The sequence below is a fragment of the Hordeum vulgare genome, chromosome 3H (genome assembly GCF_904849725.1).
Source record: "Hordeum vulgare subsp. vulgare chromosome 3H, MorexV3_pseudomolecules_assembly, whole genome shotgun sequence".
In the NCBI taxonomy this organism is placed as follows: domain Eukaryota; kingdom Viridiplantae; phylum Streptophyta; class Magnoliopsida; order Poales; family Poaceae; genus Hordeum; species Hordeum vulgare.
Window position 1 is genome coordinate 501,669,873 of NC_058520.1, and position 72,089 is coordinate 501,741,961.

Below are 72,089 nucleotides of genomic sequence, written 5' to 3' on the forward strand. Positions count from 1 at the left end.
GTAGGTGATTATGTCCTGCTATACAATTCTCGCTTAAGATTCTTCGCAGGCAAGCTTCTCTCTAAATGGGAAGGTCCTTACGTTATCGAGGAAGTATATCATTCTGGTGCCATCAAAATCAATAACACGGAAGGAAAGTTTCCTAGAGTGGTAAATCGGCAAAGAATCAAGCATTATATCTCTGGTACTCCCATAAATGTTGAGACTAATATCATCAATATCATAACTCCAAAGGAGTACATAAGGGATGTTTATCAGCCTGTTCCAGACCGTGAAAACGAAGAGGTGTCTGTTTTGGTAAGTAATTGGACTCCGAAACTTTTCCAATAGGAAATTTCCTCCGTTTTGGAATTTTTGGAAATTTAGAAAAATAAAAAGCAGACCGGAGAGCGCACGAGGCGGCCACAAGCTTGGTAGCCGCCACCTACCCCCCTAGCGGCGGCTAGAGGGCTTCTGGGCACCTCGTGTGCCTCCCGGACTCCTTTTTCTTACGGAGCACTCCTTCTGGTCCAGAAAAAATCATTATATATACGCCCGAAGGTTTTGATCTCCGTATTGCGCAATTTTCCTCTGTTTTCGTTTCGAGCCTGTTTCTGTGGCAGATCTAGATCATCATGACTTCCCCAAACGCTCCTAAGGACAAGATCTTCGAGAAGGTCATCAATCCCTACCTCACAGAAGTGCTGAAACACCCTCAATCTATCAAGATGAGCGAGGGGATGTTGCACATCTGTGATGTTAAGGGGCCTAAGAAGACCGGAAGCATGGAGACGAGGCTCGAAGCAATGGAGCAACAAGTCTTCCAGTGCCAAGGGATGGTGGAGCGTGGACTCAACGCCAACCACATGATGATCACGGAGTTCACCAGCAATCACAAGATGGATGCCATTGACATTGGGAAACACCTCTCCAGGCTCTATGACAGGGTTGACCAACTTCAGGGCCTGATCTATGACGTGCAGAACCAAAACTGTGAGTATGAGTATAGATTTAAATCAATAAGGTTGGCTGGAGAGTTGAGGATTCCGGCGACTCGTTCATCCTGCCATGATGGAGCACCTATGCCTTGGAAGACGGAGGATCAGACTGCTTCAACAACACCACCACCATCACCACCAAAGGAAGACAACTAAGCATTGGTATGGGCAATCGCCTTGGCTTTTGCCAAGCTTGGGGGAGTTGCCCTGGAATCGTATCACCCTTATATCTTTTGCTTTTACCTTTGTTTTAGTTCTTTCCTTTTCAGTTTTTATTTCTTCTCTTAGAGGAATAAGTCTTTAGTGTTTAGATTGAGTGTTTTGCCTTGTGTCTCCCCCGATGTATTCGAGCTTACGAGCTATATAATAAAGAGTCTCTTAGTCAAGGGCTTTGCTTTGTGTCGTGATCAAAAGTATGAAAAGAACGATAGCATGAAAGATCATGAGATGATCTTATGGAAAGTGATAGCTTCACATATGACACGTATGATGATTGAAACTTGTTGAGAATAAATCAACATAGACCTCAGTCATTGTTGCAATTAATAAGAAGTAATAAGGAAAGAGAGGTTCACATATAAATATATCATCTTAGACACGTTTTACAATTGTGAGCACTCACCAAACTATTACATGCTTAGGAGTAGATGTTGGACAAGGAAGACAACATAATGAATTGTGTTTGCTTGGTTCCAAACAATGTTATATGATTAGAGATCCCTTAGCACATGACGATTGCTTCCACCTCATATTAGCCAAAACCCCCACACCAAGTAGAGATACTACTTGTGCTTCCATAAACCTTCAACCCAGTTTTGCCATGAGAGTACACCATACCTACCTATGGATTGAATAAGATCCTTCAAGTAAGTTGTCATCGGTGCAAGCAATAAAAATTGCTCTCTAATATGTATGATCTATTAGTGTTTGGAAAATAAACTTTGTACGAACCTCTGATGAGGAAGACATAAAAGCGACAGACTGCATAATAAAGTTCTTTATCACAGGAGGCAATATAAAGTGACGTTCCTCCGCACTAAGAGGACACGCATTCAAACCTCAAAAGCGCATGACAACCTCTGCTTCCCTCTGTGAAGGGCCTATCTTGTACCTTTACTTTTTGCCCTTGTAAGAGTCATGGTGATCTTCACCAATTCCCTATTTTTTCCTTTATCTTGGCTATCGTCACATGCTTGGGAAAGATCTATATTCATATATCAACTTGGAGTTGAGTACTTATGCTTTAGTATTGTTGACTTTACCCTTGAGGTAAATAGTTAGGAGGCAAAACTATAAGCCCCTATCTTCCTCTTTGTCCAGCTGAAACTTTGATACCATGAGTACCACGTGAGTTGTAACAATTGTGAAAAATAAAAGAGATGATTGAGTATGTGGGTTTGCCTTACAAGCTCTTATTTGACTCTTTCTGATGTTATGATAAATTGCAATTGCTTCAATGACTATGGATTGTTGTTGGTTACTTCTCAGTAAGGTTTTTGCTTCATACTTTGTTTTGTGAAGGAATTGTTACTTTCCCATAAGAATCTTTATGATGTATTGTTGTTCTATATGTGATCATGATGCCCTCATGTCCGTACTATGTTTTGTCGACACCTTCGTCCCTAAACATGTGGACATGTTTATGGAACTTGGTTTTTGCTTGAGGACTGAAAGTGCATGTTATGCCCCTAATCGACTTTTGGTGTTAATGAAAACACATACACAGGAAACTAATCCTATTTGTTGAGTGTATCTCAGGATGGCAAGTACTTTAGTAGATTGAGAATTATGTGCCAAGGTGGTCTGAGAAGATCGGGATTTATATGTCAAGAAGGCTCGGGATTGAGAAAAGATGATGTAGACTATCCTTTTAAGTTTACTATTCTTGAGTATAGGGATCCCACACTATTAAGAGGGGATCACAGGTTTTGCGATGAATTTGCTCACACCACATCTTCACTACTCTGCTCATACCACATCTTCACTACTCTGCTCTTATCTCAAAAGAGGACTAATGTCTCGGACATCCGGCCTCCTCCGGATGTCCGAGGGTCGGACGACCGACCAACTTCGGAAATCCGGAGCTCTGCACCAGAAGAACTTGAGGCATATAACTCGGACTTCCGGCTCCCTCCGGACTTCCGAGGGCCGGTCGACCGACCAGCTTCGGAAATCCGGAGCCCTGCACCAGAAGAACTTGAGCAATATAACTCGGACTTCCGGCTCCCTCCAGACGTCCGAGGGCCGGACGTCCGTCCCCTTTCGGAAATCCGGAATCTTGCACCACAGAAGTCTGAGTCGAATACCTCGGACTTCCGGCCTTCTCCGGACGTTCGGTCCCTGTTCAACTCATAGTGATTCCAGACATATCCTCAACCCTCGGACGACCGACCCCTGTCGGACGTCCGACTCCTTGTGGACGCCCGGACATCCGTGAACTGCCGGATGTCCGAACCCTGTGTGACTTAAAGTGTCCCCAACGGCTGTATTACACTCCCCACTATATATACCCCCTCCCACTTCGTGAGAGGGTGTCCAACATAGCTAGAACACATACAAGAACACCTTTCTTCTCACTCACTCTTGTCTACACTCAATCTTAGATCCCAAGAGCATTTGTGAGTCCCTTTGAGTGTTGTTCCAATCAAAAGATAGATCGTCTCCTTCTCCTCCTTCCCACCAAGTGATTTGTGATTTGAGCAAGTTTTGAGCAATCCCCGTGATCTTGTTACGCTTGGAGGTTGGAGACTCCTAGGCGGTAGGAGTCCTCGGAGAGGAATCAAACCATTGTGATTTCCCCCGGAAAGTTTGTGAAGGTTTGGAAGCCACCTCAAGGCTTACCACTAGTGGTTGAGAAACGCCTTTGTGGAGTTATCTCAAAGGGAGAATAGGGTGAGCCTTCGTGGCGTTGGTGTGCCTTCGTGGTAACATCTGCCCTTCTAACGGTGACGTAGCTTCCCTCCAAGGAAGTGAACATCGGGATACATCCTCGTCTCTCTTGGAGTTTCGGTTATTCCTAACCCTAACTCTCTACTTGTGTTAATCCTTATTACATACTTGTATTTGATTATTGTTTACCGGTTGCCTTACTTCACTCTAAATAGCTTACTCCTTGTCATAGCAATTATTAGGCCTACGCTCATATTCCGCACCTTTGCCTAAAGTTGCTAAGTAATTATTAAAATTTGGAACTGTACCTATTCACCCCCCCCCCTCTAGGTCCATCTCAATCCTTTTCAATCACATAACAAGTGCCAAGGAACTGTGGGATAGCATTATAAGGACCAAGACCGGTACCTCCACTCTTCGGCTTGCTCAATATGAAATTGCCAAGGGGCAATTACAGAATTTTTGTATGGAAAAGGGTGAATCTCCTAAGCAACTGCTAGAACGGCTCATGACTCTTGCCGCAGACATTGAGTCCTGTGACTGTGACAAGACGCAAGATGGTTTCAATCTGACCAAGAGATTTCTCGTGGACAAGTTACTTCATGCTCTTGCTCCGTACCACCATAAAATGGTATGGGACATGAGGCAGCACCATGGGTTCAAAGAAATGACTCCAGATGACATCATATCCACTTTCCAATTATTTGAAGAGTCAAAGCCAAATGCAACAAAGCACCTTGCCATGCATGCACTTCAACATCAAAGATCAATCTTGCTTTGAAAGCCAACCATGAATGTGATGAAGAAGAAAGTGAAGAAGAAGAGGGTGATGATGACTGCGAAGATGGTGATGATGTTGACTCTGACGAAAGCCCATCTTATGAGGACATTGCTCTCTTTGTAAAGAAGTTCAGTGCAGGAAAATTCAAGGGAAGATTCCCAAAGAAGAAGGTAAGGAAATGCTACAACTGTGAGGAAACCAACCACTTCTCAAATGACTGCCCCTATGAGAAGAGAGAAGATAAACCAAGGTTTCCGTAGACCTTTGTAAAGAAGAAGTTGCCAAACCCTATGAACTCCAAGCTCAAGAGAATAGATGGAAGAGCAATGGTTGCACAAGAAGAATCAGATCCAGAAGATGTTGGTGGGGTTGCCGGAGTAGCTCAGGATACACAAAACACCTTGAGGCTAGTCAACAAAAGTGGTGATGTTGTTCACTACAACTATATGAAGGACTACAAGGGCAACGCTCACAAGTGTTTGATGGCAAAGACTGCCATGGGAGATGAGGAAGACCAAAGCTCTCATGATAAGGTTAAGGTAACTCCACGGTTAAACTCCTTCAGTCTAGCTTCTACCCCATCTGATGAGTATCTTGATGCGGAAGATCACTATGAGGATAATGACTTAGATCATCCCATGTTTGCTAAAATAAACAAATTTATGTGCTCTCTTAAAGGAAAGAAGCTCACTATTTTCGCATACTTATGGAAATGGTGAGTAAGCACACCAATACCATCAAGGAACTCGAAACCCTCGTCACTGAGGAGAAGGAAAGAAATGAAATCCTTGAGCAGAAAGTCCTGTATGAGGAAGCACAAAATGATGCATTATGCTCAAAAGTAGGTGACAACCTTGATAAACATGCTAACGATCTTGCCTCCTTGAAAAAGGCTGAATCTGTGTGCAAAGAGTTACTAAATGATAAAAACCTACTAGTGAACTCTCATGCTTCCCTTTCTAAGGACTGTGAGTGTCTATCCTTGTCTCTCAAAGACAAGGAAGAGAAACTCATTGTTCTTACAAAGAGCTTTGAGGCACTCAAGGTTACTTATCTTGACACTTTAGCTAAGGCCTACTCCTCACCTATTATTAATGTTGATACCTGCACTACTAACTCTAGTAGTGAACTGACATCTATCCTTGAGGAAAACTGTTCGTTAAAGGCACAGTTAGACAGAGGTCTCATGACATGTGCACAAGGACAAAAGACTCTCAATGAGATCTTAAGTCGACACAATGGAGGCCTTGCCAAGGAAGGGCTTGGGTTCAACCCAAGCACCACCAAGAGAAGTGCATCTCCTCTCAAGTGTACCACTCCGCTTAAAGAGATATTTGTACGAGAGGGACACAAGGAGAAAGTTAAGGTTGTGAGTGGGTCGGCCACTAGGGGTTCGCCTACTCACAACAAGACAACTGAATTCATGCCTCCATCCTATGTACTACGCAAATCAAAGGATGGAGAGGTTTATGCTAAATTCGTTGGTCCCCGTAATGCATTACGATTTTATGCTATTTGGGTCCCTAAGACTCTTGTAACTAATGTGAAAGGCCCCATGACGAAATGGGTACCTCAAACCAAGTCTTAATTTGTTACAGGTTGTTTTCTCCGGAGGAGCCAAATGCGTGATCGACAGTGGATGCACCAATCATATGACCGGAGATAGTAACTTGCTCTATGACTTCATGCAAGCCATTCGACCATACATGAGCATTGTATTTGGTGGAGGGTCGAAAGGGCAGGTAATTGGGTTGGGCAAGGTGGCAATCACTAATGACATGTCTATTGCAAATGTCATGCTTGTCCAATCTCTTCAATATCATTTACTTTGAGTTCGCCAATTGGCTTCCGTTGGTTATGACACATTATTCAGACTAACGGATGTGAAAGTCTTTAAGAGAGACACTCTCGAAGTGGCCTTTGTTGGAGAGTTGGATGGAAACCTTTACACTGTTGATTTCTTGAAAGAGAGCACCTTCCATACAACTTGTCTAATGGCCAAGGCCGACATGGGATGGTTGTGGCATCGCCGGCTCGCCCATGTGAGCATGAGAAATCTTCAAAATCTCTTAAACGGCAATCACATCCTTGGACTAACAAATGTATCTTTTAAGAAAGATCGTGTGTGCAGTGCATGCATAGCTGGGAAACAACATCAATCAAAACATCCACCCAAGAACATTGTATCCACTTCGAGGTCGTTAGAGCTCCTTCATGTGGATCTGTTTGGGCCTCCTTCATGGGCAAGTCTTGGAGGGAAAAAGTATGGCCTAGTCATTGTTGATGATTACTCAAGATACACATGGTTATTCTTTCTCAAGTCCAAGGACGAGACGAAGATCACCTTCATTGATTTTGCCAAACAAGTCCAGCGGAAGTTTGACAAGGACATCAAGGCAATAAGAAGTGATGATGGCTGTGAGTTCAAGAACTACACCCTAGAAGAATTTCTTAGTGATGAGGGAATTGAACATTAGTACTCCGCACCTTACACCCCTCAGCAAAATGGTGTAGCAGAGAGGAAGAACCGGTCACTTCTGGAAATGGCAAGGTCCATGTTCGACGAATACAAGTCACCACATAGTTTTTGGGCTGAGGCCGTCAACACAACATGTCATGCATCAAACCGGCTCTTCCTTCGATCCATATTGGAGAAGACTCTATATGAGCTCCTAACTGGGAACAAGCCCAATGTGAAGTACTTTCGTGTGTTTGGATGCAAGTGTTTCATCCTCAACAAACGGGGACGGTTAGGAAAATTACAATCCAAAATAACTGAAGGGATTTTTGTTGGCTATGGATCAAACTCTCACGCCTACAGAGTCTACAACAAATCCACTGGATGTGTTATAGAAACCTGTGACGTGACGTTTGACGAATTTAACCGCTCCCATGGGGAGGAAGTTGATCTAAGTGATGCAGGTGAAGAAGATTCCTCGCAAGATATCTTGAACATGGGTGTAGGTGCACTTCTTACAATGGAACAAAGACCCCATGATGATGATGAAGATGATGAGAGTATTTCTCATCCTCAGGACAGTTCACTGCCCGTACCTCCACAAGATACTAGCACACATATCATGCCAGTTGTTGAGGATCAAGTGGGAGAACATGTCTCTCACTCTAATCACACTCAAGAACAAGTTGATCTTCAAGATTTAGACCAAAGTATGGATATGCTTGATGATGAACCTCAACAGGTGCAACGCGAAGAGGAATATCTTCCACCGCACGTAAATGATCCATATGTTGAGGACGTTGATGATGGAAACGAAGTCGAACCTCGTGAAACCCTGACCTCCATCATGCCACGTGTGGCCGGTCGTGTTGATATTGATCAAATCCTCACCGGCGTGTCGGAAGGTAGAGTGACTTGTAAACAATTAACAAACTTATGTGCTCACTTTTCGTTTGTCTCTAGTACCGTGCCATACAGGGTTCAGGATGCATTGTGTGACAATGACTGGCTCCTTGCTATGCAAGAAGAGTTAAACAGTTTTACACGCAACGAAGTATGGTCATTGGTAGAACGACCAACTGAGGAACACAATGTCATTGGAACTAAATGGATTTTCAAGAACAAGGAAGATGAGAATGGGACTGTCCTACGCAACAAGGCAAGGTTAGTGGCACAGGGGTACTCCCAAGTTGAAGGTTTGGAATTTGGTGAGACTTTCGCCCCTGTTGCTTCTCTTGAATCCATTCGCATTCTATTGGCCTATGCTGCTTTCAATGGTTTTACTTTGCATCAAATGGATGTGAAAAGTGCTTTTCTTGACGGTCCTCTACAAGAAGAGGTATATGTATCACAACCACCTGGGTTTGTTGACCCTCACCACAAAGATCATGTATACAAACTTCACAAGGCTCTGTATGTCCTCAAACAAGCACCCCGTGCTTGGTACGATCATCTTAAGAAGTTCTTACTCGATGATGGCTTTGTGGTGGGGGTGATCGATCCCACTCTTTTTACTAAGAGGGAAAATGGTGATTTGATCTTATGCCAAATCTATGTAGATGACATCATTTTTGGTTCTCCTAACATCCATTTATGCAAGAAGTTTGCGGCCTCCATGACCAAGACCTTTGAGATGTCACTCAACACGGACTTGAAGTTCTTTCTTGGGTTTCAAATACAACAATTTCTAGAAGGAATTTTCTTGTCTCAAACTAAGTACCTCAAGGACATTCTTGAAAAATTTGATATGACAAATGCTAAACCAATGAAGACACCCATGGCCACAGATGTAGTTCTAAATGAAGACACCAACGGTATTCCTTTTGACCCATCTACTTACCGCTCCATGATTGGTTCGTTACTTTATCTTTGCGCATCTAGACCAGACATCATGTTAAGTGTAGGCATATGTGCTAGATTTCAAGCTTCCCCTAGGGAAAGCCATCATACGACGGTTAAGCATATTCTTAGATACCTTGTTAACACCCCAAAGTTAGGCTTATGGTACCCTAAGGATGCAAAGTTCGATCTTATTGGGTACTCCGATGCGGATTGGGCCGGTGACAAAGTGGGACAGAAATCCACTTCCGGTGCATGTCAGTTTCTTGGACGCTCCTTGGTAAGTTGGTCCTCGAAAAAGCAGAATTGTGTTTCTCTCTCCACGGCCGAGGCCGAATATATTGCAGCCGCAAGCTGTGCAACCCAACTGCTATGGATGAGGCAAACCCTAAAGGATTATGGTATCACGTATCGACACGTGCCTCTTCTCTGTGATAATGAAAGTGCCATAAAGATCTCCGAGAACCCCATTGATCACCCTCGCACAAAACATATTGATATTAGGTATCATTTCTTGAGATACCATGTGCAAAAGGGTGACATTGATATTACCCATGTGGGTACCGACATGCAGCTCACTGATATTTTCACCAAGCCACTTAGCGTAGCAAGGTTCTGTCAACTTAGGCGTGAACTTGGTATCTTGGAGCTTGATAACATAACTTGAAATCTTGCACACATACACACACTCACATTATGTTCTTCTCTTGATGTGGGCATGCATTTAGGAGGAGTCACTAGGACTTACGTCATAATTCTGTGTTTTGATCTTACAAAATATGCATAAATCAACTTCTGTCCACAAGTAGTATATGTAATTCCCGTAGGCAACTGTGTTAGTGTTCTTTGTGATAAACCATGAAAAATCATCTCATCATCCAAATTCCAGAATAAGCCTCTGCCTACTCCTCTCTCGGTCGTCCGACGTGTCTCGGACGTCCGGCGACTAAACTCATTCTGGACGTCCGGCTAGTGTCGGTCGTCCGACGGCTAAATTCAATCCGGACGTCCGACGCCTGTCGGACGTCCGACACATCGGGGCCCTATAAATAGAAGGGCGCGGGCTGGGATTTGCCCTAGCCCCCACGCGCCTCCTTTTCTCCCAGCCGCCGCCGCCGCCAGTGTTGGAAATATGCCCTAGAGGCAATAATAAATTAGTTATTATTATATTTCTTAGTTCATGATAATCGTTTATTATCCATGCTATAATTGTATTGATTGGAAACACAATACTTGTGTGGATACATAGACAAAACATTGTCCCTAGTAAGCCTCTAGTTGACTAGCTCGTTGATCAAAGATGGTCAAGGTTTCCTGGCCATAGGCAAGTGTTGTCACTTGATAACGGGATCACATCATTAGGAGAATCATGTGATGGACTAGACCCAAACTAATAGACATAGCATGTTGATCGTGTCATTTTGTTGCTACTGTTTTCTGCGTGTCAAGTATTTGTTCCTATGACCATGAGATCATATAACTCACGGACACCGGAGGAATGCTTTGTGTGTATCAAATGTCACAACGTAACTGGGTGACTATAAAGATGCTCTACAGGTATCTCCGAAGGTGTTCGTTGAGTTAGTATGGATCGAGACTGGGATTTGTCACTCCGTGTGACGGAGAGGTATCTCGGGGCCCACTCGGTAATACAACATCACACACAAGCCTTGGAAGCAATGTGACTTAGTGTAAGTTGCGGGATCTTGTATTACGGAACGAGTAAAGAGACTTGCCGGTAAACGAGATTGAAATAGGTATGCGGATACTGACGATCAAATCTCGGGCAAGTAACATACCGAAGGACAAAGGGAATGACATACGGGATTATATGAATCCTTGGCACTGAGGTTCAAACGATAAGATCTTCGTAGAATATGTAGGATCCAATATGGGCATCCAGGTCCCGCTATTGGATATTGACCGAGGAGTCTCTCGGGTCATGTCTACATAGTTCTCGAACCCGCAGGGTCTGCACACTTAAGGTTCGACGTTGTTTTATGCGTATTTGAGTTATATGGTTGGTTACCGAATGTTGTTCGGAGTCCCGAATGAGATCACGGACGTCACGAGGGTTTCCGGAATGGTCCGGAAACGAAGATTGATATATAGGATGACCTCATTTGGTTACCGGAAGGTTTTCGTGCATTACCGGAAAAGTTTTGGGCTCATCGGTAGTGTACCGGGAGTGCCGAGAGGGGTGCTGGGGACCATCGGGAGGGGTGTCACGCCCCAAGGGGTCTCATGGGCTATGGGAAGAGATAAACCAGCCCCTAGTGGGCTGTAATAAGTTCCCACTAAGGCCCATAAGGTTTGAGAAGGAAAAAACACAAGGTGGAAAGAGTTTCCAAGTGGGAAGGTGGAATCCTACTCCAAGTAGGATTGGAGTAGGACTCCTCCACCTCCAATTTCGGCCAAACCTTTAGGTTTTGAGGCTGCCTCCTCCCCTCCCTCCCACCTATATATACGGAGGTTTTAGGGCTGATTTGGGACGACTTTTCCACGGCAGCCCGACCACATACCTCCACGGTTTTTCCTCTAGATCGCGTTTCTGCAGAGCTCGGGCGGAGCCCTGCTGAGACAAGGTCATCACCAACCTCCGGAGCGCCGTCACGCTGCCGGAGAACTCTTCTACCTCTCCGTCTCTCTTGCTGGATCAAGAAGGCCGAGATCATCGTCGAGTTGTACGTGTGCTGAACGCGGAGGTGCCGTCCGTTCGGTACTAGATCGTGGGACTGATCGCGGGATTGTTCGCGGGGCAGATCGAGGGACGTGAGGACGTTCCACTACATCAACCGCGTTCACTAACGCTTCTGCTGTACGATCTACAAGGGTACGTAGATCACTCATCCCCTCTCGTAGATGGACATCACCATGATAGGTCTTCGTGCGCGTAGGAAATTTTTTGTTTCCCATGCGACGTTCCCCAACAGTGGCATCATGAGCTAGGTTCATGCGTAGATGTCTTCTCGAGTAGAACACAAAAGGTTTTGTGGGCGGTGATGTGCGTTTTGCTGCCCTCCTTAGTCTTTTCTTGATTCCGCGGTATTGTTGGATTGAAGCGGCTTGGACTGACATTACTCGTAAGCTTACGAGAGACTGGTTTCATCGCTACGAGTAACCCCGTTGCTCAAAGATGACTCGCAAGTGTCGGTTTCTCCAACTTTAGTTGAATCTGATTTGACCGAGGAGGTACTTGGATGAGGTTAAATAGCAACTCATATATCTCCGTTGTGGTGTTTGCGTAAGTAAGATGCGATCCTACTAGATACCCATGGTCACCACGTAGAACATGCAACAACAAAATTAGAGGACGTCTAACTTGTTTTTGCACGGTATGCTTGTGATGTGATATGGCCAACAATGTGATGTGATATATTGGATGTATGAGATGATCATGTTGTAATAGATAATATCGACTTGCACGTCGATGGTACGGCAACCGGCAGGAGCCATAGGGTTGTCTTTATAACTAACGTTTGTGCTTGCAGATGCGTTTACTATTTTGCTTGGACGTAGCTTTAGTAGTAATAGCATGAGTAGCACGACAACCCCGATGGCGACACGTTGATGGAGATCATGATGATGGAGATCATTGTGTGACGCCGGTGACAAGAAGATCGTGCCGGTGCTTTGGTGATGGAGATCTAGAAGCACGTGATGGTGGCCATATCATGTCACTTATAAATTGCATGTGATGTTAATCCTTTTATGCACCTTATTTTGCTTAGAACGACGGTACCATTATGAGGTGATCTCTCACTAAAATTTCAAGACAAAATTGTGTTCTCCCCGACTGTGCACCGTTGCTACAGTTCGTCGTTTCGAGACACCACGTGATGATCGGGTGTGATAGACTCAACGTTCACATACAACGGGTGCAAAACAGTTGCGCACGCGGAACACTCGGGTTAAGCTTGACGAGCCTAGCATGTGCAGACATGGCCTCGGAACACATGAGACCGAAAGGTCGAGCATGAATCGTATAGTTGATATGATTAGCATAGAGATGCTTACCACTGAAACTATTCTCGACTCACGTGATGATCGGACTTGAGATAGTGGATTTGGATCATGTACCACTCAAATGACTAGAGAGATGTACTTTTTGAGTGGGAGTTCTTAAGTAATATGATTAATTGAACTAATTGTCATGAACATAGTCTAATGGTCTTTGCGAATTACGATGTAGCTTGCGCTATAGCTCTACTGTTTTATATGTTCCTAGAGAAAATTTAGTTGAAAGTTGATAGTAGCAAACTTTGCAGACTGAGTCTGTAAAACCGAGGATTGTCCTCGTTGCTGCACAGAAGGCTTATGTCCTTAATGCACCACTCGGTGTGCTGCACCTCGAGCGTCGTCTGTGGATGCTGTGAACATCCGACATACACGTTTCTGATGACTACACGATAGTTCAGTACAAAAATACTTAATGGCTTAGAAGCAAGGCGCCGCAAACGTTGTAAAACGTCACGGAACATAAGTGATGTTCTAAAGAGATGAAATTGTGATTTCATGCTTGTGCCCTTCTTAAGAGGTACGAGACCTCCGACAAGATTCTTTGTCCACAAAGCACAGGAGAAAAGGATCAATCGTTGAGCATGTGCTCAGATTGTCTGAGTACGACAATCGCTTGAATCAAGTGGGAGTTAATCTTCCAGATGAGATAGTGATAGTTCTCCAAAGTCACTGCCACCAAGATGTGAGAGCTTCGTGATGAACTATAACATATCAAGGATACATACAATGATCCTTGAGCGATTCGCGATGTTTGACACTGCGAAAGTAGAAATCAAGAAGGAGCATCAATAGTTGATGGTTTGTAAAACCACTAATTTTCAAGAAAGGCAAGGGCTAGAAGGGATACTTCGTGAAATGGCAAAACAGTTGCTGCACTAATGAAGAGACCCAAGATTAAACCCAAACCCGAGACTAAGTGCTTCTGTAATGAGGGGAACAATCACTGAGGCGGAGCAACTCAAGATACTTGGTAGATAAGAAGGCTGGCAAAAGTCGAAAGAAGTGTATTTGATATACATGATGTTGATGTGTACTTTACTAGTACTCCTAGTAGCATGAGGGTATTGGATACCGGTTCGGTTGCTAAGTGATTAGTAACGCGAAATGAAAGCTACGGCATAAACGGAGACTAGCTAAAGGCGAGGTGACGATACGTGTTGGAAGTGTTTCCAAGGTTGATATGATCAAACGTCGCACGCTCCCTCTACCATCGGGATTGGTGTTAAACCTAAATAATTGTTATTCGGTGCTTGCGTTAAGCATGAACATGATTGGATCGTGTTTATTGCAATACGATTATTCATTTAAAGAGAATAATGGTTACTCTATTTTCTTGAATAATCACCTTCAATGGTTTATTGAATCTCGATCGTAGTGTTACACATGTTCATGATATTGGTGCCAAAAGATACGAGTTGATGATGATAGTACCACTTACTTGTGGCACTGCCGCTTGAGTCATGTTAGTATAAATTGCATGAAGAGGCTCCATGTTGATGGATCTTTGTACTCACCTGATTTCGAATCACTAGTGACATGCAAATCATACCACATGAGCAAGGCCTTGTTTTCATTGAGATGAAATAAGATAGTAACTTGTTGGAAGTGATACATTTTGATGTATGCAGTCCAATGGGTGCTGAGGCACGCAGTGGATATCATTATGTTCTTACTTCACTGACGATTTGAGTAGATACAGGAGTATTTACTTAATGAATCACAAGTCTGAAATGTTGAAAAGTTCAATTCCGTTTCAAAGTGAAGTTCGTCGTAACAAGAGGATAAACTGTCTACGATATGATCATGGAAATGAATATCTGAGTTACGAGTTTTGGTACACAGTTAAGACAATGTGGAAATTGTTTTGCAGTTCATGCCACCTGGAACATCATAGTGTGATGATGTGTCTGAACGTCATAGCCACGCACTATTTGGTATGGTGCATACTATGATGTCTCTTATCGAATTACCACTATCGTTAATGGGTTATGCATTAGAGACAACCGCACTCACTTTAAATAGGGCACCGCGTATTTCCGTTGAGATGACACAGTATAGACTGAGGTTTAGAGAAATCTAAACTGTCGTTTCTTGAAAGTTTGGGGCTTCGACACTTATGTGAAAAAGTTTCAGTCTGATAAGCTCGAACCCAAAGCGGATAAATGCATCTTCATAGGATATCCAAAACAGTTGGGTACATCTCCTATCTCAGATCCGAAAGCAAAGTGTTTGTTTTTAGAAACGGATCCTTTCTCGAGGAAAGGTTTCTCTCGAAAGAATTGAGTGGGAGGGTAGTAGAACTTCATGAGGTTATTGAACCATCACTTCAACCAGTGTGTAGCAGGACGCAGGAAGTTGTTCCTGTGGCGCCTACACCAATTAAAGTGGAAGCTGATGATGGTGATCATCGAGCATCGGATCAAGTTACTACAAGTCTCGTAGGTTGACAAGGTCGCGTACTACTACAGAGTGGTACGGTAACCCTGTCTTGGAGGTCATGTTGTTGAGCAACAGTGAACCTACGAGTTATGGAGAATGCGATGGTGGGCCCAGATTCTGACAAATGGCTGGAAGCCATGAAATCCGAGAGAGGATCCATGTGTGAAAACAAAGTGTAGACTTTGGTAGAACTACTTGATGGTCATAGGACTATTGAGTAAAAATGGATCTTTAAAGGAAGACAGACGATGATGGTGATAAATCACTATTAAGAAAAGCTCGACTTGTCGCAAAGATGTTTCCGACAAGATCAAACAGTTGACTATGATGAGACTTTCTCACTCGTAGCGATGCTAAAAGTTTGTTAGAATTATGTTAGTAGTTGCTGCATTATTTATGAAATATTGCATGTAGGATGTCAAAACATTGTTTCCTCGACGGTTTCCTTGAGCAAACATTGTATGAGATACAACCATGAGGTTTTGTCGATCCTAAAGATACTAGCAAGTATGCAAGCTCCAGCGATCCTTGAATGGACTGGTGCAAGCATCTCGGAGTTGGAATATACACTTTGATGAGATGATCAAAGATTTTGGGTTTGTACAAAGTTTGTGAGAAACTTGTATTTCCAAAGAAGTGAGTGGGAGCACTATAGAATTTCTGATAGGTATATGTGGTTGACATATTGTGGATCAGAAGTAATGTAGAATTTCTGTAAAGCATACAAGGTTGTTTGAAAGAAGTTTTCAAAGGAGAACCTGGATTGCGCTACTTTTACGTTGAGCATCAAAGATCTATGGAGATAGATCGAAAGCGCTTAATAGAAGTTTCAACAAGATGCATGACTTGACAAGTTTTTGAAAGAGTTCAAAATAGATCAGCAAAGAAGGAGTTCTTGGTTGCATTGTGAGGTGTGAATTTGAGTAAGACTCAAAACCCGACCACGGCAGAATAAAGAGAATAGACGAAGGTCGTCTTCTATGCCTTAGCCGTAGAATCTAAAGTATGTCATGCTGTGTACCGCACCTGATGTGTGCCTTGACTCAAAGTATGTTGAGAGGTACAGAGAGTGATCCATGATTGAATCACTAGCAGCGGTCGAAATATATCCTTAGTAACTAATGGACTAAGGATTTTTTCTCGATTATGGAGGTGGTTAAAGAGTTTGTCGTAAAGGGTTACGTCAATGCAAGCTTTGACACTAATCCGAATAACTATGAGTAGTGACACGGATTCGTATAGTAGAGTAGATATTTGGATCATTTCCGAATAGCACGTAGTAGCAGCATCTATAAGATGACATAAAGATTTGTAAAGAACGCACGGATATGAAAGTTTCAGAACCGTTGACTAAAACCTCTCTCACAAGCAAGACGTGATCAGACCCCATAACTATATGGGTGTTAGATTCGTTGGAATCACATGGTGATATGAACTAGATTATTGACTCTAGTGCAAGTGGGAGACTGCTGGAAATATGCCCTAGAGGCAATAATAAATTAGTTATTATTATATTTCTTAGTTCATGATAATCGTTTATTATCCATGCTATAATTGTATTGATTGGAAACACAATACTTGTGTGGATACATAGACAAAACATTGTCCCTAGTAAGCCTCTAGTTGACTAGCTCGTTGATCAAAGATGGTCAAGGTTTCCTGGCCATAGGCAAGTGTTGTCACTTGATAACGGGATCACATCATTAGGAGAATCATGTGATGGACTAGACCTAAACTAATAGACATAGCATGTTGATCGTGTCATTTTGTTGCTACTGTTTTCTGCGTGTCAAGTATTTGTTCCTATGACCATGAGATCATATAACTCACGGACACCGGAGGAATGCTTTATGTGTATCAAACGTCACAACGTAACTGGGTGACTATAAAGATGCTCTACAGGTATCTCCGAAGGTGTTCGTTGAGTTAGTATGGATCGAGACTGGGATTTGTCACTCCGTGTGACGGAGAGGTATCTCGGGGCCCACTCGGTAATACAACATCACACACAAGCCTTGCAAGCAATGTGACTTAGTGTAAGTTGCGGGATCTTGTATTACGGAACGAGTAAAGAGACTTGCCGGTAAACGAGATTGAAATAGGTATGCGGATACTAACGATCGAATCTCGGGCAAGTAACATACCGAAGGACAAAGGGAATGACATACGGGATTATATGAATCCTTGGCACTGAGGTTCAAACGATAAGATCTTCGTAGAATATGTAGGATCCAATATGGGCATCCAGGTCCCGCTATTGGATATTGACCGAGGAGTCTCTCGGGTCATGTCTACATAGTTCTCGAACCCACAGGGTCTGCACACTTAAGGTTCGACGTTGTTTTATGCGTATTTGAGTTATATGGTTGGTTACCGAATGTTGTTCGGAGTCCCGGATGAGATCACGGACGTCACGAGGGTTTCCGGAATGGTCCGGAAACGAAGATTGATATATAGGATGACCTCATTTGGTTACCGGAAGGTTTTCGTGCATTACCGGAAAAGTTTCGGGCTCATCGGTAGTGTACCGGGAGTGCCGGGAGGGGTGCTGGGGACCATCGGGAGGGGTGTCACGCCCCAAGGGGTCTCATGAGCTATGGGAAGAGATAAACCAGCCCCTAGTGGGCTGTAATAAGTTCCCACTAAGGCCCATAAGGTTTGAGAAGGAAAAAACACAAGGTGGAAAGAGTTTCCAAGTGGGAAGGTGGAATCCTACTCCAAGTAGGATTGGAGTAGGACTCCTCCACCTCCAATTTCGGCCAAACCTTTAGGTTTTGAGGCTGCCTCCTCCCCTCCCTCCCACCTATATATACGGAGGTTTTAGGGCTGATTTGGGACGACTTTTCCACGGCAGCCCGACCACATACCTCCACGGTTTTTCCTCTAGATCGCGTTTCTGCAGAGCTCGGGCGGAGCCCTACCGAGACAAGGTCATCAGCAACCTCTGGAGCGCCGTCAAGCTGCCGGAGAACTCTTCTACCTCTCCGTCTCTCTTGCTGGATCAAGAAGGCCGAGATCATCGTCGAGCTGTACGTGTGCTGAACGCGGGGGTGCCGTCCGTTCGGTACTAGATCGTGGGACTGATCGCGGGATTGTTGGCGGGGCAGATCGAGGGACGTGAGGACGTTCCACTACATCAACCGCGTTCACTAACGCTTCTGCTGTACGATCTACAAGGGTACGTAGATCACTCATCCCCTCTCGTAGATGGACATCACCATGATAGGTCTTCGTGCGCGTAGGAAATTTTTTGTTTCCCATGCGACGTTCCCCAACAGCCAGCACCAGGAGAGCTCGCCCGCGCCGCCACCTCCGGGATCTGCCTGATCTCCTCCGTGGGATCCGATATCGTTCGCGGGATCCATCTCTTCTTCCTCTCCTCTCTCAATCTGTAGGTATCTCCTCCGTTCCCCTCGCGTTTGGATTCCTTTCCTCCCAAGTTCACGTGTTCGTTCATATGGTTTGCCCGTGACCGTTCCCCATTGGGTTTCCATCCGTGTAGGTTTTTGTGCATCATGCCCAAGATTAAGCACGCCGCCCGGAAGGACACTGCTGGCTCATCCGCTCTGCCCCTAATGGCACGGGGTCGGACTCGGAAGGGCAACGTCGTCCTTTCAAACGGACTTCCCGACGTCCTCCGTCTCAATAGCTCCCCTCGTCGTTTGATGGATCTGACTTCGAGGATGAGCTTGCCGCCGAGGACCGTGCTGACCAGCCCGCCGTTCGGAGGTCCATGCCAAAGCGCGGGACTCGCAGGCCCTCCTATATGCCACCATCTCCTCTTGAACAGCCCGAAGGTGAAGCTCGTCGCATCTCACTTGAACCTCCTGCTACTTTAGGTCGTGAAGTCAAGAACTTCACCACGGTTGCTAAGTCTTCCTATTTCACTTTCCGTCGCGACATTGATCAATTCTCTGTCGTACGTGACTCTATGGACTCACGTTTCCGCACAAACGTCCAGGCGGACATCTTTACTACGGTTATAGTTCCTAAGGGTCTCTCTGTTCATCACTTCATAGATCTTGAGCATATTCGCACGCACCCGGCGAAATACCCGGGTGCCATTGAGCACATTGAGTCATCGGGGCTTGCTGCCCCCTTTGCTTTTCGTCGCGATTTTAACGATGCTGCTATTCACCAGTTTTATGCCACATGCTTCTTTCGTCCAAACAACACTGTTAGCTGTATAACCTCTGACGTTCACTTCACAACCTCTTATGATACGTTTGTTGCCGCACTTGGTTTCCCCAACTCCGGCTTCAAAATCCATAAGAATGATCCTAACCATGCACATAAGCCAATTGAGGCGTGTGGGTATCTCCTGAAACCACTCCATGAACTTGATGCGGATGAACGGATGAAGGATCTTAACCAGGTATCCATCTGTCGCTCTCCTTACTTTATCATCTTTTAGTGTCTTATCCGCACCATCTATCCCAAGATGGGTGATAAGGGATCTTGCAGTGGCTACTGTATTGACATCATGTCACATTTGTACGAGCACCCCAAGAGCAAAATTAATGTGCCTCACTTTCTATGGCATGAGATTCGGCTTGCTAGTTTTCAATACAAGCGAGCCTTCCCTCATGCCCCCTTCATCCAGGCTCTTATTAATCATGTTGCTGAATTCTCTGTTGCTGTCACTCACACACATCACAAGTGGGTCATTCCCGCTCACATGGCGGATAACTATGCTCCCAAGAAAACCCCATCCTCCACATCCACTCGCCGCACTGCTGCCCGGTCAGCCACCCCTTCATCTAGCTCCGCTCCTCTCGGTCGCATTGCCAAATTCATTGGCAAGGCACATTCTGCTATGATGAAGGCCGTCTCTTTCCAGTGTGGTCAAACTCATGATGTGGTTTCTCGCCTAGTCTCCTCCAAGAATCCCCTCAAGGCTCGTCTGAGAGACTCGGGCGCTCTTGATGTGAGTGACGATGAGGCCCTTCCTGCTGCTCCTCCTTCTGACTTTGGCTTCCCATCTGGTCCTGAGTGGGCTGATTTTCTTGACGAGGCTGGTGGCAGTGGCTTGCCTGACGATGAGGATGATGATGATGATGATGCTGATGATCTCTGAGCATGGTTGATGCTGTTGGTGCCTCCCTTTTTGGTACTTGGTGCCAAAGGGGGAGTAATGTATCATAGTTTTTAGTCTTTGGAGATTTAGTCTTAATTTGCATGTTTGTGTAATGTAATGGATAAACTCTTGTATGGCTACTTATGAATGTTGTGATTGCTATGGATTGCTATGATATCATCATAGGCTACTATGTTTTGCTCCACTACTTCTATGATGATCTATTATCTTTACATGATGATCCATTATCTTCACTAAGTCACATGATAAGTCTCATGATATTTTCGATACACACATTAAAAGGGAGCTCCGATATTTTATCATGCACATACTAAGGGGGAGCTCCGTACTAAACCTCTCCAAGGCTATAATGTATGTTAAATCTTTTGAGACCTATGTATATGTTGTCATCAACTACCAAAAAGGGGGAGATTGAAAGTGCATGTTATGCCCCTAATCGACTTTTGGTGTTAATGACAACACATACATAGGAAACTAATCCTATTTGTTGAGTGTATCTCAGGATGGCAAGTACTTTAGTAGATTGAGAATTATGTGCCAAGGTGGTCTAAGAAGATCGGGATTTATATGTCAAGAAGGCTCGGGATTGAGAAAAGATGATGTAGACTATCCTTTTAAGTTTACTATTCTTGAGTATAGGGATCCCGCACTATTAAGAGGGGATCACAGGTTTTGCGATGAATCTGCTCATACCACATCTTCACTACTCTGCTCATACCACATCTTCACTACTCTGCTCTTATCTCAAAAGAGGACTAATGTCTCGGACATCCGGCCTCCGACGTCCGAGGGTCGGACGACCGACCAGCTTCGGAAATCCGGAGCTCTGCACCAGAAGAACTTGAGCCATATAACTCGGACTTCCGGCTCCCTCCGGACGTCCGAGGGCCGGTCGACCGACCAGCTTCGGAAATCCGGAGCCCTGCACCACAAGAACTTGAGCCATATAACTCGGACTTCTGGCTCCCTCCGGACGTCCGAGGGCCGGACGTCCGTCCCCTTTCGGAAATCCGGAATCTTGCACCAGAGAAGTCTAAGTCGAATAACTCGGACTTCCTGCCTTCTCCGAACGTCCGGTCCCTGTTCAACTCACAGTGATTCTAGACATATCTACAGCCCTCGGACGACCGACCCCTGTCGGACGTCCGACTCCTTGTGGACGCATGACATCCGTGAACTGCCGGATGTCCGAACCCTGTGTGACTTAAAGTGTCCCCAACGGCTGTATTACACTCCCCACTATATATACCCCCTCCCACTTCATGAGAGGGTGTCCAACACAGCTAGAACACATACAAGAACACCTTTCTTCTCACTCACTCTTGTCTACACTCAATCTTAGATCCCAAGAGCATTTGTGGGTCCCTTTGAGTGTTGTTCCAATCAAAAGATAGATCGTCTCCTTCTCCTCCTTCCCACCAAAGTGATTTGTGATTTGAGCAAGTTTTGAGCAATCCCCGTGATCTTGTTACGCTTGGAGGTTGGAGACTCCTAGGCGGTAGGTGTCTTCGGAGAGGAATCAAACCATTGTGATTTCCCCCGGAAAGTTTGTGAAGGTTTGGAAGCCACCTCAAGGCTTACCACTAGTGGTTGAGAAACGCCTTCGTGGAGTTATCTCAAAGGGAGAATAGGGTGAGCCTTCGTGGTGTTGGTTTGCCTTCATGGCAACATCCGCCCCTCTAACGGTGACGTAGCTTCCCTCCAAGGAAGTGAACATCGGGATACATCCTCGTCTCTCTTGGAGTTTCGGTTATTCCTAACCCTAACTCTCTACTTGTGTTAATCCTTATTACGTACTTGTATTTGATTATTGTTTACCGGTTGCCTTACTTCACTCTAAATAGCTTACTCCTTGTCATAGCAATTATTAGGCCTACGCTCATATTCCGCACCTTTGCCTAAAATTGCTAAGTAATTATTAAAATTTGGAACTGTACCTATTCACCCCCCTCTACGTCCATCTCGATCCTTTTCAAGGACAAACGAGGTCTAAGCTTGGGCGAGTTGATACGTCCATTTTGCATCATGCTTTCATGTTGATATTTATCACTTTATGGGCTGTTATATTACTTTTTGGTACCATATTTATGCCTTTTCTCTCTTATTTTGCAAGGTTTATTTGAAGAGGGAGAATTCAGGCACCTGGAATTCTAGACTGGAAAAGGAGGAAATCTGAGTCCTCTATTCTGCGCAACTCCAAATGCCGTGAAAATTTACGTGGAATTTTTTGGGAATATATAAAAGATACTGGGCGAAAGAAGTACCAGAGGGGAGCTACCAGGGCCCCACAAGCCTGGTAGCCACCACCCCTGGTGGCGGCTACAGGGCTTGTGGGCTCCCTGACGGCCCACTGGCCCCCCTCTTTTGCTATATGAAGGGTTTCGTTCCAGAAAAAATCAAGAGGGAGCTTTTTCGTGGTTTCGCCGCCGCCACGAGGCGGAACTTGAGCAGATCCAATCTAGAGCTCCGACAGGACGATGTTGCTGGGGAAACTTCCCTCCCGGAGGAGGAAATCGTCGCCATCGTCATCACCAACACTCCTCTTGTCGGAGGGGAGGCATCTTCATCAACATCTTCATCAGCACCATCTCCTCTCCAATCCCTAGTTCATCTCTTGTAACCAATCTCCGTCTCGCGACTCCGATTGGTACTTGTAAGGTTGCTAGTAGTGTTGATTACTCTTTGTAGTTGATGCTAGTTGGATTACTTGGTGGAAGAGTTTATGTTCAGATCCTTGATGCTATTCATTACACCTCTGATCATGATTATGATTATGCTTTCTGAGTAGTTACTTTTGTTCCTGAGGACATGGGATAAGTCATGCTAATAATAGTCATGTGAATTTGGTATTCGTTCGGTATTTTGATATGTTGTATGTTTTCTTTTCCTTTAGTGGTGTTATGTGAACGTCGACTACACAACACTTCACCATACTTGGGCCTAGAGGAAGGCATTGGGGAGTAGTAAGTAGATGATGGGTTGCTGGAGTGACAGAAGCTTAAACCCCAGTCTATGCGTTGCTTCGTAAGGGGCTGATTTGGATCCACTAGTTTAATGCTATGGTTAGATGTTATCTTAATTCTTCTTTCGTAGTTGCGGATGCTTGCGAGAGGGGTTAATCATAAGTGGGATGCTTGTCCAAGTAAGGGCAGTACCCAAGCGCCGGTCCACCCACATATCGAACTATCAAAGTAACGAACGCGAATCACATGAACATGATGAAACTAGTATGACAGAAATTCCCGTGTGTCCTCGGGAGCGTTTTTCCTCCTATAATACTTTGTTCAGGCTTGTCCCTTGCTACAAAAGGGATTGGGCCACTTGCGGCACCATTGCTACTACTTGTTACTTGTTACTTTTCACTTGCTACGTTTCACCTCGCTACATCATCACTTGTTACCGCTACTTTCAGTGCTTGCAGTTATTACCTTGCTGAAAACCGTTTATCAGAGCCTTCCGCTCCTCGTTGGGTTCGACACTCTTACTTATCGAAAGGACTACGATTGACCCCCTATACTTGTGGGTCATCAACGACTCGTGAGGGGCGTCTGAAGGCTCCTTGCTGGCGTGCCGACGGTGGTTTTCGTCTTCACAACGAGGCTCCTTACGGTTCTAGTCAGCTGCGAGATCGGGGGGCGTGACTTCCGGTGAAAATCGCGTCGACTACGGTCATGGCGGAGTTGTTTGTGACGTCGTTCCCTTCTCGATGCATCATTGTTGCACGTCGTGGCACCCACTCGTAATGCTCCGGGGGAAAACCTGGATCCAGGTCTACTTGACCGAATGATGATGGCAGCTTCGATGCTGTTGTCCCTCCTTGGGGCATCGTTTTGGAGCGCGTGCTGGGTGGAGGGGACAAAAGGAGGAGCGGTGTTACATCTACCGCAAGGCCGACGACGGACCCCGACGGCATGGTGCCATAGAGGTTCGGCGATGGGCGCGTGTGAACGGATACGTGTAGGATGGTGTTGCTGTCCCGCGCCGTGGTGGCATCGAGGGCAGGCCAGGCAAGGTCGACGCGCCAACTCCTGCTCTCGAGATGGACCGATGGAAGATGGTGACAACAACTTGTGAGAGTGCATCAGTCCGATGTGTGAGCCAGTCCCGGTACGTGGCTGGGCTAGGGCACCTGGCTTTAGATGTTAGACTTTGATGTGATGTTTGTTTGGTATTTGGCTTGGATATTTAACACCCCCTTCATCAAAAGGATATGAATAGCAACATGTGTTGTCTAGATGGCGGCTTCAACCTTACTGATGTATTACTTTGTATGGTCTTTGTGAATAACACGTGTGGCACGAACCAATACCGTCTAAACGCTCCTATTATCATCCCTCTTGCGAGGTAAAACAGATGACATCAATGAAATCTTTTTTGGTTTTCAAACTTAAAAATGTTGTATCTTTAAATAAAAAATTTGATTAAAAATATGTTTTTATCATTAAATACGTCTCGACGAGATCTTCAAACTAGATCCCACATTGATATGTCTTGACGACTATTTTTGGGGCCAAAAGTTGCCATGATGTTTACGCTGAACTTAGCATAGCGTTTACACTAAAGTTACCATGATACGTTTCATCTAGTTTTTCTTCTAGATTTAAAGTTATCATTGTATTTTAACTACTTTTCATGATAGATATTATTAAATGATCATGCCAATTTTTAGTAATCAACCATAACAAATTTAATTCATGGATCATGGAGATTGTTAGTAATTCATCATGACAAATTTAGTTTATAGATCATGGCAATTTTTGTATTTTGATCATGACAATTCTAGTATTTTGACCATGCAAATAATTTTTTTATGAGCCATATTAATTTTAGTGCATATATCATGGAAAATTTAAGTAACTCACCATGACAATTTTAGTTTATGCTTCATGGCAAATTTGAATCATCAACCATACGTTTTAATGTAATTGATGACTAATTTCTTTTTAATTATGAACCATGTCAAAATTATTTTATTGATCATGGAAAATTTTAGTAATTCATCATGGCAAGTTTAGTTTCTTAATTCACTTTTTTATAACATGTCCAAATTTACTTTAAATGTAGAAAAAAGTAGTTAAAACATATAATGACAATTTCAATATGAACACCATGACAATTTATGTACAATAGACTTGATAACTTTTAACAAAAAAAAAGTCATTAAAATATATTAACATATGATCTGGTTTTGAAAATCTACGAATTTGATGATGAAAGCAGTTTTTCAATTGAATATTTTGTTTAAAAGATAAAATATTTTGAAAACTAAAAACGCAAAAGTTTCCCGCTCGCATCATAAATTGCAATATTTATACATATATGCGGTGATATGACGTAATCTATAATAATGAAGAGGTGTGAACCAAGTTGGTTCTCGACACACATGTGACATTTATCGGGGTCCATAATTAATAAAATGGTCGGATGCATCGTCCAGATGCAGAGGGCAGGTGATATATCCTTTTAAAAAAATATAATAATGTTTTGCTTCTATTTAAAAAAATCTCGGCAAAAAGCAGTTTTCCGGTAAAATCACATAAGAAGCTGTTCACCATAGTATCATTTTGGTGTAAACAAAGCACTACTACATCGCTGCTCACCCATTAGTAACAGGAACATAGGATGCTCGATCCCTCCCATCGAATACAGTGCCCCCACTCCCTACCACCACTAAGCATCTGCTAACAGGGTGCTGATTCCACCCCAAGGCCATCATCATTAGTGAAAACAAGTAGGAGAGGAGTATATTATGTAACCATAGTAGGAGTACATAGGCCCCAGTCTAGCAGTGACACACAAAAACAGGAAAAAAAAACAATGATTTAAAAAGCCCATCCAAAAAAGGGACGCCACAGAAGAGGAGAGGAGAGGCAGGGAAGGAAAAGGAAAGAAAACGCATAAAGCAAAGTTAAATATGGACAGAGTAACAATCAAGCCAAAGCCAAAAAGTCTCTCTCTCTCTCTTATCTACACTTCTTTAGCATCTCATCCACCGTTTCTAATCTCTCTTCCCCCGGTTGATCGATCCGTTGTTGTGTGTCTTGCAAGGCAAACCTTTTTTTTTTTGAAAAAAAGTTTTTTGTGTGTAATTATTAAGGCAGCCAAGTGTTAAAAAAAAACTTTTTTTGGGTGGGTAATTAAGGGAACCAAGTGTGAAACCCTAATCCCGCCCAAGGGAGGGAAAAGGCGGTGCTTATTTCCGGGCTGCTTTAATTTGCATTCCTCTTTCTTTCTTTGGGAGCAATCAATTACCAGCCTCCTTATCCCAAATATATTCCCATTTATTTATTTATTTTTATATATATAGGCAGGAGAGAGAAAGAGGAGGAGTAGAGAGAGAGAGAGAGAGAGAGGAGGGAGGGGGAGAAGTACTGGGAGAGAAGCAGCACTGGACGCCGAGCCGAGCTATCCCTTCCCTCGCACGCACAGCTCTCAGATCCAAAAGCCCAAGAGAATCTCGCCCTCGCCCTAGCTAGATGCGCTGTGCCGGCTGCCGCCGTCGCCGCTGCTACTGTTACTGCTGCTAGGTTTCTGCGGAGATGCCGGGAGCCGAGGCCGACGCCGGCGGCGGCGGCGGCGGCGGCGGCGGCGCTTCCTCCTCCTCCGCTGCAGGTGAGGCTTGCGCCGAGGCGGCGAATGAATTTGGTGCGCTTTTTTTTTGGTCGTTTCCGTTGGGAGCGTTCGATCTGGCCGCCGGTTTGGTTGGTGTTTGTTGGTTCGTTGGTGCTGCCCTGGTGGATTTTGGCGCTCGAGTCCGGCGCCCTCGCTGCGCTTCTGGTACGAATCTCGCTTCTCCCAGCGGAGAATTACCCGGCGAGCTGGTGGCGTGTTTTGCACTTTGTTCGCTTTGATGCGTCTCTCGTGCCGCGTTCTTGCCTTTGCTCTTGGTTCTGTAGCTTGTGGTGATAATCTGGGTAAATATGCTAATTCGATCCGTTCTTCCTTGCTGCAGATAGTTTTGACGCCGGGCAGTACGCCTTCTTCGGGAAGGAGCCGCGTGACGGGCTCGAGCTAGGTTGCTTGGAGGTCGACGGCGGCCATGGCAATGGCGGCGGATTCAGCGGGGCAGAAAATGGGCTGTACCGTCTCTCTTCGGTTGGAGAAGAGGTGCTGATCCCCGAACCTTCATAACCCACATCCTGACCATATGTCTGATGGACTGTTGGCCTTGTTTGTGTTGTGTGTTTGGTTACCATGCATGCTTGATCCTTGTTCGGTGGTGTGCGGTTCTCAGCAAGTTGGATGCTACTCCCCAACTACAAGTATTTTGGTGCAGAGGGAGTAGTAGTGGAGGGTTAGTGCTGGAGGAATCAAGAATAAATCCTTGTGGGCCTTCTTGGTGGAAATGAGGATCGAGTCAGTAGTGTTGGAGACACCAAGCACTTGGGTGACTTGTGGGAAGTTTTGAGCTATCTTAATGCACGTCTAGCGAATGATTTTAGCACTTCTTTACAGAGCACAAAAGTTCCTTTAGAGGGTGGAATTTCTTATCTCGTAGCAAGCAGAAATCTTCTTGCACCCACCCTGTCACTAACTGGTCAAAGACTTTACACCCCTAGAACACTGATTGTTGATTATATGAGTAACCTAGCCTATGTATTTTTTATCTGATTGCTGATTATGAGCAGGTTTTTTTTATAGGAAATTACGAGTAAGATTTTTGGTGCACGTTGAATCCTAACATACTTCCGCTTGTGTTGTTTGACCCCAAAATTCATTTGTTGGGTTCAAACACAATTATTTCTGCAACTTTGGGTTCAACAGTCCAATACTTGTGTGTGAAAATAACCACTGAATATACTATGTTGCAGAATAATAGAGCTCATTGTTCTGACTATTGGTAGTCATGTCATTTTTGAACTGCTCTAGTTGCTTTTGGAGTCCTCATTGCATCTTTGTTCGTTGATCTTGCAATGCCAATATTTAGTTTTAAGTCTGCTATGGATTAAGTTTGGCCGCTAAGATTCATGTCATGTAGTTCTGGGCATAGCGAGTTTAAGCTTATGCTGCTTAACATGAATGACTTTAAGTAATTCACTGACTCTAGCTCATTTGTGGTGCGTGATCATGATTAGCTAGAGCGCATGTATAAACATATACCTCGAGTTGATTGTAATGGGCAAACTGTGAATTTAATTGTAGCGGAATTAGCCATCAATCCCTGAGCAGTATTTCTCAGAAACATAGTATGTATAGGGAATCAGGGACATGTGTATGCTTTTAGCTAACCTGACAGCCTGTGCATACCACCTTCTATCTTTTCTTGTGATTTATAATTTATTTAAATTCTCTAGTGCATGCTGTTATTCTGATTCAAGCTGCTATTTCCACAGATTGACAATCTAAGTAACTTGTCGGACGTCGATGATCTTGCAAGCACTTTTGCTAAGGTTTGCTACTCTTAACTTATTGCTTCAGTGTTTCAGCTTTAAAAACTGATAGGAGTTGGATATGACCTTTCCTCCATGCATCTAGAACATATGGTTTTGATATACACAGTATTCAGCAGATCCTTCTTGAATTAGCAACTTTCTAAAGCCCCATTATGCTCTTATTCCTTGACGACCCATTTTTTTCTTATTATATTCTTGATAATTTGATTATCTAAGCTTAATGGACGTAGATAAATTATTGAATGAACTGAAATATTAATGTTGAAATTGACTTTCTGAATAGCAAATACATGCCTTTTGGCATAGTCATGCACTCATGAATATTTATTCGTCGAAGCTTTAGCTATCTCGTAACTCCACGACGCACACTTTTGTATTAGGCTGACACAAACAATCAGAGTAAGTAGATTCTGATTTATATTCTGACCACATTTACCTATTCTAAGTTTTCAACATTTTAAATTTTTACCCATGAAATGCTCTATTGCGCATAGAGGATGTAGACACTGAGTTCATGGGGGAGTGAACTCGCTTTGGAGTAGCATTTTTTTGCTAAGTATAATAGGAGTACTTTATTTGCAAGTCTATGTTGTATTGTGTAACATTTTCGTCAATCTTATGCAACTTAGGATTATGTTTATTGGGCCTTCATCTTCGTCTCTGTTTGACTTAATACTTATACATGATCCGTGTGTTCATAATAGCGTTGCCTTACCCTTCAATTTGGTGCTATCTTACTGTTTCTATTTCTTAGCTTGCACTGAGAAATTTACATATTTTATTTCAGTTGAACCGAACCGTTAGTGGAGCACGGAATCCTGGTGTTATTGGTGACAGACGATCCATTTCAAGAGGAAGTAAGTTGACATTGCTACTCTTATGACAAATTAACACTGATGTTTAATAGTATGGATCTTATTTGTGATATTCGCTATTGCGCTGTATGAAACATGATGCCCAAACTTTGGTTGTTTAAGAATCTTTAAGTCTCCCTTCGATCCAAATTAATTGATGCAGCCTCTATACAATGTCCATTTTATATTGTATAGATGCTGCGTCAATTAATTAGATTGGAGGGAGTAGTTTTTGCATGTGGCTTTGTTGAAAGCTCAGCATGTGCTCTGGTACGATATGATTTTATTGCATTGTTGCAGCTATTTTCGAAGTTTAATGCCATCAGCGTTGTTATCAGGAAGAGTGGTTAGGTGTCTGTATTTATTGGTTGGAAAGCAACTGTTTTATGCAACGTCTATCCCTTGTGCACTTGAATTTAGGTTCTTATATATTATTCTGTGAGGATAAAAAACTTCTTATGCAAACTTTTGTGTATAATAAAAGTCAATTTTGCGCCCAATATCCAATATGTTAATCTTTTTTTTTGTGGGGGAATATTCAATATGTTACTCATCTGTGGAATATTTTTTTCTCCTTCAGGTTCTTTAACTGTTGATTGGACTGAGGATGTAGAGTTTCCCAATTATCAGGATATATTAGAAAATGAGGAACTCCAGGAAGGTAAAAGATGGTGGTCGTCGCAGTCTCATTCTTTGGTGCAGCAAGGGGACAACAAACCGTTAAGTAGAACATCTTCCTATCCTCAGCAGCCACTGCAGCACCGGTCCAGTGAACCTATCACAGGACCAAAGTCTCCTCCGTTTACCTCGTTTCCGCCACCAGGCGGTAGGTCACCACATCCTGCCCAAGGTCTTACACGTCATGGGAGCATTCCATCGTTTGGAGCTGGGATACAGATGGGTTCTCCAAGCATGCCACTGCCAGGTTCCCCATATCATATGGTCGGATTACCTCATGGACTACCATATGGGGGAAGCATGCCCTTTGGTGGTCCTAATATGCATGTAAGCAATCCAATGCAAAATGACTGGTCAAACCAAGCCAACCTGTTCACTGGGGAGCACCTTAATCTACTGCCAAATTTGTTACAGAAACAAATATCGCTTCCGAATAGCCCAATGTCATCACTGCTATTCTCTCAGCAACAGCAGAGATTGGCACAGCTCCAACCCCCCCATCAGAATTACCTAAATTTACCACCCCACCTATTCTACCATCATCACCCCCCAGAGATACCAGGCAGGTTTGAATCTGCTACCAGTCTTCCTTCGTCGAGAGACAAGAGATCAAGATCAGGAAGGGGAAAACACAGTTTACGTTTTTCTCAACCACCATCTGATACTACTGGTAGTCAGAATGGTGAGGGTGGCGGACTAAAGTTTAGATCCAAGTATATGTCATCTGAAGAGATTGAGTCTATTCTAAGAATGCAGCACTCGGCAAGTCACAGCAGTGATCCTTACGTTGTTGATTATTATCATCAAGCTTGCATGGCGAAGAAGGGTTCCACTTCTAGGCAAAAGATCAGTTTCTCCCCAACATCAATTAAAGACCTGCCCTCCAAGTCCAGGTCAAATGGTGACCAGCATGCATATCTTCAGGTCGATGCTCTTGGGAGAGTTTCTTTCTCTTCCATTCGCAGGCCCCGGTCTCTTCTTGAAGTTGACCATCCTTCGTCAGGTGAGGGTCCTCATGATCAGAAGTCTTCCGTGAGGTCCTTGGAGAAAGAACCAATGCTAGCAGCCAGGGTCACTGTTGAAGATGCCATTGGTCTTCTTCTTGAGGTGGATGATATTGACAGGCTCCTGCAGTCTAGCCAAGCACAGGACAACAGTTTCCAGCTGAGGCGAAGGCGACAAGTTCTCCTTGAAGGTCTAGCTGCATCACTTCAGCTTGTTGACCCTCTTGGGCCCAGCAAATCTACCAATTCATCTGGTTTATCTGGTTTAGCCCCAAAGGATGATATTGTCTTTCTTCGCATTGTTTCTCTTCCCAAAGGACGCAAGCTTCTGGCTCGTTATCTCCGGCTTATTGCTGCTGGAAGCGAGTTGACCAGGATTGTATGCATGGCTATTTTCCGACATCTGAGGTTCTTGTTTGGGGGTTTACCACCAGATTCGAGTGCAGCAGAGACAACAGTTGCTCTGGCAAAGACTGTTTCGACTTGTGTTCACCATATGGAGCTTGGTGCTCTTAGTGCTTGCCTTGCTGCAGTTGTCTGTTCATCTGAACAGCCACCTCTCCGTCCTCTCGGTAGCTCTGCTGGTGACGGGGCTTCTCTTATCATTAAGTCAGTACTGGACCGAGCAACTGAGTTACTGACTGATCAGCATGCTGTATCCAGCTATACCTCGTCAAACCGAGCTCTCTGGCAGGCGTCATTTGATGCTTTCTTTGGGCTTCTGACAAAGTACTGCCTCAGTAAGTATGAAAGTATTTTGCAGATGTTTCGGATGCAGGCATCAGGCTCTGTGATTGGATCTGAAGCCTCCCAGGCAACTAGCAGGGAGATGCCAGTTGAGTTGCTACGTGCAAGCCTTCCTCACACAAACGAGCAGCAACGCCAGATGCTGCTTGATTTCGCTCAGAGAACCACACCTGCCAGCAGTTTTAATCCCCCTGGTGCTAGTGGTGGACACATCACTTCTGAATCGGTTCCTGGTTGATATTATAGCTCAAGGCCTTGACGCAGTTGTCTTCGGATGGTGGTTCTTATATATCCGAAGCAATGCAATGCCCCCTTGGTAATGTTGTGAGCTTGGAGAAGTTCCATGGGCTCAGGAAAGTAGCCTTATTCAGTCTGTGACTTAAGTGTAGGTTTCAGATTAATCTCATTATAGACCAACAAAAAGAGACGGATCCCCCCTTTTATGTGGGTCATTTACTATAGCACACCCACCCTGATGATCACAAATAGACTGGAGAACATGTACTTATATTGCTGTAACTCTGTGCAGTGGATGAACTGGTCAGCTCGCTCGTCGGGGCAATCTAGTTTTTAACGTTTATGTGCCGGTGGGGAAGAAGACCGTAGTGTACAGGTTCGACTGCTGGGGCCTTCCTGTCTCTTCTTTTTACCGAAGCGTGGAAGGCGCCAAGGAGTCAAGTGTGGAGTCTGGTCCATTTGTTTTTATTAGGACCAGGTATGTTGGAATAATGATGGGTAAGTGTGATTTATAGTCTACTGCTGGAAAGATGTTTTTCGTCGTTGGACATTTTATAGATGTGTCATGTCCCTCCCAGGTATCCATTGATATTTATAGTGGAGCACTGGAAATGGAAGCATTGTCATTTGTTCATCTTTTTTGGTTTGACACTTTGTTTTTCTCAAGGGATCACGGGATGTGTGTGTTGGGATGGTAAGCCAGTCTAGTTGGCTATAGAACAATACAATTGTATCTGCAGCTGATTGAAGATAGAAATTATGGAATTAAAATCAAATAGGAAAAAAGTATACAAAGTTCAGTTTTTGTGTGGGCATAATCTAGAGCTCATCCCATCATCATCATGGTCTTAAACTCGTCGAAAGTGAGCACCCCGTCGCCGTTGAGGTCGAACCGGCGGATCATGGCCTGGCACTCGTCGACGGCCAGGTGCAGCCCCAGCTTGCTCATCATCAGCTGGAGGCTGAGCGGGGTGATGCAGCCCCTCCCTTCCATCTCGTACATCCCGAACGCCTCCCTGCACCTGTCCCCCTCTTCCTCCTTGCCGGCCTCGGTCTCCAGCACCAGCCTCAGGAACTCCTCCTTGTCCAACAGCCCGTCGCCGTCGGTGTCCGCGGACGCCATCAGCGACTGCACCTCCTCGACCGACATGTCGCAGCCCAGCGCGGCCTTCATGCAGAGCTGCAGCTCGGCGGCGGAGATCTTGCCGTCGCCGTCCTGGTCGAACGCCGAGAACACGCGCCTGAACTCACCTATTGTAGCCATGCCCACTCACTCGGCTGGAAAGGTTGGAGGTATTATGTGTTGGTATTTGGGCGCTTGATGGTCGTCAGGTCATAGCTGGTTGAGATGGAGCTACTATGTGTTGGTATTTATAGCTAAGAATGTTGGTATGGGCGAGCAACTGGGAATGGTGTTTGATCTAGTTCAGCAACGGAGCCAATTACTAGCACGTCGTATTGCATTTCTACGGTGACACCAAGAGCGAGTTAAATTGTGGACCAGGATAAAGATAGATAAAAATGAGTGAACTTGTTTGACGAAATATATAGCAGAACTTGGAGCCGAGAACGATGGGTTTGTTTAGTCACTCCGATACCACCTAATTGATCATCATGGTTTCCTCCGGCGAACGGATTGCCGTGCGTGCACCGGAAACTTATACCGTGCGCGCACACGGGCTTCTCATCGCACCATCACGCCGGTGGCCAGCGCCGAGCCGGCTGGGCACCAGCCGGGACGTCGGCAAGTGCCAAGACGTACATCCTGCGCCGGATACTGCTCCATGGCCATCATGGAGGCCAAGGCGGCGTGCCCCAATGCAAGCAGGCGATGGCGACCGAGGTAACATACGTGCTGCCGTCTGCTGCGGCGGGAGCGGTGGGTTCGTGGGCGTCGGCATGGACGGAAGTTCATCGCAGAGAAGTTCGTGGGCATCGGCATGGATAACATCATAACAAGTAGTAATAGTTTTGGGTACATATATTTTTGTTGTGAAGTCTTCTCTATGGTGCAAACAAACACGCTCAACACAGAAAATCATTGTCAAAGCCTGCATCAGATTATTGAACAGTAGTTTGTATGAAAAATGCATTTACCATCGATAACCTTCACAACAAAGAAGCTCATGATTCTTGCTACCAAGAAAAAACACTCTAACGGGTCTGATCGATGATCAACTAAAGACAATACTATTAGATAAGCTATAAAAATTACGTGCATAAAAAGTAATTACATTTACGTGCGGAATATATATTATTCCGCACTTCCTACTTCCGAGTGACCACGCCCACATATGGGAGGTCAATAGAACCGATGTAAATCTTGCCGTTGCCCCTTTCGATGATCTCTGCCGGTTGAACACGCTTGGGCCCCCTCATCTCTTCGACGATCTTGCCGTCCGCTCCGACCCTCACAGCAAGCAGGTGGCTATTGGGTCCAAACGGCAATTCATTCTTCTCGCCATGCAACGCCACCCAGTAACCTCCCCTCCCGTCGGGCCTCACGTTATCGGGGTAGCCCGGGAGATCGACAAACGGCTCAAACGTCCCCGCCTTGGACCCATCGATCCAGTGCCTCAGCAGCTTGCACGGCCCCGTAGACGCGACGATGAGATGCGTCCGATCGGTGCTGATGGCGACGCCGTTCGCGTACGCCAGGCGTGTTTGGAGCACCGCGACATCGCCGGTGTGTGGGTCGTACCTCATGAGGCGCCCCGTTGAGTCCCCTGACCTCGTGACCATCTCGTGGTCTGTCCTGTCGTAGTTCATAGAACTGTGGGTGAAGTATACTTGGCCGGTGACCTGGTCGACGTCGACCCCGTTGGTGAAGCGGAGAGGTAGATCATCAATCGCATTGACCAATACGGTTGCCTCCCCTCCACCAGGACCAACCCGCATGAGCCCCTTGTAGGCGTCGGCCACGTATAGATCGCCGGACTTATGGTGAAACTGTAGGCCAAGCGGCCGGCCGCATCTACTCTCCGTGGAAGTTGCCGGGCGGAAATACGAAGCCCTGCACATGTCCTCGTCGTAGCCGGGGCCATATGCGTAAGTGGTCCAGCCTATCTTGTCGCCGTTCCACTTTAAAATACGGCCGTCGGAGACGCCGCTGTACGGGCCGTGGCCTTGGGCGTCGAAGGCGACGCTCTCTGGCCCTTGGAGAAGTCCGTCCGACAACGGCAGCTGCTTGATCCGGGTGGCGTCTAAGTTGCCGGCTGCCATTGCGCCGGAGGTGAAGATCATTACCATCAAGACGACCGCGACCGTCGCCTTGATGAACCTGCTCATGGTGCAGCCCATTGTTTCGCGATCGATCTCGTCTCGTGGTACGAACGTAGTCGTTTGGCTGAAGCGGTCGAGTGATCTCCCGACGGATTTTTGTTTGGTCTCGTCGATGTTTTCTGGTGGAGACAATAGGGTGCGCGCCTGGCCTTTTATATTGGTACGTCATGGTAGGTGGCTGCTGCTCCGACTCGATTCTGAGCTCCGACCCCGAGTAGGGGTCGACTACAAGTTTTCTCGGGTAAAAATACAATCTTGGAACGGGCCGGCTGCGTGTGCTACTCATCAGGAAAAGCTGTGAGTTTCTTTCTTGTGGAGGAAAACGACCCAGCCCACGAGAATTTGCCCGTTTCAAGTTGGGCCGGCCGAGGTACGGTGCGCTAGGAGTCTGATAGTTTTTTTTCTTCTTTTCTTCCGTAGGGTTCTCACAGCGCTCTGTGTTTCTTCCTCCCGTTCTTTTCTGTTTTGTTTTATTCCTTTTCTAGTTTTCGAACGGTTTTTATTTTTCTTTGATTTTAGGATTTCCCCTCCTTTTACTTATTTTTATTTCTTTATTGTTTTCTTTACTTTTTCGTTTATATAAACTAACACATATGCACGTGCGTTACAAATGAACAGATAGTTGGTGTGTCCACAAAAAGGCTTTCATAGGGTTGGACGACAGAACGAGGAACCGTGCTCTTCTCGCGGGTCACGTGTGGCCAGTGACGGAGCCAGAAAATTAGGATAAGGGGGGCCAAGTATAGTTAAACCTTATTAGGGAGGGCCAATTCATCAAAAAACATCATTTTAACACATAAAAAATAATTATTACTATTCATTCTAAATGTTAGGGGAAGCCAGGGCCCTGGCTGGCACCCCCTGTCTCCGCCACTGCGTGTGCCCAGCAAGATCTTGGTGGTTCTTTGAATAGTCAGCCACCAAACTTGTGTCTAGCTTCCGCCTCCATCTCAGTGGTGTTCCCTTTGTTGCCTCTCCGGGATCCGGGAGCTTGCATAGTGATGATTCGACCGTTGTGGTCGCCTCCTCATTTTGTGATGGCGGCGGTGAACTTTAGGGCACAGTGGCTTTGATAGTTTTGTGGAAGATGACGAGCAGGTGTGACTCTCTTATCCAACGACATTTGGCGAAGACTTACAATTTGCAATCCGGTGAGCACGGGAATGATCCTCGGTCGACGATTCACATAGTTTCAACATCATCCATCTGCGATGGGCCACTCAATAGGCTCACAAGGCTGCTTCAGCTATGGTGCTTTGGCCGACATGGTGTGTGGGGTTGCTTGTCTTCCCTGTCTTCAATGTCTTTCGGCAGCGATGGTGCTCAGTGACGAGCATCAAAGATGATGTGTACAAGGGCGTTCAAAGATTTTATTATTTTTTTGTTTTTAAGATATTTGCGCAAAGATCCTGAAACACATGTGTTTCCGAGTCCTTTTGTCGAGTTTTGAGTGTATGAGCTACATCTGCTCTATGCAATTAATATGTGTTTTTAAAAAAATCCATCCATTCATGAACTCGTAGTTCTGTTGTTTGTCTAAGATTGTTTTGGTATGATTTTTGTAGATCAATTATAATAAACACCATCCATGAAGACGCGGCCCCGTTAATTATTGGACACCCGGATGAATTAATTGCAGCGCATAATCCTGCACATTCAGTTTTAAGAGCCAATTAACCCGCCATGCAGTGCATCCCGCATTAGAGTGCCAATTAGCCATGCACAAAACGAATGTAATGCAAGCCCTCTCTTTTGAAGATTCTCTTTTCTTTAGACGATCCCACGATTTTCTGTACCCAGCAACATTTCTCTCTTTTAAGGCTCTCTTTTCTTCACACGAGCCCACAATTTCCTTTCTTTTACCCAGCATATCCTTTTTTTATCGAGTCATTTTACAGTGCATCCGGTCGATATAGACCGTCCCTCGGAGCGAGTTCGACGGTCCAGATCCGATGCAATACGCTGATGTCACGTGTATTATATCAGACCCCGAGGGGCATTTTTGGAAGATTTTTTTTCTTTGGAACTGAGATGATTTTCCCTTCCAAATATTTCTTGGCTATTTTCGGTATGAATTTGTTGGCTATTTCCGGTTCAATTTTTATCCCATTCGCTAGGGTTTTACTCCCTCGCCGTGGCAAGGTGTTGCAGCAAGATCTTCGCCGGCGGGGAGGGTCATGACAAGATCCCTCGCCGGCGGGGAGGGGCCGCGACAAGATCCCTCGCCGACGATAAGGTTTTATCCCCACGATAGGATCTTGCCGCGCGTCGCGACCCCCCGCGACCTCTGCTGCCCCGACGACTGTGTTGCCCCGCGTGTGGCGACCTCTATCCCGACGCCTCCTCCGTCCTCGCTACGACCTCAACCTCTGCTGCCGCATCGACTGTGCTTCCCCACACGTGGAGACCTCGACCCCGCGCAGCGATCTCGACCCCGATGCCTCCTGCGCCCTCGCTGCGACCTCGACCTCCGCCCTAGCCTTATCGCCAGAGGTATGTATGTCGCCACCGGCCGCCACCTCCATTTCCTCCCTCCCTCCTTAGGGTTTCAAATAGCCTAAGTATGTACAGACGGAAGGAGCTTGTAGAATGGTGTGAGCTTGTCCTTCAGGAATTCTTGAGCAAATACCTGGATATTACAAGAAGTAGAAATATTTTGTTAAGGAACATTGTAGTTTCTTTAACAATGATACTTGATACCATCCTACCCAAAAACATTAGCAGAGCCTCAACAGTACAATCTGAGCACATGCTCACCAACTGAGTTATTCTCCTTCATCTTTCAGGCAAAGAATCTTGTCGGAGGTCTCCTACCTCTCAAAACGGGCACGAGCCTGAAATCACAATTTCAGCTCATGTAACATCTCATATGCTCCGTGACGTTCAAAACGTCTTTGTAGCCTTAATTTAAAGCCGTAAAGCATGGCACACTAAACTATCAAGTAGTCATCAAAAGCGTGTCTGTCACATGTTCAAAACATCCACATATGATGCTTGAGGGGGTGGCATACCAAGCGGTGCATCAAGGACAAAAGCCATCTTTGCAGCAATGAGGACAATCCTTAGTTTACGGACCGAGTCCGCATAATTGCTACTATCATCTTTCAACTTAGTTTTCTCTAGGATTGTATTAAGAGTACAGGGGAGCGAGCTACAATGCAACCTATTGTTCTACAACATACTTTGCAAATACAACTTAGACTATATTCATGATAATGAGTTCACTTAATCATATTACTAAAGAACTCTCACTCAACTCAACATCCCTCAGGTTGTTCGAGTGTTACATGATCCAAATCGACCAACCCAAGTATGATTATCACGTGAGATGAGGTGGTTTCAATGGTGATCATCTCCATGTTGATCATATGTACTATATGACCCATATTCGACCTTTAAGTCTCTTGTCTTCCGAGGCCATGTCTGTACATGCTAGGCTCGTCAAGTTTAACCCAAGTAATCTACACGTGCAAAACTAGCTTACACCCGTTGTATGCGAATCTAGGGTCTATCGCACCCGATCATCGCTTGGTGCTTCGAAACGGCGAACCTTCGCAATGGTGCACACTTGGGGAGAAAACAATTTTTTTCTTAAAATTTTAGTGAGGGTTCATCTTATAATGCTACCACCGTCCTAAGCAAAATAAGATGCATAAAAGGATTAACATCACATGCAAATCAAAATAGTGACATGATATGGCCATCATCTTGTGCTTTTGATCTCCATCTCCAAATCATCGGCATGATCTCCATCGTCACCGGCATGACACCATGATCTACATCATCGTGTCGCAATTGAGGTTAGATTCACATTGGATATCCACCATTTGAAGATTAATGTAAATTCTTATTATGATGTTTTAGTCTTGTTAAAGACACAGTAATGATCCTCGCAGAAAGCAGATACAGAGGAATGAGCATTCGATTCTTGAATATGTTGCAATAGATAATGAGCTTGAGTTTAGTTATGTGCAGCGTATGTTAGCTGGACACGTTTGACAAGGTGAGTACAAGTAGTATTTTTTCCTCTTTTTTGCAGGGTTATGACACAACATGCTATGTGATTTCCTGAGGCAGGATGGATGTGCCATGGCCACCCCACTGTGCTGCTGAAGGGGCGTGCAAACCCAGAGATCCCTTCAATTCACTACACGCCCTACCATGCCACACCATGGTCGTTGCAACACCTGCAAAGGCCCCCTATAGTACGTGCTTTACTCTTGTTATCCTATGCTCTTTTTTATTGGCTTTGCGGCCTGCCTACGAGACATTGGCTGTGCCATTTTCTAGGATAGCTGGGATCGCGTGTTGATTCATGCAGTATTTTTTCTTCTGTTGTGAGGCTATGCTCGTGCTCGTACCTTTTTCTCTCGTATGAAAATAGACATATCATAATCCATTGTTCTTCTAGGGTTGCTCGTGCACTGTAATTAGTCCGAACCTTGCCCATGCACCGTTACTGTCACATGGTTGTAAAAAGCAAATATAGATTTCTACGAGCTCCCGTAGAGACCAAATTTATTTCAAGCAAATATTGTAACCAATATTATTGAAGTTTTACAACTTGACTCATCTACAATGGACTAAGAACACGGCTAGGAAACCTTGTTCGGGACTAAAACCCAAGCACACCCTACTCTATCGCTTTATGGCCAAGTGTACACTCCACATGTAAGAATGAACCACATTGCTGGACTAACTGCTTGCATCTTCATCGTCTTCAACCGCAGCTGCATCCGATAGCCTAGCATGGTACTACTTGAACCTTTTCCTGTATTTCATTTTGTTGTAGGGTGAATCGAAAGCACAACATGTAGTTCTCTTCTGATTTTGTCGATGTAGGCGTGCATGCGAGGATATGTTAGTATTGTTCCATAAGTTTCAGAAAATGACAGAATTTTAGGTGTTACTCTACGTACTTGGTCATATTGCATGCTCAGTTTTACTCCCATAAATAATTCGATGTTCTTCAACATGTACAGTGCAGAACAAGAACTACAACATTTTATTTTGTTAGATCAGCATTTCAAATATTAACAATTTAAAACAAAAACAAAAGCTAATATTGTTGACTCAGGTCTTATCGGTTTTTGGCACTTTAATACTCCGTACCGGCCATTGCGTCACGTTAATGTCTTCCCATGCATTATTGAAAATCCCATTGACTCGCATCGCTGCTCTATGTGTTTCCATCCCATGTACGTGCAAGCCTAATGGGATGATAAGTTCCCTCACCACTCGCCGTGCACTTCCCGCCGCTGCTCCCTTCCCGCCATTGCACCTCCGCTGTCGAGATGCCTAAGCGCACCGTGGGAGGAAGGGACGACGCCATGGCATACGAAGCATCCAAGCCCCGTGGGAAGCTGGACATGGAGAAACCCATCCCCGCCGGCGAGGGGTCGAGCGGGCAGCAGGGCAGCCTTGACGTCGTCGACGATGTTGAGGCTCTTCCGCCGGAGCAGGTGGCTCCTCCGCCGGAGCAGGTGACTCCCGTGCCATGCCATCTGCCTCCTCTGCCGCAGCCCGTGGTCGACGACGATGACGATGGATAAGAGGTCAGTCATCTAACTCCTATTTTTGGTAATATCCTAGGTTTCCTTGTTCAGTCCTTTATCTATTTTTGGGCATGGCTAGGGTTTCTGCTTTTCTTCCATCTATGAAATCCGTACCTAACTTCTTTAGATCCGTTAGGTTTCAGGGTGGATCCACATGTGTGCATGGGTGTGGGGTCGGCAAGTCATTGTATAGGTTATGTTGTTTCTAAGATCTACCAATCGCTCCGATTTCTATGGCTCTGGTGCATCCAAAATGTGTTGATGCCAAGTTTTGATAGCAGCAACAACGGTACAGTAGTGCACCCAGATCTTTTTGGCCGAAATTTCTTATATATGGTTCTTTTATTGGTAAATGGACTAAAAGTGGTCTAGTTTGTGCACTAAACTTCATGTCAATTTGTATAAACTAGCCTCTAACGCTTAATCTAGAAGACACATTTTTTGTCGTTCTATTTGCTCAACACGAATTGCTTGATTCCGAGAGTCCAATTACCATACGGTGTAAAATTTTAGACTTGTTATCGTCCTTACTTGAAATTTTGTGCTCATAATAATAGGTTTCTGAGGAAATCCAACGTTCTATTTTCGTATGTATATGATTTTTTGGTTTCTATTTTATATTTCAAATACGAAATTTGACTACACTTTGAACAAATTTCAGCAATATTTTATGTAAAAAAATGAAAAAATACAGAAACCAACTTCACTAAAAATGCATTGTGATCGATGTTGATAAATCATAAGTAGCCTACCATCTTGACCTGTCCATAATAAAATGAGGGTAACAATCAAACGAGGAATTTAGAAAAATAGTGGCAGTCCATAAAATACGTCAAATACATCCGGAACAAGGTGGATCACGGCATGGAAAACTGTCTAATTCAGTTTGTTCTCAATTTTTCGACCCTAGAAATCCTTCTGTTTTCTATGCCTAACCCTGTGCATCTAAACATCCCGTCTCGACTTCACTTTAGATTTGCTACATGAAACAACGTTTGTTAATAGGATATCAAAGAAGATTTGAGCATGTACATTAAACGTGAACAGAAAAAAACACCAACTTCACTAATTTTCTATAACATGTTTAAGTATGCACAATTGTAGTAGTGCCCACTTTTTTGGTTTTGCATAATCCTCTTCTATAACCTCCAATGGTCTCTTCCTAGCCCTCCTGATCCCACCATCTTCTGCACCTGAATCTTCCTCTTCTTCTGCATCTGAATCTTCCTCTTCTTCTACATCTAAATCTTCCTCTTATTCTGTACCTGAATCTTCCTCTTCTTCTGTATCTGCCTCTGTCTCTTCTTCTGTATCTGCCTCTGTTTCTTCTTGTGTCTCTCAGTCTTTCTCTTTTTGCTTCCTCCTCCTTGTGACCTTTGATTTCCCCGATTTTTCCTGCATAATTTGAAGAAAAACATGCGAACAATCTCCGAGAGAACATATTAAAACTTTAAGCATGTATGGAAATGAAGAGTGAGATAAACATGTGCACTAACTTTGTTGCTTTTTTTTAAATCTTCCTCTTCTTCTGTATCTGACTCTGTTTCTTCTTCTGTCTCCGAGTCTTTCTCTTTTTGCTTCTTCCTTCCTGTGACCTTTGAATTCCCTGATTTTTTCCTGCATAAAATGAAGAAAAACATGTGAACACTCTCCCGAAGAACATATTAACACTTAAGCATGTATGGAAATGAACAATGAGATAAACATGTGCACTAACTTCGTTACTTTTTTTTCCTGTCATCCTCTTGCGCCTGGATTTAATCCTCTTGTTCGATTCTTCGGTAGTTGGTCTCCCTTTTGGAACTATTTTGATTGGATTTTCCACGTCATCAGTGCAGCATTCGCGAGCAGCACAGAAGTATGCCGGCAAAGGAACAAACGATTTCTAGCCTTCATCCAAATCAGTTTTTTCTCCATCAACCAATATACTACGGAGGAGCTCCATCACCTGTTCTGACTGTGAATCGCTAGCTGCGGCTGTGAATAAAGCGTCACTAGCCATATTGCGTAGTTGATGATACTTATTCATGTGATCAGGCCATACATGAGAGTATTCGCAGTCCTGGAAGAAGGGAGCGCTCACTTGGCATGCATTGTCCATCTTTTATTCACATTTTTTTGGAAATGTGCGCACACCAAGATGATCCAGAACGCATAATATATGTGCGCATGGGTAATCCTCACTTTACAACTTTTTACATTTACAAGCTGCAGCATCGAGTCTTGCTCCTGTAAACAGACAAGTCACGTGATATCTAACATCCACAGAGTTAGCATCCATGCCTTGTGCATCCAACTTTTTTGCATCCAACTCCTCACTGTCCTTACCTTCCAAGTCATTGGGATCCTTAGCATCCAGGTTTTTTTTGCATCAAAGTCCACAACATCATCCTTGCCTTCCAAGCCATTGGGATCCTCAGCATCCAAGTTTTTTGCATGCAAGTCCTCACCATCCTTACCTTCCAAGTCTGTAGGAACCTTAGCATCCGAGTCCTTACCATCCTCACCTTGCAATTCTCTAGCATCCTTGCCATATGGGACTTTATCATATGGGACTTTGCGCAAAACTCCAAACACGACCAAAGCATCACACACTACCCGGTCAGCGACCTGCCAATTTGTTCCTTCGGCAATCTGAAGCTTTACCCGTGGAAACATCAAAGTTGTATAAATATAAGAGGCAACAATCTCCAGAGGGTGTGCATTCAGCTTAGTGAAGGGTATCGTATTTGTTGATACTGCGTCCAATGCTGCTTCATTCTTACGCATTATGGATACACAATGCTCAACATGTTGCAACAAATCAACAAGTTGCATCTTCATGTTCAGGTGCACATGAAGCCTTGAGTTGAGAGACTCCCTCCTCTGATTACTCATCATGCCTAGGAAATATCTACCCTTTGTGTACGTAGCAGCCCATTTGTGTCGCAGCTCGTACATCCTGTTAACCCATGACGACCTCTTCCTCGTTGGTTTTATTTTGAACCGAACCTTATAAGCCTCCCATCTTTTCTCAAAGTCATCAACATCCCAACGACGGTAAATGAATTCCCTAAATCCCTCAAGTTTTTTCTTGCAGAGGTGCATCACCATATTCTCCTTTATATGCCACATGCACAAACGATGATCTGTTCCGGTCAAGACAATAGCTATTGCTTTAGCCATTCCACTGTCCCCATCGGTGATTGCTGAAATGGGTGGATTCTGGGACATTGCCTCCAAAAATACATGAAGAAGCCACTGGTATGATGCAGCTGTCTCGTCTGACACTAGACCGACCCCAAACAAAACTGTGTTGCGGTGATGGTTCAGACCAACAAATGGAACAAACGGAAGCCTGTTCATGTTAGACCGATATGTACCGTCAAACACCACGACACCACCAAAGGCAACATAGTCAATTCAGGATTGTGAATCAGCCCAGAATATGTTCCTCAAATGGCCTTCGCTGTCTTTTGTGTATTTGAAAAAGAATTCCGGGTCTGCTTTTTTCTGTGCAATCATATAGGTGAGCAAATATCTAGCGTCACTGCCTTCTATCTTGCGCTTCTTCTGGATTGAAATATGGTTGTATAGGTCTCGATCTATAAATCCAAGCTTGTCGGGACCTTTGGCATTCTTCTCCATTACATTCACAATATGATGTGTTTGAAGTCCACCGACAACATACTCGATGACATCGGCCTTTTGTGCGTCAGTCATTCTACGATGAGCCGATAAGTAGGGAGTGAGGTCAGCAGGGACAAACATATGGTTATGCTTGTCCACAAAATTCTTGACGAACCAGAGGCCACTGCTATCTTGTAGCTCAACCTGAAAAAGAGCGGGACACCCACACCGAGAAAGACCCCTCGACGTTCTTTTTCTTCCAGCTATGTTAAAGTGCTTAAGGGCCCGCCATCCTTGTTTGCAGCACTTGTATGTCCTTGTGTATGCATTTTGTTTCAGACCTGGACCCGTGTACTTCAGATCATCCTTTCTAACACCAAACCATTTTTATCGCATAGCCTACGTAGAACTTGTAGGCTTCTTCCTGAGTCGTGAAAGTCTTCTTCACAATCTCTAAGTATTCCATATACTCATTCAGGTATGAACCAACCATGCCTTTATTATGAATTCCTTTACCTTGCATGTGTACATCTGTAACGCCCCGGACACACCCGCCGACAGTCGTTCAGATCATCCTTTCTAACACCAAACCCTTTTTATCGCATAGCCTACGTAGAACTTGTAGGCTTCTTCCTGAGTCCTGAAAGTCTTCTTCACAATCTCTAAGTATTCCATATACTCCTTCAGGTCTGAACCAGCCATGCCTTTATTATGAATTCCTTTACCTTGCATGTGTACATCTGTAACGCCCCGGACACACCCGCCGGCGGTCGTTACTCCTGGCAGGATCTAGACTGGCCTCACATATCAATACTAGTCTTTTCTGCGCACTTTGTCCTCACTCATGCGCACCCGGGATGAACTTCTCCAAGCTGAGCACGCTTAACCTGAGAGTTCTATTCGAATGGGCTCTCGGAAAAGAAGGAATTCCTTATTGATATGAGTAGTCTATCATCCCTAATAAGCCAGGCTATCACATTTACCACCACTCAGAGGAACCGACGTCCTCGTCGGGCCAGAGGAGCGTTTCCTCTTGGCACAAACGTCTGTGCATCCAGTCCAGTACATGTACCATGCCGTGTGCCACGACGGATCACAAACATCATGAACAACATGACCGCACACCTGTCCGCAAACATCCGTGTAACCGCGAGGGTCGGCTCTGATACCAAACTTGTAACGCCCCGGACACACCCGCCGGCGGCTGTTACTCCTGGCAGGATCTAGACTGACCCCACATATCAATACTAGTCTTTTCTACGCACTTTGTCCACACTCATGCGCATCCGGGATCAACTTCCCGGTCGGTCACCAATCCTAGAACTACTCCAAGCCAAGCACGCTTAACCTGGGAGTTCTATTCGAATGGGCTCCCGGAAAAGAAGGAATTCCTTATTGATATGAGTAGTCTATCATCCCTAATAAGCCTGGCTATCACATACACCACCACTCAGAGGAACCGACTGTCACGCCCAAGATGCGACCCTATCCTCAATTTGGCACGAGGGCCTCGTCAGGGATAGAAGCGCATCTCGTCGTGTCGCAAGAATGGATATCGTTACAAGTACATGTACTGAAAAGAAGAGATATATAAAGAGCTGGCTTACACTCGCCACAAGCTACATCAGAGTCACATCAGTACATTACATAATTATCAAGAGTAAGAGCAGGGTCCGACTACGGACGAAAACAAACGACAAAAGAAGAACGACGTCCATCCTTGCTATCCCAGGCTGCCGGCCTGGAACCCATCCTAGATCGATGATGATGAAGAAGAAGAAGAAGCAACTCCAAATGAACAATCGACGCGCTCACGTCGGGTAACCTTTACCTGTACCTGCAACTGGTGTTGTAGTAATCTGTGAGCCACAGGGGACTCAGCAATCTCATTTCCAAAGGTATCAAGACTAGCAAAGCTTAATGGGTGAGGTATGGTTAAGTGGTGAGGTTGCAGCAGCGGCTAAGCACATATTTGGTGGCTAACTTACGAGTATAAGAATGAGAGGGGGAAGATCTATGCATAACGGACGTGAACTACTGATGATCAAATGAATGATCCTTAACACCTACCTACGTCAGACATAACCCCGCCGTGTCCTCGATCGGAGAAGGAACTCACGAAAGAGACAGTCACGGTTACGCACACAGTTGGCATATTTTAATTAAGTTAACTTCAAGTTATCTAGAACCAGTGTTAAACAAAGTATCCACGTTGCCACATAACCGCGGGCACGGCTTTCCGAAAGATTTAACCCTGCAGGGGTGCTCCAACTAGTCCATCACAAATTACCACAAGCCGCATAGAAATCCTCAATCACGAAGCTCGCGATCTCGTCGGATTCCCTAGTGGAAAAACCTCAACTCTGAGATTACCCAAAGCATCACCGGAATCCCTATGCACAAGATATTTCATCAAAGGTAAAACTAATCCAGCAAGGCCGCCCGACGTGTCGACGATCCCGATAGGAGTCACATACCTCGTTCTCAGGACACGACGGATGAGCTAGACGTCGGGATCGCTAAACCTCCGGGTGACCAGAGGGGCGTCGGACATCGCTCAGGAGGGGCCAACACTCATTAGGAGCGCTCGTTTATGGAACATAACACCGGTAGCCGAAAACTAAGGGGGCAAAGGTGGAACAAAACACCATGCTAGAAAGGCCGAGCCTTCCACCTTTTACCAAGTATATAGGTGCATTAAATTGAATAGCATTTATATATGGTGATATAACAAGGAACCCATGTTTTCACATGGAAGCAACTGCAACTGCACCTGCAACTAGCAACGCTAACAACAGGGTTAAGCAAGCAGTAACTTAGCCAATCAGTGGTTTGCTAGGTCGAACAGGTTGAGGGTAATCATGGCATTGTTGAGAGGCTGATATTTAACAGGTGGTAGGCAACGAGTCATAAGCGGTAGCAACGAAATAACTAGCATGTCAATGATAGTAATGGTATCTGGGGAAATGATCATCTTGCCTGAGATCCCGCTTGGAAGAAGAACAACTCGGTGAAGTCAGCAAACCAACGTAGTCGAACGGGTCCTCACATTCCGACACGCTTGCGGAACTCTATCGAGACAGAGGAAACCGGAAACTAACATCAACACAAGTATTCACCACCACAAAGCAAGACATGATGCAACCCTAATATGATGCATGAACAGGTCATCGATGCACGGGATGGCACGGCAAAACACCTCACTCAACACTACACATTAAATGAAGCTCGATAAGCAACGGGTTGCATATCGACGAAACTCCACGTTTAAATATTTAATTAACCCCCGTTAATTATCACGGCAATATTACATTGGTTATCATGGCAAGGGTGAAGCGATGATCCTACAAGTCCTAGTCGGTTATCACGCGGAGCATAGAACGGATCTACGACACAAAAGACATGCAACACAACATGTTATGCCATGAATGCGTCATGCATGAGAGTTCATCACATCACGACAAGGAGGAAAAAGCATGGTGTCGCCACGGCGAGCGAGAGGAAACCATGGCGGCGAATCGGAAACGATGCCACGGCAACGTTCGGGTCCCGATAACTCGAGGAGAAACCGGTGCCAACGTATACGAACGCGTGCGGGAACGGTAAATAAAGATGGGGTGATCCCGTATCTCGGGTTCCCATGTGTCGAGGGCTCGATGAAAAGGAAGACGACGTGCACGGCAAATAAACGGTGCATACATACGGAGCATACATGCATTCAACTTGTTCAACACATACATTCGTACATCACTAGCACACGGTACACGACATGTTCTCACGGTATACCTTCGACGCGTGCGAATCGGAGGGGTACAAGATCGTCGTGGTCGTCGTGGAAGTAGTCGTACACGCGCCGGTAGTTGAAGTAGTGGTACCCGGTCTCGTCGCCAGTAGTCGTACCCTCGGCGTCGGCAGACGGTCTTCGGCGTCGGTAGTCGTTCACGAATCCGTAGATGTCCGGGGTCGTCGGGGCGTCGTGGTACTCGCGGCGAACTTGTCGAGGACCCACGAAGGCGGTGATCATGCACGCAGCGACGGCACGCGACACAACAACAACTACATCGGCAATGCGGCACTAGCACCAGCAACGACTAGACTAGCAGCAAGCTACAGCATTAGCAAGGAGCTACAGCAAGCAACGGCAAGGCGGTAGCCTAACTACAGCAACAGAAACTAAACGCGAGCAAGCACGCAAGGATTACGACGCAAGTAGCACGAACATCAACAAAAAAAGGCGACAGCAACAGGCAGCTATCGGCATCGCAAGCAGCAGCACGGGACAACAGGGCAGCAAAACGGCGCAGCGACAGCAGGCAGGGACGGCAACGCCAGAGGCAACAGCGCCCAACACGGCATCACCAAAACGCACAGCAACAGCAACATGACAGCGGAAACGGCAACGCGGCAACAGCAGTGGTGACGGTAGCAACATACACGGCAGCAGCAGCTAGCGGCACGCCCATCAACAGCAACAACAGCGGCTCGGCATCAGTGACAGCGGCGGCACGGCGACAACAAGCACAGGCGTGCCGCGGTGACGCCCGGCGAGGCAGCGGAATGCGCAGGGTCGGCAGCTACAGGGGCCGGCACCAGCGAGGGACAAACGGCGCTGGCTAGCTTCGGGCAAGGGAGCTGTAGGCGCGGTGCGGGCGAGGCAGCGAGGCGCGGGCGCGGGACGGGCGAGGCAGCGGCAGGAGGAGGCTGGCGAGGAGGCCAGGGCGCCAGCGGCGAGGGACGCGGCGAGGCTGTGCGGCGGGGCCGAAGGCGAGGCCATGGCGGCGCAGGGGCGGCTCGCCTGGGGCTGGCGACAGCGGGGCGCAGCGGGGAACGACGCGTGGGACGGACTGCTCGGCGGCGGCGCAGAGGGGAGCCACGGGGCGTGGGGCACCTGCAGCTAGGGTCGACGGCGGCGCGCAGAGGGGCTGCTGGTGGCGCGGGGAAGAGGAGACGCTGGGAGGCTGAGGAAGAAGATGGAATCGGGAGGCTGCGCGCTAGGTCTCGGGGGAGGGAAGCTGGTCCTTGGGCCGGTTGGCCTGGGCTGGCTCCTCCCCCATATGTTTTTTTAAACACTTTTAGAACAACAGTTTTTTTAAGACTAAAAAAAAGAAAAAAGAAAAGGCTTTTAACAAAATAAAATAAATAAAAAAAATGTTTCACTCCTTTTGGAAATTATACTCCAACTCTAAAATAGCTTGGGCTTTTTTTAAAACAAAAAAATGAAACCCTTTTAAGAATTAAAATAGAACCCTTTTTAAAGAATTAAAAATCACAACCCTTTATTAAAAGGAAATAAATTAAAACTCTTTTAACAAGAAGATAAAGATAATCCTTTTTTTTAAAGAATTATTTAAAACCTCTTTATTCAAAGAATAACTAAAAGCCTTTTAAAAGAGAAAATAAAATGGAAGGTTTTTTTTTAAATAACACAAACGGAGAAATAAAATAAAACCTAAGGGTTGCCCCCGCATTTAAATAAAGGACCTATATAAGAAGAAGACGCACCCTTTTAAATAGGGGTTTTAACCGAAGACTTTGGCAAAACCACAAAACGAAATGAGAGAGGAGAGAAGGGGAGAAGGTCTGCGGTGCAACGGGGTTTAGCGGCGGCTCTCACGCACCCTCTCTCATCACTCCAACAAAACGAGGCCACTCACGAAGCACTAACGCCTAACAACACGGAGCAACAAGCAACACCGACAAAACACCGATGACATGATGCCATGCATGATGCGATGATGCAAACTACATGACGGTGCAACGAATAATTCTAATCACACGACGAAAACAGAAAAGAAGGGGGAATCTTCTAGAACGTCGGTCTCGGGCTGTCACACCGACGTCCTCGTCGGGCCACATGAGCGTTTCCCCTTGGCACAAACGTCGGTGCATCCAGTCCAGTACGTGTACCATGCCGTGTGCCACGACGGGTCACAAACGTCATGAACAACATGACCGAACACCTGTCCACAAACATCCGTGTAACCGCGAGGGTCGGCTCTGATACCAACTTGTAACGCCCCGTACACACCCGCTGGCGGTCGTTACTCCTGGCAGGATCTAAACTGGCCTCACATATCAATACTAGTCTTTTCTGCGCACTTTGTCCTCACTCATGCGCACCCGAGATCAACTTCCCGGTTGGTCACTCATACTAGAACTACTCCAAGCTGAGCACGCTTAACCTGGGAGTTCTGTTCGAATGGGCTTCCGGAAAAGAAGGAATTCCTTATTGATATGAGTAGTCTATCATACCTAATAAGCCAGGCTATCACAACATCATCCATGTCTATGCCATCCTTGCCTGCATCCTCATCATTATCATCCGTGCACATACCATCCATTCCTTTGGGGTCCATGGCTACGAAATCATTATCCTTATCATCCATGCCTTTGCCTTCGTTTCTTCTATCACCCATGTACTTGTGTCATGCTTGCCTGTATCACCCAAGTTTTCGCCATCGTTGCCTTTATCATCCATGTCGTTATGCTGCCAACAAAAACAGGTAGTCAATGTTATGAATGGTAATTATGCACTACTATGCTTAAATAATTGATTTAAGTTTTCATATCGGATTCATGTACCTAGCTCAGTCCTTCAAAATCTGTAAGTAAGTATAAAATATGCCTTGACTAAATCCAGAAATATTTAATTGATTGTACTTGCTGTAACTGATGATCTCCTAACTAAATCCAAAGTCCACAAATCCTTCAAGTCCCCTCATAGATCCACCCTGATAGATCAATTATCTGCAAACTCCATTCAAGAGTGTCTCCTAACTAAATCCAAAATTATGACCTAACTAAATCCAAATTATCTCCTAACTAAATCCAAAATAACTCCAAACTCCATACAAAAATAATTATCTCCTAACTAAATCCAAAATATCTCGAAACTCAATTCAAAAGTATCTCCTAACTAAATCCAAAATAACTTTCTTTGAATCCAAATCTGCTGACAACTTTCTCATGCCACATAACCCTAACTAATTCCTTCAATATGTCCTAGATAAATCCGATTTACACTTCCTTTCAATCGAAATCTAGTGACAACTTTCTAAAACCATAAACCCTAACTAACTCCATCAGTATGTCCTAGTTAAATCCGACTTACACTTCCTTTCAATGGAAATCTCGTCACAACTTTCTGAAACCATAAACCCTAAACCTCACATGACATATCCTAAACCCTAATCAATACGACCCCTATTGGTACTATATGCAGAAGGGAACATAAAAGATTTGAGATGGCTAGGAACTTACAGTGAAGATCCGACGTGATTTGATCAAAGAAAATTCTCTTCTCACCAAGCAACTCAAAGAGAAACCTGAAACATTTGTTCCACCCTGCTTAAAGTATCTTGAAGGTAGCAACAATGAATCTAATGTTGAATGCTCAAATGTTGACAAAGATAATTCCTTGATTGATATTAATGATAACCTCTCTACCAAGGAAAATGTATATGTTCTTGATGGGAATGCTAGGTTTAAGGACCTCCTTCAATCTGGGATGTTCAAAAGTCTCAAGGGGCATCAAGCCCTTTGTGATGTGTTGAAGAAATCCATTATTCACAAAATTCCAAAAAAGAAGGAGTTGGCTTCGAAAGGAAGCTGGGTGAAAATGGTACCTATTGGACACCTCATCAATATCCTCACAATACATGGGTTCCTACTTAGAGCAAAGTTCTCTACCTTGTATTTCTCTTGGGATATGAATCCCCGATTTCTGATTAGGCTCAAGATGATTCTTTGGATACCTACAAGTTGTTCAAGAACCAACATGGTGAATCTTTTTCTCGCTATGTCGGACCTAATAGCAGACATGGTTCCCTAAATCAAACAATCTAGGTAGCAAACGAAACTATCGAGAAATTACATGTTACTTGTCCTCTAACCATGCATGTAGAAAATGCTCGATACACCCTTAAGAAAGGGCGGCAAGATGAGTATATGCATACTTCATGTAACCATTATGCTCACTCATCTGGAAAGAACTTTAATTCCCACTCTTTCGATTAGGCTTGCTATCATTCGAGAAATAACTCTTACGGCAACCGAAGGAAATCCTATCCTCCTCATTCTCGAGGGGGGTGACTTGCGATGGAGGGAGGAGGGGGGGGAGTATAGGAGTTCTACCGACGCCAGATTTTACTCACTCGTAGGAGGAAGGAGTGACACGGAGAGTGTGATCGGCCGCGATCGAGGGCGCCCGAGGTTACAGCTCGAGAGGAGGAGAGAGGACGAACCGCTCGAACAGATATGTCTATAATGAAGTGATTTGTTAATGCATTTAATTTAATCAAAAAATTTAGGATGGAAATACTCCTCGACCTAATTGGCTAAATAAAGGTATAAAAAAATTTAGGTCAAAAATACCCTTGGGCTCAAAAAGGCCCAGTTAGTCTCATCCGTTAGATCGCCAATATAATACACGTGCTCTGGCGTATCATAATGTACCGTAAAATCTCACTTTTTATTTTGGCACGTACGTGTCCACAATCTCCAACTAAGATACCATTGTCTTCATTAACACGTGCCCACAATTTACCCATGCATGCATTGATCTAGGCGGTAGCGCTCCCCGGGCTTGCCCCGGGGTGCCGTCGTCCTAGCATGGCCGAGGCATACATGGTTAGATCCGGCAGGTCCTGCTCGGATTTGATGGTTAGCACTTGTTTCCTTCTCCTGGACAACAGATCGTGATTCCCACCTTGGCTTTGGCGTGCGCTTGACGTGGTGGCGCTCTGTGTGGTGCTTCGTGGTGTTGGGAATTTCTTGATGTTGTGCTGGTCGGCGTCGTTGGTCACCCCTTCCATGAGCTATGGGCCTGATGGGGAGTTTGTAGCTCCTTGGCCTGTAGAGTGTAGATGGCAGCTATGGATGCCGCTTGCTCCCTACGCAGAGGGAAGCCATGGGCGGTTTGGGAGGGCCCATTGTCCTGTTGTGGGCATCGGTGAGAGCTTGTCCATAGGGTTTTGTGAGTTGCATGGCTATTGTGCGGTGGCCATGGATGTAGTTTCCTCCCAACCGGGAGGCCCGTGGCTGGGGGTTGGTCGTCTTTCCTCGTCTTCGTTAGTGTTCTTCGTAATCAAGTGTTCCTTCGTGTGTCTCTAGTAGGCGGTGCCTATGCAACCACACAAGTGGCAGGCATGTGAAGTGACATCATCCCGCTCGCCTATTGCGCCCCATGACACAAGTGGTGTTGCGGTGTTATGCAGTCTCGGATGTGCGACGCCTTTCGATTGCGTTTATGATGTAGTGTCTTGGTTTAGTCTACTAGGAGATGTCCTTCGGCTATGCTGGTGGCGCATGGGCGTCGTGACATTGCGTTGGCTCATGTGACCTTTCAATTTCACTGCTATTTGTGATCCGCGTTGGATTTTTCTCCGAAGAGGATGTATGAAGAAATATAGTAGGGATAAGTATTTTCATCACTGAGAACCAATTTTATCTAACCGGTAGGAGAATCAAGGCAAACTCTCGTCGTCGGCTCCTACAAAGAAAAACCAAACACTTGCACCTAATGCGGGCAAGAGGGTTGTCAATACCCTTGAACTTGTTACTTGCAAGGATTAATTCTGATAGAGATAGATGTATAAAGAGTAAAAGGAAATAAAGAGTAAATAGCTACATCAAGGTTTTTAGGGTTCTAGCAATATAATTAAATAGACTCGGGGACCATAGCATACAATGTGTAGACAAATTACTGTCGCGCAATTGACAGAAAAACACATAGTTATGTTGTTATTCACGGCAATGATCATGTATATATGTATCACGTCCATAAACAAGTAGACCGAAACGATTCTGAATCTACTATTTATTACTCCACTTTGAAAGAGCTTCTATGGTTGCCTTTCTAGGTATTAAAGTCATAACAAACTGAGTAATGTTTGGAGCAAGATGATATGATGTAGACAAAGTAAATTCAAGAAATATGAATAGACCCTGTCGTTTTATTCTTAATGGCAAGGTATAGAGCACCGCAAGATTGAAACCATTACAACACACCACTCCCACTGAAGATAAATCAATCTAGTTATCCAAACTAAATATGTAGATCAGAGAAAAATACAAAGCACTAACAATCATGCATAATGAAATTCAGAATAGACTCAGCTACTTTCAATGAATAATCCGATCCTGACAAATGCAACGTAAAAGAAGATTGCATCAGATAGATCAACGCGGAAATCGCGGAGAACATGATATTGAAGATCAAAGAGAGAGAATAAGCCATCTAGCTACTAGCCATGGACCCATAGGTCTTTGGTGGACTACTCACACATTATCATGGAGGCAACAAGCAAAGTTGATGTAAACAACCTCCATGATTAATTCCTCCTCCGGAAGGGTACCTGAAAAGGTCTCCAAATGAGATCGCGGTGGATTAGAGGATTACGGCAGCGGAAAAAGTGTTTAAGCTGGCTCTTTGTTTGTTTCAGAATATTTAACGATTTATAGAAGTGGAATTAGGAGAGGGGGAGTTGCAAGGGGCCCACGAGCTCGGGTAGTGCACCCTACGAGCTCATCGCTCCCTCGTAGGTCTTCTAGTCACCTCCCAAAGCTTCTAGGATGTCTTTTGGTCCAAAAAAATCATCGTAAAGTTTGTTCGGTTTTAGACTTTGTTTGGTATTAGTTTTTTGAAAAGTCAAAAACACGCAAAAAACAGGAACTCGCACCGGATACTCGGTTAATAGGTTAGTCCCAAAAATGATAAAATACCATATAATTACATATAAAGTATCCAAGATTGATAATATAATAGCATGAAACAATAAAAAGAAATTTATACGTTGGAGACGTACCAACATCCTCAAGCTTAATTCCTTCTCGTCCTCGAGTAGGTAAATGATAGAAATAGGATTTTCGATGTGGCATGCTACCCAACATGTAATCTCTTCCATGTATGATTATTGAAAATCGACAAAGTAATTGATATCAACATAATAACATCCATGAATACAAGAAACATAATCATTACTTTTTCAAAATATAGAATCCTTAAAGAATATTAGCATGTCATGACTCGTCTTCACCACATAAGTATAAATCACGAGCACCAAGGTGTCAAACGAGGAAATTGGATCGTACCTCTAATGCACTTTAGCATTTTCAACTTCACGCAATACATGAGTGTGATACATGGATATAGCAGATAAGTGGAATGGAGTATAGTGGTAAAGATCAAAGAAGTTATAAAGGAAGAAAATCTCGTATCAACTAGGAGGACCAACGGGCTATGGAGATTCCCATCAATCGATATCAATGCGACGAGTAGGGATTGCCACGCAACGGATGCACTAGAGCTATAAGTACATGAAATCTCAAATGAAACTAAGTGGGTGTGCATCCAACTTGCTTGCTCATGAAGACCTCGTGCATTTGAGGAAGCACGTCATCGGAATATACGAGCCAAGTTCTATAACGAAAAATTCCCACTAGCATATGAAAACGACAACCCAGGAGACCCTATATGAAGAACAAGGTGCTACTTTGAAGCACAAGTGTAGAAAAAGGATAGTAATATTGCCCTTTCTATTTTTTGTTTCTGTTCTCTTTTTTTCCTTATTATTTTATTATTATTCATTCGGAGTCTCATCTCGACTTGTGGGGGAATCATAGTCTCCATCATCCTTTCCTTACTGAGATAATGCTCTAGTAATGATGACCATCACCCTTTTATTTACTTACAACTTGATAAAGCTATACAAGATGACTCTATATGAATGCCTCTGGCAGTGTACTAGGATGTTCAATCATCATCCTTTCCTCCGGAGTCTCATCTCGACTTGTGGGGAAATCATAGTCTCCATCATGCTTTCCTCACTGAGACAATGCTCTAATAATGATGATGAACACCCTTTTATTTACTTACTTACAACTCGATAAATCTATACAAGATGACCCTATATGAATACCTCTGGCAGTGTAGCAGGATGTACAATGATCTAACATAATATGTAAACAATGATGAACAATGATTAGCCACAAAAACTATGGCGGCTCTATATAATGATACAAAGCAATATGATGATGAACATACAAGTTATATGATGGAACAATGAAAGTAGCATGGCAATATATCTCGGAATGGCTATTGAAATGCCATAATAGCTAGGTATGATAGCTGTTTTGAGGAAGATATAAGGAGGCTTATGTGTGATAGAGCGTATAATATCATGGGGTTTGGATGCACCGGCGAAGTTTGCAGTGACTTTCGAGGTGAGAATGGGCAATGCATGGTATCGAAGAGGATAGAAAATTGCGGAAAGGTGAGAGTGTGTATATCCATGGACTCACATTAGTCATAAAGAACTCATATACTTACTTTAAAGCCTATTACCTCTATCGAAGCACACTACTACCGCATGCCCCTAGGGAGGGTGTTGGGAGGAGTTAATCTTCGTGTGCCCCCAATATGAACAATACGATAGGATTTCATTCAGATATAAAAAAGCTCACACCTCATCACCATGCCATGAGCAACATTTATATGATAAGTAAATAAATCATATGTTTCTTTATAAGGTGAGCTACCTGAAAGTTTTCATTATATCCCCCTTGAATACCTATAATATTTGGACTAGTCTTATAAGATGTGCAAATTACCATTCCTATTTTTTGGTTCCTCAAAAATATTTAATTGAAGCAGGAGAGTGCAATTATTTCTATAAAATATAACCACTGTCATGATCTAAAATATATAAGTGAAGCACTAGAGAAACTGCCTAGCTCGAAAGGTGTGTCCACCAAACAATGATTATGGAAAACTAAAAGAAAAACACACTATAATACACAACACTCCAAGCAGAACTCATATCACGTGTTGAATAAAAATATAGCTCCAAGTGACATACCGATAGAATGTATACGAAAGAGGGAATGTCATCCGAGGCATCCCCAAGCTCAGACGCTTGGGTCTTCTACTTGTAAACAGCGTTAGGATTTTCCCCAAAGATGAGACGAGATACAACACAATAGATATAAGTATTTTCCTTAGTGAGAAACAAGGTTATCAAACCAATAGGAGTATTAAGAAAACCTTCTTTAGCAGAACGTGCACACACAGAACCAAACACTTCCCCTAACACGAGCAAGAGGGTTGTCAAGCCCCTTGAACTTGTTACTTGCAAGAATTAAATACTGATAGATAGATAATATAAATAAAAAAGTGGTAGCAATACTTTGTAGTTTTTGTGGTATAATTTGAGTATACCCAGGGTCCATAGTTTCTGTTAGAGGTTTCTCTCTTGAAAATAGCATACAGTGGGAAGACAAACTACTGTTGCGCAATTGAGAGAATAGCGCATAGTTATGACATCTTATTCAAGGCAACGATCATGTATATAGGCATGATACGTCTCTAATGTATCTATATTTTTTATTGTTCCGTGCTATTATGTTATCAATCTTGTTGCTTTATATGCATTCATATGCTATCTTATATCATTTTTGAGAAATAACCTAATAACCGAGTGCCAATTGTTATTTTCTGCATGTTTTTGGCTTTTCAGGAAAACAATACCAAACAAAGTCCAAATGCAATGAAAGTTTTTGGTGATTTTTTTGGACAAAAATAAGACCTGGAAACTTCGGAGGAGATCGGAGGCCACACGTGGAGGTGGTAAGCCAACAGGGCCTGCCCACGGGGGTGGTCGCGCCCTGATGGCTTGGGACCACCTCCAGCGGCTACCGGACCTAACTCTGCCTCTATAAATCCCATTTCTTGGGGGAAAATGAGAGAGCCACCCAAAATAGTTTTTTGCCGCCGCAAGTCTCTTCCACCATGATCCCATTTAGAGCCCTGTTCCGGTGCCGTGTCGGAGGGGGGCCAAGTCAATCACGAAGGGCCTCTACATCAACCTTGCTGGTCCCATGGTGATGTGTGAGTAGTTTACTATTATAAATATGTCCTAGAGGCAATAATAAATTGGTTATTATTATATTTCGTTGTTATGATAATCGTTTATTATCCATGCTAGAATTGTATTGATTGGAAACTCAAATACATGTGTGGGTACATAGACAATGTTGGAAATATGCCCTAGAGGCTATAATAAAATGGTTATTATTATATTTCCTTGTTCATGATAATTGTCTATTGTTCATGCTATAATTGTATTAACCGGAAACCATAATACATGTGTGAATACATAGACCACACCATGTCCCTAGTGAGCCTCTACTTGACTAGCTCGTTGATCAATAGATGGTCATGATTTCCTGACCATGGACATTGGATGTCGTTGATAACGGTATCACATCATTAGGAGTATGATGTGATGGACAGGACCAAATCGTAAGCATAGCACAAGATCGTGCAGTTTGTTTGCTAGAGATTTTCTAATGTCAAGTATCATTTCCTTAGACCATGAGATTGTGCAACTCCCGGATATCGTAGGAATGCTTTGGGTGTATCAAACGTCACAACGTAATTGGGTGACTATAAATGTGCACTACATGTATCTCCTAAAGTGTCTGTTGGGTTGGTATGAATCGAGACTAGGATTTGTCACTCCGTGTGACGGAGAGGTATCTATGGGCCCACTCGGTAATACATCATCATAATGAGCTCAATGTGACTATGGAGTTAGTCACAAGATCATGTGTTACGGAACGAGTAAAGAGACTTGCCGGTAAGGAGATATAACAAGGTATAGGGATACCGACGATCGAATCTCGGGAAAGTAACATAGCGATGGACAAAGGGAATTGTATACGGGATTAATTGAATCCCCGACATCGTGGTTCATCCGATGAGATCATCGTGGAACATGTGGGAGCCAATATGGGTATCCAAATCCCGCTATTGGTTATTGTCCAGAGAGGTGTCTCGGTCATGTCTGCATGGTTCCCGAACCCGTAGGGTCTACACACTTAAGGTTCGGTGATGCTAGAGTTGTAATGGGAATTGTATGTGGTTACCGAAATTTGTTCAGAGTCCCAGATGCACTACTAGAATTGAGAATTTTTCCGTCTGCCTTGCCTTTGCCGTCTGCCGACCCATGGCAAAGGCATCTTTGCCATCAACTGGCACAGTGCTGACGGCAAAGAGGTGGCTGATGGCAAAGATTTTATTTGCCGTCGACCACCTCTTTGCCGTGTGCTGGCGGACGACAAAGGAGCCCTATGCGGACGGCAAAGGGTGGGCAAACGGCAAAGCCCCCCCAAACGGCCGAAACCCCACCCCCACCCACCCCGCCCCTTTGCCGTCTGCCACCCTCCCTTTGCAGATGGCAAAGGGGACATGGCCCTAACGGCTCGAGCGCCTCCCCTAATGGCTCCCACCCCCACCCAAGCCCTGCCCGCCTACCACCTCTCTCTCTCGCGCCGTCGTCTGCCCACCCGCCGCCGCCGTAGCTCCCCTCCCCAGCCACCCGCGCCGCCGCCCTCCCGACCGCCGCCCCCTCCCACCTCCCTCCCGACCGCGCCCCCCTCCCACCTCCCTCCAGACCGCCGCCCCCCTCCCACCTCCCTCCCGGCCGCCGCCGCCCCCTCCCACCTCCCTCCGACCGCCCCCCATCCCACCTCCCTCCCGACAGGCCACCCCCTCCCACCTCTCTCCCGACCGCCGCCACCCCCTCCCGGCATCCGCCCCCTCCCACCTCCCTCCCGGCCGTCGCCCCCTCCCACCTCCCTCCCGGTCATCGCCCCAGCCACACCTCCCCTCTGCCGGCGACCCTGGCGCCCTCCCCTCCGGTTAGTACTGTTTTTCTTATTTTTTTTTTCCTGTTTTTTTTCTTCTTTTTTGCTAGAATGTCCGAATAATAAAAAGAAAAAGTAGAAAAAGTAGAAGAAGAATATGTAGTTTAGTGCTAGGTTTAGGTTTTTTTCTGTTAAATTAGATAGTTAGTTTATTAGGTAGAAAAAGTAGATAGAAAAGAAAAAAAATAGATAGAAAAAACTTAGAAGAAAATAAGAGAATAATAAACTAGAAGAAAGAAGAAGAAGAAAGAGGAGAGGAGGAGAAAGATAAAAGAAAGAAGAAGAAGAAGAGGAGGAGGAGGAGAAAAAAGACGAATAATAATAATAATAAGATGATAAAGAAGAAGAAGAAGAAGAAAAAGAGGAGAGAGGAGAAGAAGAAAGAAGAGGACCCCGACCCCCGGCCCCGACCCCCGGCGCCCGACGACACCAACCCCCGACCCTCGACCCCCTACCTTCGACGCCACTAACAACCAACTCCCGACCCCCGACGCCCGACACCACTAACCCCCGACCCTCGACACCCGACTCCCGACCCCCGATCACCGACTCCTGAGATAACACCTCGTCCACGGCCAATCGAGCTCGCCATCGAGGTTAGTTTAATGGACTCAACTATCTTTCCGCATTATGTTGTGCGTTGGAACCAATATGATTACAATGGTAACAATGAGTTGTGTTGCAGGCTGCTATTCTGAAAGAGAGAGAGGCAATGCAGGCGGTTTTGGCCGAGAAGGATAAGGAGATAAAGGACCTGGAGGAGAGGACGACTGCATTGGTGGAGGCGGAGAGAGCACGGAATGATGCGTCTAACAGGGCCATATACGAGCTCTTCGTGGTAAGTTTCTTCTTCATATTATTTCAAATCTTGCATTTTAATGTCAGTTTTATTAATAACTAAAAAGTTTGACTTGTCAAAACCAAATGTACAGTCTACGTGCGAGAAGACCGAACAAGTCTCTCCGGCGATGCCAGTCATTAACATGGCACGGACGGCGAGTTTCATTTCAATGTAGTGATCTTAAGAGTGTCCTCATGCTAACGACACATTGCAAACGATGTTTGGTGCAGAATATCTCCCGAAACGCATCGCACGACCCTTCTGTAGTGGAGCCTTCTCCAGGTGAAACAAGCCAGAGCCACCGTGCTTCACCGTCGTGATGACGATAATGGTATGTTATCCTCCTTCTTTGTAATGCCCAATGTTGGGGATATTACCTATGGGTAACCCGCCCCTAGTGGGCCGGGTCACCAAAGGGGCGACTCGCCATTAGTTGCGCGTCCCGTGGCCCAGAAGCTGGATAGCGGTTCGAGAGGTCGTGCAGATGATGGATTGCCAAGAAAGCTCCTGATCATGGGGGACACGACGACTTAGGGATAAGGAAAGCCACAAAGAGTAGAATGTCAGGACTTTGTAAACCCTAGGGCCTCGACCTGTATATAAAGGCGAGTCCCAGGCAGAGGTCGGGCGGGTTAGAGAAGATCGAGAGCTAGGTCAGGCGAGTTACGCCCTCCTTGTAATCGAAACCACCATTAATCCACACATAGCAGGACGTAGGCTTTTACCTCCTCACGAGGGGCCGAACCTGGGTAAATCTGAGTCTCGTTTTCGCTCACCCCCTTTGAGTCGCCACCAAGGTGCGATGGCTCCATCTCTAAGTCCTTTCACGAGGACATGTGCCGTGACAAAACCACGACACCCAAGATGCGATCCTATCCTCAATTTGGCATGAGGGCCTCGTCAGGGATAGAAGCGCATCTCGTCGTTTTGCAAGAATGGATATCGTTACAAGTACATGTACTGAAAAGATGAGATATATGGAATTGGCTTACACTCGCCACAAGCTACATCAGAGCCACATCAGTACAATATGTAAACATCATGAAGAAGAGCAGGCTCCGACTACGGACGAAAAACAAACGAGAAAATTAAATGACGTCCATCCTTGCCATCAGAGGCTGCCGGCCTGGAACCCATCTGTCGTGGGTATAAGCCTGACAGTAGATGTGTAGGGTACGAAAGGATGGGCAGAGCCTTAGCTACGGCGAGGTTGTATGAGTTCAGGCCCCTCTACGGTGGAGGTAAAAGCCCTACGTCTCAGTGCTCTTGGGAGCTTGTTGTCGAGTGGAATATGGATTACAGTGAATTGCTAACCCCTGCACCAATGGGGAAGGGCGGCTTATATAGAGTGCACTACCCTTCACAACGGTTCGGTGCACAGGGGTGGAGTAGTGGTGAATAACTGCATACGTTACAGGTAACGTATGTACTAAATGCTAATAAAGGTATATGGAAACGTATGACCGTTGCCCTCCAGGGGGGGTTACGATGTACAGAGTGGAATCCAGTCGGTAAGTTTGATACGCTCCGAATGCTCATCTCCGACTGGATGATGGAGGGATCGTCACCGACTGGATGATGGGAAGTCCTTAATTCAGTCGGAACTGACTAAAGGCCTTGTCCTTTATGAAGGCTAGTCCTTGGGTAGGCCCCACAGGGCAGGCCTATGACCCTACCCTAGGACTATAACCCCATCATTAGTCCCCGAATGGATTGGAGTTGGAACGACGAAGCGATGCTTGGAGTACGGATCCGACTGGTACGGATGTGACTTTGGCGTTGTTTGCCTCGATCCATTTTATATTCTTGACCAGTGATCCGAGTTGATGTATTTGTGAAACGAACCGTCAGGGACGGAGTGCTTCCGTGGTATCTTTTGACGTGACCAGTCAACTGACAGCGGCGGATTTTCCGGGATCCTCAAATTTCGGTTGCCGCACGCTCGGCGGGGGTGACGACATCGTAATCGAGTAGTATCTGCCGCCTCGATTTCCGTGCCTTCATCTCCTCCACTAATATCGCAGCGACCGGTCAGGGGATAATATTTCAGGGCCACCTGCTAGTGACCCAGTCGGAACCTTATTTAAACCTCTACAGCGAGGGTTTTTCGTTGCAGTCGCCTGATAGCTCGCACTTGCCCCGCTTCTCTCGTCACCTCCTGCGCATCTCAAGCTCCTTCCTTCTCCTTCTCCCCCGCGGGTGTGCAACCTCCACCATGACAAAGGGGCAGACGAGTAAGCTCGAGGCGCGGAAGAAGAAGGGGAAGGCGGCGTCTCCTGCTCAGCGGCGGCAGCGAGCACTGCCGGCGGGTTGGATCCAGGGGGATTTCCTCCCCTCCACGGTGACGGAGGAGGACATGCTGGAGCTGGTGGAGCACGGCATGATCGAGCACAAGACGTGGAGGTTGCCGGCGGAGGGCGAGACCGAGCCGGCGCCCCAGGAGGGGGAGCGCGTCATGCTGCTCAGTCACGTGCACCGAGGCTTCTCTCTGCCTCCTCATCCCTTCTTCAGAGGTATACTGAACCACTTCGGGGCGGAGCTCCACCATTTTCCTCCCAACGCAATAGCTCATCTCTCTGCCTTCGTCGTGCTGTGCGAGTGTTTTAACGGCTGTCCTCCCCATTGGGGGCTTTTTAAGCACATCTTCTCTGCTAGATCTCAAACCATCAAAAAGCTGAGCCAGTCAGATGACAAAACTCACCTCCTCCAGCTCTGCGGAGGCTTAGGCTTCCAAAAGAAAAGTAAAAGTAGCTATCCCGCTCTTCAGTTGTCTGAGTCCGTTAGGAACTGGCAGTCGACTTGGTTTTACTGCCAGGACGTTGCTGGCCCGAATGCCGCCACTGGGCTACCACCTTTTAGCTTAGACCGACCGGCTCCGACTAGGCAGCTCGCGCTCACGAAGATGGAGAAGATCCAGATCCAGCCTCTGGTCGATGCGCTTGTAGAGGTTGTCCGGAAGGGAGTCACCAGCATTGATTTGCTGGAGGTTTTTCTGGGTCGGCGTATCCAGCCTTTGCAAGCTCGACACCACGCCATGTGGCACTACACGAGGCCTGAGGACTCCACTCGGACTAACCCCGAGTGCGTGACCGGGGAGCTGGTGGCGTCGTAGGTCCTCAACATCACAGGCGCCTGCGATAATCCCAGAGGAGCCCGACGAGTGAAGCCCTTCCGTGCGGACAACCCTCCTCCGAATGAGGTGAGTATAACTTGTCGAGTGCACCCAATTGTCTTAGATTTATCGCTTTTTCTTGTATTACTGTCTGACGTCTGATGTTGTCGACTGTATCTCGTGCAGGCGTGGACCAACTGGTTTTCTCCTGTCTCGAACGGGAATCCGGCCGAGGAGGAGGAAGGCAGCCAGGAGGGCAGCGTGGAGAGCGTCGAGTACGTCTCCGATACTGGGAGACGGAGGAGGAGTCCGAAGAAGAAGAGGGGGAAGATGAGGAGCAGAACTCGCCACCCCCACCACCAGAGCCTCGAACTAAACGCCGCCATGAACCCGTGGCTCCGTCGGCTCCTCCAGCGGCCTCGAGTGCCCCGCTAGCTCCTCCTGTGGTTCTGAGTGCCTTGCCAGCTTCTCCCGTGGTTCCGAGTGCTCGGAGCACCAAGAGGACCAGGGACTCTGCTGCTGAGCCCGCGGGCCAGCCCTCTAAGGTGGCCAAACCGAGTGGATCCAAGCCTCGGAAGGCTTTGCCGCGGATGAGGATCGCCGTTCCCGTCGCCTCAGCGTAAGTGCATTGTTCTTCTTTCTTCTTCCAGTATTTGATTGAACTCATGCTTATTGGTCGAGTGAATTTTACTCGACAGAGCTGCCACCTCCGCCACTTCTCTGCCACGCAAGGGGGACGATCCCATGGATACGGACAACGTTGTCACATCCCAGCAAGGTATGTCGTGGCGACTCCGAGAGCTTACATTATTGTTTCACGAATTCTGTCTTTGGTGTTGTCCTTTTTCTTGTGGTCTCACGTCGTTTGGTCGGGCTTCCTTCAGAGCTGATCCATGTGGAGGATGATGATCAGAAGAGGTCCGAGCAAGCTGCGGCGCCCGTCATTGAGGCCGTTCCATCTGTTACCACTCCTGCCATGGAAGCGCCGCCAACTGAGACGATGCCGTCGACTAACACGGCGCTCATCGTTGCTGAACCGACTGGAGCAGGACTTGGGATGCCCAAGGAGTCTCTTGTGGCGCCAAGTCCGTCGACCGTCCAGTTCGACGCCCGGCGCCTTCCGGAAGATCAGGTAGGAGCTTCCAAGGGGGCCATGGTGCAGGCGGAGTTGATGGCGGGTGATGCCAAGAGAGCGTATCACTCCATCGCGTCTGTGTACAAGCGAAGCTTGGAACTCTGGGACGATATCCGAGTAAGTGGGCTAGTAAGTATTTGCTTTCCCCTTGTAACCCACTGGGTGTTTAAGCCAGATACTCGGATACAGAATGATTAGTTTGCGGTGGGTTCACTCTTAGTGAACCCAGTGGGTGTAGTCCCCGAGACTTCTGTCGAGTGCTTGCACCGGCAGTTGTCTTTATATAAATTTTCTTTTAACTTGATCAGATCAAAACTAATCTGTTCGAATGTTATCGGTGGGGGCATTCCGAGTGCACCTACTGGATTAGTCCCCGAGAGTAATTTTACTCAGGTCGGGTAGTAGTAGCCTCATAGGCTTGTTTTTTGTTATGTATCTCAATAGGTCTGACCTGTTTGAGCGTCATGCCAGTGGGGTCACTCTTAGTGAACCCACTGGGTGTATTCCCCGAGACCGCTGTCGACTGCTTGCGTCGGCAGGGGTCTGAAGAACTTCGAGTTTGTATTGTTGTCTTTGTTGAATTTGTCTAATCGTCTCTTCGCGCTGACTTGCAGAAGACTTGCGAGATGGGATCAGCGTATGAAACTCTGAGAGCTGAAAATATTCAGTTTGCTGCGGAACTGGATGCAGCAATGCTTGCCTTGGCTGGTATGAAGGGTGTTCTGGCTGAACGAGAGAAGTCCTTGGAGGAGTCCCGTGAGGCAAAGAAGGCATTGGTGGCCGAAGTGGAGGAAATGGGGAAACAAAGAACTGAGCTGATGGGACAGATGCACGTGATGAACAGGTGGTGCATAGCACAGGACAAGTACGTCAGTGACTGGGCAAGGCAGATGATTGCGCTTCTCGGTGGTAAGTTCTGTTTTTCCGAGTGTTTGTTGACTGTGTAGTTCATTCTGCGCTTACTTGCTGCTCGTCTTGTCTTTGCAGATTTTTGTATGGACGCTGAGGCTGAAGCAGCTGACGTTGAGCGGTCGGTTATTCCGAACGTTCCACTCGGCGACGACACCAATCGAGACATGCTCCGAGCGCACATTCGCCTGGGTAAAGTGGGACCTTTCATCGGTCGACTGAGAGAGGTCGTCGGCCGAATCGACAAGGAGCTGTGGCCCAAAGACGAGTCTCGGCAAGAGATGGAAGGGTTGATGACTCGGTTGGAGGAGGTCCCGAACCGAGTGCAGGCATGGAAGAAGTCTGTGGCTCGCTGTGGTGTGGACGTGGCGCTGTCGCTGGTCCGAGTGCACTGCAAGGAGGCTCGCGAAGAGAAGCTGAAGGCGTTGCAGGTCGCAAACACGAAGAAGCTTCGATTCGGAGATTTCATGGAGACCTTCCTTGAGAGTGCCACTCGCATCGCAGACGGGATCGACCTCGACACTTTCGTGGAGCCTGCCAGTCCCAGTGCCAGTCCTGATGACTCTTGAGAAAACTTTTACCTCGGTATGCCGAGTGTTAGCTGTATGAAACTTTGGCCACTGCTGTTGGCCGTCACATTCGTGGTTCGGTGTGGATAAGCTTGATCTACACCGAACCAACTATATTTAGATGAACTTTGAATTTGAATCGAATCTTTTGCTCTTCCTTTGCCAAAGAGTTGTTGACACGATTTTGACTCATGGTTTTTGTGTGGCGTTTCTTAGTGAAGCCAATGGCAAACATGCGGAGCATGTAATTGTCAGTTGTCTTGACATCTGCATGAGCCTCACTGAGGGTCTGCTGGGTCTCCAAGTGGATCTGTAGGATACACTCGAAGGCAATTGTGTACTTAGGCGATTCGTGATCGCGACTAAGTCTTCGAGTGCGACTGTAAGGTCGTACTCGGAACGAGTTGTTACTCATGTAATTGTCAGTTGTCTTGACATCTACATGAGCCTCAATGAGGTTCTGCTACTCATGTAATTGTGAGTTGTCTTGACATCTACATGAGCTTCAATGAGGGTCTGCTGGGTCTCCGAGTGGATCTGTAGGATACACTCGAAGGAAGCTTTCTATTTAGGCGATTCTTGATCACAGACAAGTCCCCGAGTGCGACATTAAGTGCACATTCGGAGGAAGTTAGTACTTAGGCGATTCTGGATCGCGTCTAAGTCCCCGAGTGCGACGTTTAGTGCACACTCGGAGAAAGTTTGTACTTAGACGATTCTTGATCGCAACTAAGTCTCCGAGTGCGACCTTTAGTGCACACTCGGAGAAAGTTAGTACTTAGGCGATTCTTGATCGCAGCTAAGTCCCCGAGTGCGACGTTTTAGTGCACACTCGGAGAAAGTTTGTACTTAGGCGATTCTTGATCGCAACTAAGTCCCCGAGTGCGACATTTAGTGCACACTCGGAGAAAGTTAGTACTTAGGCGATTCTTGATCGCAGCTAAGTCCCCGAGTGCGACGTTTAGTGCACACTCGGAGAAAGTTTATACTTAGGCGATTCTTGATCGCAGCTAAGTCGCCGAGTGCGACGTTTAGTGCACACTCGGAGAAAGTTTGTACTTAGGCGATTCGTGATCGCAGCTAAGTCTCCGAGTGCGACGTTTAGTGCACACTCGGAGAAAGTTTATACTTGGGCGATTCTTGATCGCAGCTAAGTCCCCGAGTGCGACGTTTAATGCACACTCGGAGAAAGTTTGTACTTAGGCGATTCGTGATCGCAGCTAAGTCCCCAAGTGCGACGTTTAGTGCACACTCGGAGAAAGTTTGTACTTAGGCAATTCTGGATCGTAGCTAAGTTTTTTTTTGAGACCGGAGTCTGCGACCGCGGAAGAATTTTGAATCTGCAAAAACTCAATCTGCTTTGCATTACTTCAACGATACTTGTTCTTTACATTGCTTCAGTCGACGGTCACGTGTAGAAGCGCTTCAGGAGATCTCCGTTCCATGCTCGCGGCTCGTCCATTCCCTGTCAAGGTTGTAGAGTCGATATGCTCCATTGTTTAGCACCTTGGAGATGATGAAAGGTCCTTCCCAGGCGGGAGCCAACTTGTGAGGTCTCTGCAGATCCACTCGGAGCACCAGGTCGCCTGCTTGGAATGTACGAACCCTGACGTGTCGCGCGTGAAAACGCCGCAGGTCTTGTTGATAAATGGTTGAGCGAGTCAGTGCCGTCTCGCGCTCCTCCTCTAGAAGATCCACTCCGTCTTGCCTTGCTTGCTCTGCTTCAGCTTCGGAGAAGAGTTCAACTCGTGGAGTGTTGTGAAGCAAGTCACTCGGAAGGACTGCCTCTGCTCCGTAAACGAGGAAGAATGGGGATCGCCCTGTAGATATATTTGGGGTTGTGCGGAGACCCCAAAGCACCGAAGGCAGCTCGGTGACCCATGCGCCGGCGGCATGCCCCACTTCTCGCAGGAGTCAAGGCTTCAAACCTTGTAGAATAAGTCCATTCGCCCGCTCTGCTTGCCCGTTTGTTTGGGGATGCGCCACAGATGCAAAATCCACTCGGATACCTTGGCCTGTACAGAAACCTTTGAATCTGTCCAAGTCAAAGTTTGTTCCATTGTTAGTGATTATGCTGTGGGGTACCTCGAATCTGGAGATGATGTCCCTGACAAACTTGATGGCCGTAAGGGCGTCGAGCTTTTTGATGGGCTTGGCTTCAATCCATTTTGTGAACTTGTCGACTGCCACCAACAGATGTGTGAATCCCCCTTGGCCTGTCTTGAATGGACCGACTGTATCTAATCCCCATACCGCAAACGGCCAAACAAGAGGGATTGTCTTCAACGCAAATGTTGGTTTGTGGGACTTGTTAAAGTAGAATTGACAGCCTTCACATCGGTCGACCATATCTTTCGCCATTTCATTCGCGTGCAGCCAAAAGAAGCCAGCTCTGAATGCTTTGGCGACGATTGCCCTTGAGGAGGCGTGATGACCGCAGGTTCCCGAGTGAATTTCTTCCAGGATTAACTGTCCCTCCTCAGGAGAGATGCATCGTTGAAGGACGCCTGAAACGCTTTCTTTGTACAACTGGCCATCAATGACAGTGAACGACTTTGACCTGCGGACGATCCGTCTTGCTTGGACTTCGTCTTCTGGTAATTCTTGCCTCAGGATGTATGCAATAAACGGCACAGTCCAATCGGGGATGATAGCAAGAACCTCCATGATCAAATCAACCACAACAGGGACTTCGACTTCAGTCGGATCTGTCGAGCTCTTTGGTTGTACTGGTTCCTCTGTGAAAGGATCTTCTTTAACTGAGGGAAGGTGGAGGTGCTCGAGGCAGACGTCACTCGGGACTCGTCTCCGAGTGGATCCGAGTTTTGCCAACTCATCAGCTGCTTGGTTTTTTAGTCGCGGAACATGGTGTAGTTCCAGACCTTCAAACTTTTTCTCGAGCTTCCTCACTGCATTGCAGTATGTGGTCATGGTGGGGTTCCTGACGTCCCACTCCTTCATCACTTGATTAGCCACCAAATCCGAATCGCCATAGACCATCAGGCGACGGACGCCGAGTGCAATGGCCATGCGCAGTCCATAAAGGAGAGCTTCATACTCTGCCTCGTTGTTGGAGGAATCAAAGTGTATCTGCAACACATACTTGAGTTTGTCACCCTTTGGCGATATGATCACAACGCCAGCGCCGGAGCCATTCAACATCTTGGACCCATCGAAGAACATTGTCCAATGAGCCGAGTAGATGTGGGTCGGTTGCTGTTGTTCTATCCATTCTGCTATGAAGTCAGCCAGAGCTTGAGACTTTATAGCTTTCTTGGCCTCGAACCTGATGTCGCAGTATAACATCTCCATTGCCCACTTCGCCACTCGGCCCGATGCGTCCCGATTGTGTAGGATTTCCGACAACGGAGCATGAGAAATGACGGACACCAAGTGGTCTTGAAAATAATGAGCCACCTTCTTCGCAGTCATGTAAATCCCGTAGATAAGTTTTTGATAATGGGGATACCTCTGCTTGGAAGGAGTCAGGACTTCGGAGACATAATACACTGGCCGCTGAACCTTGTATGCTTTGCCTTCTTCTTCCCGTTCGACCGTGAGAACAATGCTGACGACTTGATTTGTAGCCGCGATGTACAGAAGAAGGGGTTGTTTACTGAGCGAAGCAGTAAGAACCGGCTGGGTGAAAAGTAAGACTTTGAGGTCGTTGAATGCGATTTGGGCTTCGTCTGTCCACTCGAAAGTATCTGATTTCTTCATGAGTCGGTATAGAGGAAGTGCCTTCTTGCCGAGTCGACTGATAAAGCTGCTCAAAGCCGCTAGGCAACCTGTGAGTCTTTGAACATCGTGTATTCTGACCGGTCGCTCCATTCGGACGATGGTCCCGATATTTTCGGGGTTGACATTGATCCCTCGTTCGGAAACAAAGAAACCGAGTAACTTTCTGCTGGGAACGCCGAATGAACACTTGGCTGGGTTGAGCTTGATATCGTACCTACGAACGTTGGCGAATGTTTCTGCCAAGTCAGTCAGCAGGTCCGAACCTTTGCGTGACTTGACTACGATATCATCCATATACGCCTCCACATTCCAACCGATCTGGTCGAGGAGGCATTTTTGGATCATGCGCATAAAGGTTGCTCGTGCATTCTTCAAACCAAATGGCATAGTGATGTAGCAGAAGCACCCGAATGGGGTGATGAAGGCTGTTTTTAATTCATCAGGGCCATACAGACGGATCTAATGATAGCTCGAGTAGGCATCAAGGAATGACAACCGCTCGCAACCCGCAGTCGAATCAACAATTTGATCGATGCGGGGGAGCGGAAAATGGTCTTTCGGGCAGACCTTATTGAGATGCTTGAAGTCGATGCACATTCGGAGCGACTTGTCTTTCTTGGGCACCATGAGAACATTGGCGAGCCACTCAGAGTGGTGTACCTCCCGAATGAAGTTGGCTGCCAAAAGTTTAGCCACCTCTTCTCCGATTGCCTTCCTCTTGTGCGCGGCGGACCTACGCAGGCGTTCTCGACAGGCCGAGCGGCCGGATCCACATGCAGTCGGTGCTCAGCCAACTCCCTGGGTACACCTGGCATGTCAGCGGGCTTCCATGAGAAGATGTCCCAGTTCTCACGGAGGAATTGGGTGAGCTCGGCTTCCTATTTAGGATCGAGGGTGGTGGAGATGTTCGTCGGGGCATCGGTGTCGTCCGTCGGGTGGATACTGACCTTCTTCGTCTCTCCTGCCGACTAGAATGCGGACTCCAAAGCTGGCTTCTTCGAACGCATCAAGTCAGCGGGGTCGACTGTTTTCTTGTACTCATCAAGATCGAGGACAACCATCTGCTGATCGGCGATCCTCGATCCCTGCTGCAGACACTCCTCGGCTCGCTGCCGATTGCCTGTGATAGTGATCACACCTTTTGGGCCTGGCATCTTCAGCTTCAGGTACACGTAACATGGACGGGCCATGAAACGCGCATACGCCGGGCGGCCCAG

At 45.9% G+C, this 72,089-nt stretch overlaps 3 protein-coding genes across 3 annotated transcripts; 1 reads left to right on the forward strand and 2 right to left on the reverse strand.

Annotated features, from left to right (window-relative positions):
- Window positions 1-26,824: 26,824 nt before the first annotated feature.
- On the forward strand, window positions 26,825-33,048 carry LOC123444512 (protein PAT1 homolog 1-like). Its single transcript, XM_045121245.1, has 5 exons — window positions 26,825-27,113; window positions 27,454-27,608; window positions 28,835-28,891; window positions 29,682-29,751; window positions 30,329-33,048. The coding sequence occupies exons 1-5, from the start codon at window positions 27,041-27,043 to the stop codon at window positions 32,413-32,415; spliced, it is 2,442 nt and encodes an 813-aa protein (XP_044977180.1). The 5' UTR covers window positions 26,825-27,040; the 3' UTR covers window positions 32,416-33,048.
- LOC123444513 (putative calcium-binding protein CML23) lies at window positions 32,873-34,452 on the reverse strand. Its single transcript, XM_045121246.1, has one exon. It carries the CDS (start codon window positions 33,676-33,678, stop codon window positions 33,241-33,243), a length of 438 nt encoding a protein of 145 aa, XP_044977181.1. The 5' UTR covers window positions 33,679-34,452; the 3' UTR covers window positions 32,873-33,240.
- Window positions 34,453-34,662: 210 nt separating this feature from the next.
- Window positions 34,663-35,796, reverse strand: LOC123440302 (protein STRICTOSIDINE SYNTHASE-LIKE 10-like). The gene has a single exon (XM_045116879.1). The coding sequence runs from the start codon at window positions 35,712-35,714 to the stop codon at window positions 34,683-34,685; it is 1,032 nt and encodes a 343-aa protein (XP_044972814.1). The 5' UTR covers window positions 35,715-35,796; the 3' UTR covers window positions 34,663-34,682.
- Window positions 35,797-72,089: the final 36,293 nt, after the last annotated feature.

Excerpts from the sequence above, each read along its gene's own strand:
- LOC123444512 (XM_045121245.1), top strand. The coding sequence starts at position 27,041 with ATGCCGGGAGCCGAGGCCGACGCCGGCGGCGGCGGCGGCGGCGGCGGC. Across the intron at positions 28,892-29,681 it reads TTGCAAGCACTTTTGCTAAG|TTGAACCGAACCGTTAGTGG; the intron begins GTTTGCTACTCT and ends ATTTTATTTCAG. Across the intron at positions 29,752-30,328 it reads ACGATCCATTTCAAGAGGAA|GTTCTTTAACTGTTGATTGG; the intron begins GTAAGTTGACAT and ends TTTCTCCTTCAG.
- LOC123444513 (XM_045121246.1), bottom strand. The coding sequence starts at position 33,678 with ATGGCTACAATAGGTGAGTTCAGGCGCGTGTTCTCGGCGTTCGACCAG.
- LOC123440302 (XM_045116879.1), bottom strand. The coding sequence starts at position 35,714 with ATGGGCTGCACCATGAGCAGGTTCATCAAGGCGACGGTCGCGGTCGTC.